This window comes from Erythrolamprus reginae, chromosome 1, assembly GCF_031021105.1.
Source record: "Erythrolamprus reginae isolate rEryReg1 chromosome 1, rEryReg1.hap1, whole genome shotgun sequence".
In the NCBI taxonomy this organism is placed as follows: Eukaryota; Metazoa; Chordata; class Lepidosauria; order Squamata; family Dipsadidae; genus Erythrolamprus; species Erythrolamprus reginae.
Window position 1 is genome coordinate 54,576,654 of NC_091950.1, and position 72,089 is coordinate 54,648,742.

Here is a 72,089-nt window from a genome sequence, read left to right on the forward strand (position 1 = left end):
ATCACATTTGTATGCCGCCCTTCTCCTCCCGGACTCAGGCGAACAACAGTAAAATAGATATAAAGTTTAAAACCCCACAGTAAAAACATTCATTAAGTACTCAAGGATTCCCGGCTGGGGCCTGTCCCGCAGGGCGCTTCCTGGTGGAAGGCTCAGGCTGTCCCCAGATATCTGAATCATCAGAGGGAGTCCCGGGGCATCCAGGGTGATGTTGTCTTTGTGGTTCTCAGCCTGAAAGTGCCCCTAGATAGGATCTAAGATCAATGGGAATCGCTGGCCTGATGAAGGAGGAGAGGCCCTGGAGTTAGAAGTGGTCCTAGGTGTTTTATCAGAGGTTTTACAGTGATTTGTCCCTGCGGGATTCATCCTGCTCTGTAGCCTTGGAGGGCCTGTGCTTTTCAGAATACTCTTTACTAGAATGCCGATGATCTCTATCCTTTAAGTGATGCCCCTAAGCACTGGGGCAGGGATCAGGCAGGGAAAGAGGGGCCTCCAAAGCTTATTTATTCCACTGCCTCAATTTGGAGGCTTTCGAGGCTATGGCACCATTCTGATGATCTGAAAAAGGCAGGAAACCCGACACAAAGCTTTCTAGTGAAGAAAATGGCATCCCGGCAGAAGACAACTATTAGGTTGCTAGATGTTGGTGATCTTAAAACGCCACAGCAATTGTAGCTAAGGAAGACCCTCAACTGTCAGGAAGTCCTCGGATCAACTGCAGTTAGCAATAGAAGAGGCTCCTTAATTGAAGGGGAAGCAGCGAGTTGCAAGAATATTTGTGCGACTGATGGTATTTCAAAAGGATACTGATACCATGGCCATACACAGCAAATTAGAGCTCCGGGCTCTGTGGCCATCTTGTTCGCTTGAGCATGCGAGTGTTGCGACAGGTGGTAGTCTAAGCAGGAAAGACACTGATCGATTTGAACATAGAACCGTCACTCCGGTGAGTCCTCTCAGTGTAATGTCGGGAGCGGGAAAATCTCTTTGCCCAATATTGCTGCATCAAGCTAAGCCGCTACGATATTAATGGAGCAACGGCTCCTGGGGTCAAATTAATGGAGTCTCCTCTTTGCTTGGAGATCCGGACCATGTGGCTGAAGGCTATGGCCTAAGCAGCTGGAACCTTTGCTGGGTTGTCCCTACCCTGCGGCTCAAGATGTTTGAAGAGCACGCTGGAGGAGGAAGACTCACAGTAAGATCAGATGAAAAAGCCTTTAACTATCCAACTGAGGAGTGGAGCTGTAATCCAAGATGGGAGAACTTGGCTACACATTCTGTCAGTTTGAGGACTGAGTCAAAAATGGGCCTTAGAGACAGAAATGGGTTTTTCTAATTACTACTCAGTCCTCATTGGCTGATGTCAACCTATCATGGATGATAGCTCCACCCACTATGGAGAGAGAGCCCAAAGAAGAGTATGGATCATCCCATCCATTTCAGTTGATCCAATAATAGACTCTCCCAATGTCTAATAACACTTTGTCAGCATACAGAACTAAATGTTTAAGTTGCTAGGTTGCTCCTCATCATTGTCCATCCAATTGATGCTATTGGAAATTTTCATTTATTATTAAAAGGCTGTGAGATTCTCATCTTTACACAAGATACCCAATGAAGAACAATTACTGTATCTTCTTGCAGTTTACCCATCTCTAACCTTTGATTCAACTGCTGTCTATCATACAAGGGTGATCATATTGCCCTACAGATATTTAAGATGATCCACCTACCAGTAATCTCAGCCAGTATAGCTGTTAAATTGGTGATTGGAAATTGTAAAATTTGTATTTCCAATTATATTTTAAAATGGTGATTTGGAACAATTTCAGATTTGCAGTTCCCATACTCCCCCAGTCCTCATATATCATGTATGAACTCTAGCTGAAGTTTTAATTCAAATGAGAAATCCCTGGAGTTTTCAGATCTATTGGCAGCTCAGGGAATCACTCCTATCACTGTATCACACTTGAAGCCAACTGCACAGTTTAAAGCTTGATTGCAGAATTTAAAGCTATCAGGAATAGGCATTCCCAAATGATTCCTGGCACTTCACAACTGGTGGCACAAGCAGCAACTAAGCAATATGCTAACATCAGGCCAGAATACTGCCTATTTCAAATGATGCTTATCTTACCACCACCAGCAGCAAGCAATGCAATGGAAATTTAGTTAATTGCAGTTTTGTCATTTGCCGTCTTCTCTTAATCTGCAATGATTTTATTTCAGCTGTTGACTTATGTGACCTACTTTACAAAGTGCGTTTTTACTGGTACAATTTTAAAGTGATGGGAACATGTGATGTAATTTGGCCATGTGTAGAACACAATGTGGAGATTTCCAACATTCCAGGAATAAAACAGAGAGTGAATTGCATGTTAACAGAAAACAGGCCTATTAAATTTTAAGAGTTGATGGGAAGCAACATCATAGTCATTACAATTTTTTTAAAAAAAATTGTGCATACAGATCGTGTTGTTTTCCCAGTAGCTGCATTTGTCCTAGCCAACATAATTGAATTAGTCATTCTGTCTTAATGAACCATTTGTAATGAACCATTGTTTAGAAATATTTCATATTTTTGGTCCTTCATATTGCTTGACTTAGCTTGGAGTAATTAGGCTTGACATTCAGAGCTACAGAGTCCATTTCCTCTTCTTTTAAGAATTGAGCTTCAGAACAGCAGTCAAAAAAGTGAGACCCATATGTGGAACAATTTCATTCATTCATTCATTCATTCCTATGCCGCCCTTCTCCAGAGACTCAGGCAGCTTACAACATATTAGAAATCTACATAAAATTGCATTCTAAAAAAACCCAGTTAAAAACTAAACAGATTCATACGTCATACATCCTACATTTACTCATTAAGCAAGGCAAGATATCAAAGTTTAAATGACCCCACGCCAGTGGTTCTTCAGAGCTTTGCAGAAGGCAGGGAGACAGGGGGAAGTACGAATCTCTAGGGAAAGCTCGTTCCAAAGGGCCGGAGCAGCCAGAGAAGATTCTTCCCCTAGGCCCTACCAGGCGACATTGTCTGGCTGACGGGACCTGGAGAAGGCAGACTCTGTAGAACCTGACCGGTCACTGGGATGTATGAGGCAGAAGACGTTCCCGTAAGTAATCTGGTCCCATGCCATGTAGGGCTTTATACATCATAACCAACACTTTGAATTGTGTTCGGAGACGAATCGGCAACCAGTGCAGCACAGAGAGCTGTAGAGACATGGAGATATCTCGGAAGGTCCATGATTGCTCACGCATCTGCGTTCTCTACTACCTGCAGTCTCCGAACACTCTTCAAAGGTAGCCCCAAGTAAAGAGCATTGCAGTAGTCAAAACTCGAGGAGATAAGGGCATGAGTGACTGTGAGTAGACATAGTTCAACTTTATTTCCCATTGAACTAAATCCAAACACAAAGGTAATGGCAAGGAGGTATGTGTGTGTGCCTTTATTAAAGCCTTCAATTAGAAGTGGTATTCACTACCCATACATATACAAATAGCAAGAAAATTTTAAACTAATCACAAGATTACAATGCCATTAGATGGCGTTCTGCATGTTTTGCTAATAGTTTTGATTACATGGATAAACTAGAGGAAATACTTTGGTTTTAGCTAGGATCTCATGTACGGTTATTGGATTTCCTAAACTAACATGCAATTTTATATTCAAAGTGGCTTTTCGCTAAATGAACATAGATAAAATTGCAGCCCTGGTTTCGTAATTCTTTGAACATTTTAAAAGCAACATGGAACACGTTCCTTTTGAAAACACCACTGAAGGCTGCCATTGCTAGTGTTGCAAACATAACTGCTAACTAACATATATTGGCTTTTTGCTTTAATAGCCTTTTAACCAACTTTCTTAATGGACTGAATACAATTTAGATATAGAACTTGGCTAAAACGTAGCTTCAATTGGCTATTAAAATTTAAGAGCCAACTTAGCTAATTACAAAAAATAAGAGGAAGAGAGAGAGAGCTCTGGTGATAATGCTAAGCAGAGTAAGTAATAGCAAATGACAGTCTGTCTAGTCTTATTCTCAAGAGGAGATAAAACTTTTAACTGAGAAGTCAACCAGACAATACACACCCTTCTCCCTCACCACCCACCCTCCACCAGTTCTAATTGTATTAATGGTATGAATGGCATGTCAAATCTGACAGCTCAAACTTGAATTTTAGCGTAGCAAACTGAATATGAATTTACAAATACAAATACTGAATTATGTGTAGTCTGTATATGTGCAAAATTATTGTTTGTATGATGCCATATAGCTATACTTATGTGTTAATAATCATTAAGAATACAAATAAATACAATTATAAGGAAAGCAGGTTTGCACATGGTTAAAAAAAATAAACTAAGCTATGCTTACAATTAAATTGGATTCTCCCTGCAGATATTTTAGATTAGAGGGTAGGAAAGTAAACAAGGATTTGCTGAACGCTTGCCACTAAAAGAACTGTTGAACGATTTATTATCAATACTCTCATTACACCATCAGTTGAAGAGCAAACTAGCTCTCCCGTGAAAATGTCTTATGTATGGTGACCACTATGAAAAGGGACAAGAGGAAAAAAAATCCCAAGTATGTGGCGTTGTCTTTAATATTCCCTGACTCAAGTGTCTCCCTGCTGTGTCTGTAAATGTCAGTCCGGTTTTTTCATGGCTGCGTGCACAGATTAGAAACAGCAGGAGAGCTTGGGAATATGACTACAATACCGGTAAGGACTCTCGTCTTCATGGCAGTGCTCAAGTAATTCTTGGAATGCAGGACCCTGCTGTTTTCTAATATTTACACACAACTGGAGTCATCAAGAGCAGTAAATGCAGGCTATAAGGGAAGCTTACTTTCTTTGTGTAAGGGACTTTGCATTCAAATCAGGACTCCCAAGAGCTGCCACCCCTTCTCTACCCCACCCTCAAAAACGCAGGTTATTGCAATATTTTTAACATTGTCAAATGCTTTCCTATTCTCTCCTTGCTTCTTTAGCATCATAGCTCCTAGGAAACATACTGGTACTTGTTTGTTCTTGAAGCTTCTCTGCAGATAGATAAGCTTCCTGGTCTTTATCTTCAAAATCCTGCCTGGATCTATCTTCTATCCTAACATTCCCTTTCTTATGATTTCCACTCATCCAGTTGTAATATATTCTTCCCATCAAGCGGTCTTCTGTTCCTTGAAATGATTTAGAGATCTGTCCCTTGCTAATCCATATGTTTAGAAGTACCACTATTTCTCTTCTACCAACCCGCTCAAATCTCACATATTCAAGGAAACACTGGGAAAATTGATGTCCTGTTCCAGTTAAGCTACAATAATGTAACTTTGAACTAACAGTACATTCTTCCTGTTCCTCTGCTTCCATATGATTTTTTAAAGTCTGGTGGTTCCTTTTTATTACCTTTTTTGATGATAAAATTGTAAGTTTACAGTAGGTTTGATCCAGATACATACACATATGCGACCAACAACTTATAATTAAATTTTCAAAGTTTATTTTACACAGACATTATTTCCTTTTTATTCAAGTTTGTACAAAATAGCTGAATGCAAGAATGTGCAAAGAAATGCCAAAACACTCTGAAACTTTTGTAAAGTCATATTAAGCCATACATTCTATGTGTAATATTTAAAACCTTTTTCAAGCTAGTACTACATGGCAAGTTTAGATGTATGTTTAAACAAAGATACAAAAGAGGAAAAAGCCAAGGGCTACTGTAATAAGGTAAAATTAAAAGAAAAGAAAAAAACCAAGAACTGCTACTCAGTGCAAGTAGGAAGCTCATTCTGGGCTTTTTAACTTCTGAACTCTCTTTCTTGGTTTCAAGTTTGTCTTGGGTTTGGGTGAGATCTTCTGTAATTTGGGTTTGGTGGCTCCAATCTCTATAGTTGTTATGAATAAAGACAATTTCATTATTAAAAAGACAGTTCACAGAAATTCTGAATTTAATCAAATACTTTTTATTTACTAATACTTTACAATCCACATGAAATTGAGGATATTAGTAACTCTAAAAATGGTATCCCTAGCTACACAAATTATATTTCATTGATGCATATGAATTTCTCCATTCCTTCTTGTACCAATTAGTTTATTCGTATCTGATACATAAATACTTTGGATTTTTTTCAAAATTATTTTTAAATTTAAGAAACACAAATGAAAAAATTAAACCTGGGCTTTGCCTAAAGAGATTTGCTGAAACTATTACAAAATAAAATTGCTTATGGGTATAAACTTAATAAAATTAAAACCAAATATAAATATTATTTGGTGTGTTTTACAATGCCATCTTCCTGAGAGACACTGATAAGTGTAGAGTTCCAGCAAAAGGCATCATCAATTAGAGAGGGCAAATTTCTTAATATATGTGCTTCTGCCCACGTTCCTAGGAAATTATACAAGATTTTACACAATATTTATTGTAAGTACTATTTCTGCTTCAGCATGCAAAAAAATTTTGGAATTCCTTTTGATTAAAAAAAATCATCATTTTGGCCCGAGTCACATCAAATTGAATATTTAATGAATTTAGACAAGGAGCTATCACTAAGGAGGCTAGCAAGATTTGCACAGGCTGCTGCTAAACAGATGATTTTATTAAAAGTTTCCAATATTTTTCCATTTTATCTGCTATGATAAAGTGTTAATATTCTTACTGATTTTTGCACATTATAATGTATATTATTAAACCATGGTTACTTTTAGGTAGGTTTTAACTTATTTGGTATGGCTAGCAATCAAAAATATAAACATATTGAATTGAATTGAATATTTGATTGGAACAAGAACTGGCAACCCATATAGAGTAAATATCTAGCCAACTTTCTCTGACTCCAGCAAAATAAATTTCCTGAAGGCACAAAAAAATGTCAAGAAGGAAAAAATGATTTTGAAGACAGTAGCAATAGTAAAGTTGCTTGTTCTGACTTACGTTGTTTATACTCAAGTTTTAAGTCTTGCTCCAGCAACTGATGTGGAAAATGAAGTAAACAGCTGTGCTTTCAGTTTGAGTGCTCAAATGGAAGCATAGGGAACATTTGTTTGTAGCCACAACAAATGTGTGCTTCCCATGCATCCACATAAACTACCAGCCTTGAAATTGAGGGGAAGATAACACTTACTGAAAAAAATATAATCCATTCTGAAGCAATGTTGAAATACTTCAGTTTAGCTCTCTATCCTTAAGTGAACTTTGCATCTAATCAGATGTGTGTACTTGTCCATATATGTTATTAGTGGGATAAAAACAGAAAAACATACATTTTACTTGCAGCTAAGAGAGATTCTTCTTAAATCTGATTTTAACCATAATGCACTTCAATAATAGTTGTGTTATCTCAATATTTAAGTTACTTTAATATCACTAAAATTCCCAGGCCTTTCATACTTCTGCCACACGAATCCCAGCGACCAGTTAGGTCCCACAGAGTGGGCCTTCTCCAGGTCCCGTCAACTAAACAATGCCGTTTGGCGGGACCCAGGGGAAGAGCCTTCTCTGTGGCGGCCCCGGCCCTCTGGAACCAATTCTCCCCAGAGATTAGAATAGCCCCCATCCTCCTTGCCTTTCGTAAGCTCCTTAAAACCCACCTCTGCCGTCAGGCATGGGGGAACTGAGATATTCTTTCCCCCTAGGCTTCTATAATTTATGCATGGTATGTTTGTATGTATGATTGGTTTTATAACAAGGGTTTTTAGCTGTTTTTAGTATTGGATTGTCAAATGTTGTTTTTACCACTGTTGTTAGCCGCCCCGAGTTCACGGAGAGGGGCGGCATACAAAATAAATAAATAAATAAATAAATAAATAAATAAATAAATAAATACTGCCTGCTATGAGTTTCACATGTAATTCCAGACCATAATCGGAGTCCTACGTTAGAATCCAGTCCAAATAACATCTTTACAGTTTTTGTATACCTTGTGACTAAAGCATTAGACAGTTCATTTTTATAGGTTTTGGGGATGTAATAATGCTTTGATAATATATTGTCCAAGGTTGACTATTAAGATCAAACAAAAGGGGACTGCTGAGGTGCATAACTAGAGAGTGATAAATTTCTCATTACACCAGAGGAAATTTCCATCTGTTCAAAGAAACAATGTTATAACTCCTAAAGAGAACCTACATTGGAAAGTATTTTAGAATGATAACTTAACCACACAAATATGGTGGATCTGACTGCTAAACTGACTCTCTTGGATTGAAGAAGGTGGCACTTTTCTTCACTGGTTGCACTCATATCAATGATCAACTTGAGGATGGCTTTCAGGAGTTTCTACTTGGTCTCATGTCTGCTGAGCTCTGAGATTCCACAGGGATCCATTCAATCATCCTTGTTGTTCAACATTTTTATGCAACAACTCATTGAATCCATTTGAGCCAGATGATTGCCAATAAACTGAAGATGTTAAGAATGAGACATTGTAAATTGACTAGGAGCAGGAATCTGCTGTTTCTGAATAAGGTTATACTCTCCCTGAAAAAGCATGTATGCAGCTTAGCTATACTAGTGCAGAACAGCTGGTATATTCTTTAGAAATTACATAAAGCTTAACCTAAAATAACTAAACTGTCCACCTAATATGGGAATCAATTTGTTGTACTGCAGCACGTGCAGCCCCACTTGCACAAGCGTTCATATGCAAACCTACCACTCACTCAGAAGTGCCGTTGGCTCACCTGAACTGTCTTCTGTGTGCTGCATGGAGAGTCCAAAGCAACGGGATAAACTTTGGTTGGTTGTCAAGACACTGAGTTATTTTTAGATTGAAGCATGCCCTCTCTGTTCCACTGGTCCTAAGTTGCCAGTTTCAAAACAAAGATTACTAGAGTCACAAAAAAAGGAGGAAATGTGGAGGAAAAACTCCCATTGGACCTTGGACCGCAAATCCAGGGTTGGTTTGGACTCTCCATGCAGCCCACAGCAAAGACCATTCATGTAAGCCAATGGCACTACTGCTGTGTACTGCTAAGGAGAGTCCAAGCAATGGGAGAAAGCCGATCTACCTACTGAAATATCTTCCTATCAAATGCTGCCTCAGCCAAGACAAACAAGTCCAGTTTACAGTTCTTAACGAACGGCAATGGCATAGAGCACATGGAAACTCTACAAATTTCCTCAATGGAGGTCTAAAAGGCCCAGACTGCCGAGGTGGAAGCACTGTGGGTAGAATGCGCAGTTATCTGGGCCGGAATAGGCCTCGACTATCCTTTGTAAGGACAATAGCTGAGGAATCGATGGAGGCAGTGGATCAAAGTAAGATTGGAGGAAAATGGCGTAATAGGTCAACCATGTAGTGTTGCAGATGCATCAAATAGATTCCCGCTGAGATGCCTGTATGGTGGTAACCATAGATAACCGACCGAAATTTATCCCATTGTTTGGACTCTCCTTAGCAGCGAACAAGAGAACCACCACCTCTCTTCCCTCCTCCCGGCTGGAAAGGTTGGGTTGGAAAAGGCAGTACCTTATCTTACTGAGGCTCAGGGTTGAGAGAAATCAAGCTGGAAATGGTTTGGATGGAAGTCGGTCCTATCTAGCAATTGAGTGGGATTTAGTTAAAGATGGCAGCGATAGGGCCTGGCCAGACTGAATGCAGCAGCAGCAGGAAGAAAAACACAGCAATGGTCAGCAGAGACAGAACATAAACCGGCAGGCCTAGTAAACAGTGTTGTTCCTGGTGATCAGAAGGGCAGAAAAGAAGAACCAGAGTAGGGGGAACATCTGTCCAGTAATTGTAATTGCAACTGCAGGTGGGCTGTCAAGAACCCAAATTTTGACCACCTCATCATGGGGGTGGTGATATTACAACAGCCATACCTTTAGGGACTGGTCTTACATACCAGTCATTCAGCACTACTACTATAAATGGTTACTGAACAAATTTTGTTAAGTGATGACCACTTGTAATGATATTCAAGGGATTTAAGTCAGGGGTCCCCATGCCCTGGGTCACAAACTGATGGCAGGCTGCATCCCATTCAGAATCAGGCCGCGCAAGTGACGTGTGAACTCATGGAGCACAGAACCATCCCCTCTTCTCCCCCAATGCCGCCAGTGGTCTGCAAAACCAGAAACATTGGGGACTGCTGCTTTAAGTGTCAAGCACAGATACTTGAAAGAACGTATCTCCCAGTATCAAAATGCTCAAATGTTAAGACCCGGATGAGCCATAGTAATATGTGACTAGTGGGATGTAATGCCATTTCCTTTGAGGTCAGGCTTGTGCTAACATTTTTGTGTCTTTCAATATGAGTTGTCATTACTGTTACAGTCTGTTTAAGCCTTCTGACCATTAGCTGCATCTTTGTCTTGATTGTTGTAACTGTGTCTTACCTTGGCTGTATTTAACTTGGTGTACTATTTTTCCTTACTTTCTTATAAATTGTAGCTTACCACAAGATGCACTGAATAATAGGTTGGCTATAAATGTTTTAAGCAAATAAAGAAAAGAATGCCAATAACGTTTGCTATCCAAAGCAACACAGCTTCATTTTGTGGAGCATACTCAGTTAGATCAAAGGAGGAATATAATTCAAGACAAGCTTTAACTCAAGAAAGCAGGATGCTCTGCTTTAACATTTTTAATAGAAACATTGAGGTGGGTGGGAACCGCGAATCCAAGTGTCTTCTGGGCATGAAAACTGTTGCAAGTCTTTGAAGTGATTGTTTTGATGTTTACCAGGTGCCACTACATTTCACAGAACTGCCTCAAAAGTGCGCCTTGATTGAGGTTTTCTTTCGAAGGGAAGCAATCCTTTGATGCTTTGCACAGTCCTAACTCGGAAATGATACCATCTGCCACAGTGCCTTTTAGAGAAGGGCTATAACTCACAGGCAGTGAATGTGTGAGGTCCAAACTAATTTCTGGCATTTCCTGCTAAAGGAATTGGCAAGCTTTCCTTTCAGTCGTCCTGCTGATGTGCATCTGCTGGTCATAAACTACAGATTATGCCAAAATACTACCAAGATTTTATAGTCTATCTGCATAACTCCCTTTTCTTAAAGTAACTGCACTCACTGTTGCAAGTGACTGCTGCTGCTGTTGCTGCTGCTGCTACTGCTGGTAGCCTCTGGCTGCAACCTGCTGTGATGAATTGGTTGTGGGGAGTCAGCACTTCCTGACAGTGAATTGGACAAGATAGGTGAGGATAAAAATGAAAACAGAGAGGAAAATAAATAGTGGGAAAAGAGGTAGGGAGCCACCGCCAACAACTTTCATCAACTAACTGTCATCAGTTTTATATGATGAGTAATAAATATATTTCATATTTGCTACTGGCAGATAACTGACAATCTTTCTTTTTCCAGGTTATCCAACAAAATAGTTAACATTTATTGTAGAATTTAAACAACTTTGAATTTTTCTGCAGTGATAGATCAGTGACAAATACGTTTGACTTACTCGGTGATGCAGGCTTTTTTTTCCTAGTATTTTTCACACCGTCAACAGCTATTTCAGCATTGTCCTCATCAGCAGTAGCGGTCCCTGATGCAGCAACTAATTTTCTTTTTCTCTATTGTCCAAATCAAAACAGAAAAAGTGCACACAGGCAAGTTAAACAAATGATAATGCCATATATAAAATTGCTAACCATATTTGTCTATCAAATTTTCCTATCCTCTAAGTAATTAATTCAAAAAGCTTTTAACAGAAAAGCATGTTATCTTAGAAATCATGCTATGATTTTTAATTCTTATTTTGTACAAGTTCCTGCACAAACCTATTTTAGTCAATTCAGCAACATGAGTGTGGTTTACGGTAATCAAGTACAATTACAACAGCGTATTGAATGTGGGCCTTCCATACAACAATACTTCTTATACATACAAAATTTGCTTTTTGCACTGCCTGAGCAGCTCCCTTTATACTGAAATTTTATTTGAAGTGATTGTCTTGTCTTGTACAAATGGCAGACACTTCTCTGCTAAGAAATTCAGGTTTTAGACATTTCTGTAAGAATTTAGATGACTATATTTCATATTTTCAGAATATTGAAATATAGTGCTAAAACAATGAAAAATACATATTCCAGTACTATTTTGAAATACTGATTACTATATAATTAGTGTAGAATTTTAGATCATGTAAAAAAATCACACAAATTGGAAACATTCATTCATTATTTAAGGCCAAAATTTAAGCTACAGCCAGTGAACCCCAAAAGTTGAATTTCAAGCAGCCACCATTACCAGCCTCCCTTCCATACTGGTTTTTAATATTTTGAAAGCATTCCAATTAGAAAAGAACATAAATAAATAAAATTCTGGCTCTTCCTGGAATTCATTTTTTATCGTAGAAGTGATTTCTAAAAGCTTTCAGACTTATTTGGTTAAAACGTTTTGTTCCTTTACCCTCCACAACGAGAACTGCTTCTCAACCAGAAATGCATCAGGTTAGACCCCTTATAAAAGGACAATATGTTTCAAACCAAACTGGAACTGTGTATATATTTATTCCATTTTATTATGAATGCTAACAAGCCAAAACATTTTCCAATGTTCTTAGCCTATCAGTATAAATATTACTATTAAACTTCCACTCACCTTTTTGGGAACTTTGATCAAAGTATATCCAGAGTGAAATAGCTCAAGTGGCTACAAGATTATATAGCCAATGAGAAAAGGGGAGAGTGCATTACATCTTTCTAAAGTGTTGCTTCATGATTACCATCTAAACCCTGCTGGGCTGAACAGATTGGTTCGATAATTACATACAATAACTGCAGTGGGCAGGTAACCCTCAGCTGGCACAAGGCAGCTCCCCTGGGAGAACTTCCATATGCAAACGGCACTGATGGAGTGCATTAGGTACATCTTTCTTGCCGGTGTATAGGCCTGATTAACATCAAACCAAACTCCAAGGTTAGCATGTCAGCAGGTTTGTGATGCATTAGGCAGGAATAAACACCAATATTTTTTCTCATTCTAACCAAAATTAAGAACGAATAGTTCACCATTGTATTGCTTTTATATACAAGATAATAAATGCATCCGTTCTGTCTAATTAGAACGGTGCTTTTTTAAAAGACTTACTGTTAAAGCAGCTGCTCAATACTTTCCACACACTAAAATAGTTTCCCAGCTTCTAAAAGCACATTCTTAATCTTGATTAAAGCCAGCTAGCTAGCAAGGAAAGTCAGGTATTGTATCCTGACAAAGACAACACTAGAGCCTGATTCAGAGTGCACAGTGAAGTATGAATTATTAATTCATATTTATTTCAATTCAAATGTTTTTAGCTATTATCAAATGTCATCAATGGGCTCATCACTAAGCATATTCCATGACTTGAGTAGTTTACAAGCTCAATAATGGATATTTTCACTGCATGAAAATGAAGGAAACTTCTCTTTTGGCAGAAGTCAACTGAACAAATGTAAATGTTACAGTAACATCATCAATTTCATATGAAAGTGAATTCAATTTAAGCCTAGTAGGGAATGCTTTCTCATTAATAAATCCCAGAACCAGAATCACTTAAAATGCACAATAGAGAAGATGAATAATTCCCTCTGTAACCAATTTCAATTAGCTGGGCAGCAACTGTTTCTACGATTTCTCAATTTACTAGCCATTATGATATGGCATCATCATATGTCCCCAACAGAATGCAGTTTTGATGTTCAACTTGGAATCTATTCCTAGCCAATATTGAAATTGAAAAATGTACTGTGCAGTTCTATGTGTAATCAAAAGTATGTTGTTACTGGAGTTTGTTCCCTAGCAGGTATGCAGCTGTATACTAGTGAAAAACAATGTTCTACAGGAACTCATTTTGGGGGATGGGGGAGACTGTTCAAAATTATAGCAAAGCTGAACGCAGGGACTAAGAACTGGTCCCCAAAGTTATGGTTGTTACAGTGCCCCTGTGGTCACATGATTGAAATTCAGGCACTTGGCAGCCTGCCATGCTTACACTGTGGTGCTTCAACTCCCCCACCTGCCTATCTCTCCCCCATCTCTGCTCTTTGGCCCCCTGCATCCCGCATCCTCTGCTACCCTAGCTGCCTTTTGCCATCTTGTTCTCATTGGCCACATAAGGCTTTAATTTAATTTATTAGATTTGTATGCTGCCCCTCTCCGCAGACTCAGGGCGGCTCACAACAATAATAAAAACAATGTACAATGTAACAAATCTAATATTTTAAAGAAGGCATCTAAAAACCCGTCATTTAAAAACCATACAACACAATACACAATACAACACATACATAAAACTATATAAGCCTGTCTCAATTCCACCATGCCTGACGATATAGGTGGGTCTTAAGCAATTTACGAAAAACAAGGAGGGTGGGGGCAATTCAGATCGCTGGGGGGAGTTGATTCCAGAAGGCCGGGGCCGCCAGAGAGATGGCTCTTTCCCTGGGGCCCGCCAGATGACATTGTTTAGTCAACGGGACCCGGAGAAGGCCAACTTTGTGGGATTTTATTGGCCGCTGGGATTCATGCGGTAGCAGACGGTCCAGGAGGTATTCTGGTCTGATGCCATGTAGGGCTTTATAGGTCATTACCAAAACTTTGAATTGTGACCGGAAACTGATCGGTAGCCAATGCAAGCCACGGAGTGTTGGAGAGACGTGGGCGAACCTAGGTAACCCCACAATAGCTCTTGCGGCCGCATTCTGCACGATCTGAAGTTTCCGAACCCTTTTCAAAGGTAGCCCCACGTAGAGAGCGTTGCAGTAATCGAACCTCGATGTGATGAGGACATGAGCGACTGTGAGCAATGACTCCCTGTCCAAATAGGGCCGCAACTGGTGCACCAGGTGAACCTGTGCAAATGCCTCCTCGCCATAGCCAAAAGATGAGGTTCCAATGTCAACTGTGGATCGAGGAGGAAGCCCAAGTTGCGGACCCTCTCTGAGAGGGGCAATAATCCCCCCCCCAGGGTAATGGACGGACAGATGGAATTGTCCTTGGGAGGCAAAACCCACAGCCACTCCGTCTTGTCGGGATTGAGTTTGAACTTGTTGACACCCATCCAGACCCCAACAGCCTCCAGGCACTGGCACATCACTTCCACCGCTTCGCTGACTGGATATGGGGTGGAGATGTATAATTGGGTATCATCAGCATACTGATGATACCTCACCCCATGCCTCTGGATGATCTCACCCAGCGATTCCATGTAGATATTAAATAGCAGAGGGGAGAGGACCAATCCCTGAGGCACCCCACAAGGGAGAGACCTAAAGGTCGACCTCTGATCTCCCACCAACACCGACTGCGACCGACCGGAGAGGTAGGAGGAGAACCACTGAAGAATAGTGCCTCCCACTCCCAACCCCTCCAGCCGGCGCAGAAGGATACCATGGTTGATGGTATCGAAAGCCGCTGAGAGGTCAAGAAGCACCAGGACAGAGAACAAACCCCTGCCCGGGCCCACCAGAGATCATCCATCAGCGCGACCAAAGCAAAATGAGCCGGGTGGCGCAGCAGGTAGAGTGCTGTTCTGCAGGCCACTGAAGCTGACTGTAGATCTGTAGGTCAGCAATTCAAATCTCATCACCGGCTCAAGGTTGACTCAGCCTTCCATCCTTCCAAGGTGGGTAAAATGAGGACCCGGATTGTGGGGGCAATATGCTGGCTCAGTTAAAAAGTGCTATTGCTAACATGTTGTAAGCCACCCTGAGTCTAAGGAGAAGGGCGGCATAAAAATTGAATAAATAAATAAAAATAAATAAATAAGTTTCCGTGCTGTAGCCGGGCCTGAATCCTGACTGTTGAGGGCCTTGGCGATTTCCTTACGGGACTAGGGGAGGATGGGATGGCCTCGTGTTGCCAGCAGCTGTGTCATAAAGGGTCAGACTGGGAATATTTTGCCAGCATCAGAAAAAGGAAGATGGAGATCATTTTGGACAGAGCAACAGGACCCTCAGAATGCCAGGTAGCAAGGTGACTGTGATTGGGACTTGGCTTCACACTGCACCTCAGGGGCCTCTTGTAGTCCCATAGCTGTGGCACATGAACAAGCCACTGAACTGCAATGTGACAAGCAGCCCGAGGACCTCAGAGTTTGGATTGTGTAGGTCGTCACATAATCAGTGGGATTCAGTTAATAACAGCAATGTGGAGCTGGGATTGCTTTTGCTAAGCAATGCAATTACAATTGCGGTCATAAATCAAGGACCACCTGTTCATTTGTGACAGATATCTTCAAGTGGAGATATTCAGCTCTTTCATCTGGAAATGGCTATATTAGAAGCAATGCTATTTGGGCAGTCTTAGTCTAAGCAACCCATTCCCTGTAAATCCTATGGTGGGACCCTGTAGTGTATTTTTTATGATGTTGATCTTGACTATGGCTTGGATTAAGCAATTAATGAAAAATAACTGAGCAGCCATTAGCAAAACTACCATCACTTTATAGCTATATCTTGCCATGCCAATTTCCTAACTTATTTGAGGTTTCAGAGACGTCAACCATCTATATCATTAAAAACACTGTTAATAGGGAAACTGCTTAGTGAGTTTACAAGTCTTTTTTCATTCCAAATAATAAATATCATTTAACATCTGTGTTAATATATTTACTATAAATTTCCCTCTTTATGAATAAAAACAAGTCTTGGTTTCACATAAATTGGTCACATATTAGCAATCAGCATGAGAGATAAAGACAGAGATATATGATGAAACTAAACTTAAATCACTGTTGATAATCCTTTCCTTTTAAAAAGAATGACCTACATTAAATGTGCAGCAGTATTTTTTTCTCTGATGTGGCCAAAGACATTACATAAAGAAAATTTCAATGGAAAAATGCCTGATACTTACAAACTCCAAATCATAGTTATATAATTCTTTCCCCCTCGGCTTCCACAATTTATGTATGGTACGTTGTATGTATGATTGGTTTTTAAAATAAGGGCTTTTAGTTTTTCAGTATTGGATTGTCACACATTGTTTTTTATTACTGTTGTTAGCCGCCCCAAGTCTGCGGAGAGGGGCGGCATACAAATCCAATGAAATGAAATAATTATCACTGCCCTTAGAGAATATATTAAATAATTGGGGTGATCCATTAATCCTGGCATCCAATAAATGGATAATATGTTTGAACACAAAATGCATGGATAACTTGAACAGGAATCCCTGTCAAATCCTTTGAAAGCTTAGTCTGAATGCAATTGGGGATGATGACTCATTTCAAGATTTTGTTGTAATTTTTTTTTCTCAATAATTAACCAGTGGTTACGCACACAATTAAGCACTCCATACAATGTACTATGCTGTTTTTATAATTTTGTGGCAAGTGTTTTTGCCACCCAGTATTCATGCTGAGTAGGATTTCAAAAGCAATTTTTGATTTGGCAGGGAGTTCTCCCCAATTTTAAAAACATTTGAACCAAAGAACCACCTCAAAGGTATGTGCAACTCTCAACCATACTTGAACTATTTTTTTGAATTGCAGATAGCTAAAGGAAATTTAAATAAGCCCATGGCCCAGTCAAATCTCATGCACACAATTTTTCTTTCCCTTTTCTGTCTGAATTTAACCATTTATAAAAAGCATTTGCCCTTATTTCAACTGAAAACAAGATACATTAAATATAGATCTGAATTAAGAAGACCTTAGGCGTTTCTGGAACATCGCCATTCAATGAAACTTCAAAATCGAGTATGCCATCATCTTTGTGACCAATATCTTGCAGACCTTGAAGCAGTATTTCTTGTAATTCCTGATATGGTGGTTTGTCAGTGTAGGAGAGAGTCATCACTTTTTCCATATACCTAGCTATTTCATCTAAAGAAAGCAATAGAAAGTCCCAATAAGTTAATTACATTTCAGGTAGCAATATAGTGATAAGGTATAAAACTGAGATACTACTATACAGACATAGCTACTATCCAATATGGTAAGAAAAATGTTTTCTTCTCTGCTTACAGGAACTATTTTGTTTCTGGAGACAGAATCTATAGAAAATATAAAATTCTGCATGGGATAATCAGTATATTAGCCAGATCCAGATAAATATCACAGAAGAAAAGGAAAACTTTCCTGACAATTTCACATCTTAAAAAAAAAACCCCTCTTGAGATTTATCAAATGAAGAAGGACATCATCTTCCACATTTATCAGGCTCTAAAGACACCTGAGATAGTCATTTAATCTTTCTAGATTCATTTTATTAAGGAATATTGAAATTTCACATAAATAATATCAAATTTCATAGTACACTTAACATGAACTTGTTTAGAGGCATAAATATGTTGGAGAATCTGATGTAACAGTGCAGATAAACAGATCCCCCTTTTAATAATTTCTTTATCTTTTGAAAACATTTGAAAATGTAATCATTGTAAATAACCACAGTAAGCCTTGAAAAAGAACTATGTTTAATGGTAATGTGCTTTTAAGAATAAACAAGATCAGCAAATAGACTTGAACAGGGAAATTTATAATAGTCAGACTTTTTTTAATGATCTTTCTGAAAAGAAAAAGATTTCGTAGCAAACAAACTATTGTATTTTTTTTGAGTATAAGACACACCTTCCCCAATCCCCCAAGAGGGTGAAAATGTTGGTGCATCTTATACACCGAGTACAACCATTTTTTTGCTGTCCCGAAGCCCCAGCCCTTTGTTCCATTTTTGGACAGAGGGTTGGGAAGCCTGCAGAGAGCTCCTGGTTGCTGCAGAAAGGCAAAAGTGGTCCATTTTTTTGCGAAAATGGGCCATTTTTGCCAATTTTCCATAAAAATTGAGGCATTTTTGCCTTCCCCCAGTACCCAGGAGCTCGCTGCAGGCTTCCCAGACCCATTGCCCACCCATTTTCTGCAAAAAACAGGAAATAATGGGGCTGTTTTTGCCTTCTAATTACCTCATTTAGCATGATTGGAGGAGGAATTCTGAGAGTTGAAGTCTACTAGTCTTAAAGCTGGCAAGTTTGAAGACCTCTGGATTAGGGATTAGGTGTGCAAGGGTATTCAAACTTGGCAGTTTTAGACTTGTGGAACTCAATTGAGCTAGCATAACTGGAGGAGGAATTCTGGGAGTTGAAATCCACAAGTCTTAAGCTGTCAAGTTTGAAGTTTGTAAAAAGTGTACATGGTTGTAAAATGTATACATGTTTTTAAAACTGGCATTTTATTAAATAATATATTACTATATCATTTGGTTCAGACTACTTTTTTCCTTATTTTCCACTTCTAAAATCTAGGTGCATCTTATACTCTGGTGCATCTTATACTCTGAAAAATACGGTATACTCAATTTCATGAGATATAGTTTCATTTATACCTCTTTTCTATGCAATAAGAAAACTGCAAACATATACACCACAACAGCGACAGAGTGCTGGTGAAACAGATATTGTTAGCAAAATGTGTTGCTTTTTCTTTCAGCTTTCTCTGAAACCTCAAATAAAATATATGGTGAGGGAGGAGAGAAAAAGTCTGTTTCCAGGTTGCTGTTGTATCATATATAAATATTAGACTTTTTAAAATTCTTCCTGTAAATTGAAATTAGGACTTTTTTGCAACAACCTATTCACATACTCCCCAAATAAGAGATGGTATATTTTGTTTCAATGAATTTCTCTATATTCTTTTTCTTTCCTTACATGGAACAAATACATTTCTTTGATTGAATAATTTAAGCAGGCTCTTACTTACTTGGCTTATCTTCTTTAGTGAAACATTTCGACATGAATTCTGAAATGTTATCAGTAGACCTGGGAGAAAAAACAAGATGTCAAATTGTGTTTAACAGATCAGCAGTTAAATTTTGATCATTTAGATTTCCTTTCCTTTTAAATATACAATACATATATGCAATACATGCAACACACTCATATACTGATAGCAATAATGAAGAGTAATAAAGCTATCCTAGCTTTTTAAAATTACACTCCATTATTGAGTAATATATGTTACAATCAAGCTGTTATGGGAAACATTCTGACAATTAAAATCATAGAAATTCGGTTGTATTAAGTTTCTGATGAGAACGTTAAGAGAAATGGGAATACGTAACATGACATCTTGTTTTTGATAAATAGAACCACAAAGATTGCCAAACTAAAATGACATTAGCATCTGGTTTGATGTATATTATATGTGGAAGATGGCACAACAGGATAAGTAAACTAGGACCATGGTGTCTATGACAATTCACCACGGCCATCTCACCAAAGGATAATGCTGCAGGGCAAGAGTTACACTAATATCAAAGGAATGGTGGAATAGAATCATTGAAGAAAAGATGCAAAATGAGGGACCAAATGAAATGTGAATGACTGATAAAAATTAAAACAATTGTTTATTTATTTCAAATAATTAAATTTCATTATTAAATTGTCCCGCAGCAAGTTGGGCATGGTGAGCTGTCCCATTTCAAGGACCATGTTCACTCTCATGTTTTCAGCTGTCAAAGGAACACTATAGTATAGAACCTATGGGAGGCATGCCAGAGGGGGCATGCAGACCCCCCCTCTAATGGCACGCAAGCACTCGCCAAGCTCAGTTCCACCGCGCATGCACAAGTACTTCCCGCCAACCAGCTGATTGGTTCTGCCGCGCATGCACGGGGCAAGCACATATGAGAGATGTGCATGCACAGGTCCATGCATGTATGCGGGCGGGGGGTTGCACATGCATGAAAGGACAGGGGGAGCGCAGGGGTTACATATGCATATGCAGGTGGTAGGGGGAGCACAAGGGTCACAGGTTGAATGTGCATTTATGGGGGAAGGAGAGCATGAGATGTCATGCATACATGCATGGGGTTACACATGCATACACAGGGTGGGAGATCACACATGCATTGCATTATGGGTGCTTTTGGCATGCAACAACAAAAAGAATAGCCATCACTGCTATAGTGTTTATTTACGGCCCATGGGGATTCAGCAGTAGTAAAAATTAGTGAATAAACATTTAGTGAATAAACATTTATAGTTCTGTTCATATTAGAATTCTGTTGCAAGATGTTATTAAATAAGGTTTGGGAAGGGAGGACAACAAAAACATGCACCACTTAAGAATAATAACATTTAGCATTAACACTTTATGAGATTTCTAGTTTCATTGTTATCTCAAGACCGCATATAAAACAGTTCAAAAATCAAAGTGTGTGGACGTGTATCTACAATAAAATCCCTAAATTTCACCATCTCAAAGTGAAATCATTTATGAAAAAATTATGTTGTACTATTCAACATGCACTCTTTTGCTTGTTTACCTCTTATTTTTCTTTCACACTTTTGTCCCTTCTTGTAAGATGCAACTCTATCATCAACCTCAAACCAAAGGCTGACTGGCTGATTTTGGGTCAATTGCTCCTTATCATGTCAACTAATCTCACTAAATTGTTCATTATGGGGACAAGGGAAGAGAGTGCTATGTACACCACCTTGAGTTTCAGAAAGATGGTATATAAATCCATCAATCAATGTTGGAGTTGCAATAGAGCACTGCAATATCTAACTACATAGCTGAAATAAGAATGTCATCCAATTTCCACCCAATAATTCAATTTCAATTAAGCCTGTCAAGTCTGTCTCATCTAGATTTTTAAGATGAAAATATGATATTTAGTTTCATCTAAGCACATCTATATCAAGCAGTTTGAATACATCAAATAGTTTTATTGTTAAATATGTTAAAATACCTAATTTTTGACTCTTTGACATAATCTGGATTATTCAGGTTATCTTCCCAAGGCAGACTACCACTAAGCCAGCAGATCATACAATAACCCAAAATCTCCAAGTCACCACGTCTTGATGGAGCTAAAAAAGGAAAAAAGTGCTAAATTCATAATGAAGATAAAATAGTTATAAAAAGTACCATTGAAGAACAAAAGGAATAATTAACTTAATATCCCTATGTCTTTTAAAGATGATTAAGAAGATCTCCTTTAGGAAAAGATGTCAGGTTTATTGCAGTGCAATATTAGTTACAACCTATAAAGGCAAAACACTCGGTATAAAATATAATTTCAGTTACAGTGGAAAGGAGTGATTGGTTCGAGTTTCAGATTGCCATGACAATTTTAAGACCACAGGGGAAAGTAGTGCAGTATACAAAAAGAGAAAAATTTAATGAAATGAGACACGATTTGACCGAAATAGCTACCCAAGTTACATAAGAGAATATCTGTTTTTGGTCAACATTTTTCTTCTGCAATAGATCTCCTGCTGTCTCATAAACATATTCTTGAAAGGCCATCCTGTATCATGAATCAGGAGTTATCTTAAGAGGCTATCAGGGTACCCAACAATGTTGATCAACTTTTATAGTGTCTCCAACTTTCCCTTTTTGTAGAATGGTTTTTTAAAGGATGGCTTGTGCTCAGCCAGAGAATCTGCTGGCTTAAACCTTTTCAATCTGGGTTCAGGCTGGGATATATTCCTAAAACATCATGTGCCACACTTATGGATGTCTTTTTGAGAGTGAGAAGTGATGCAACCATTGTAATCTATATGAAACTGCTGGCATGGTCATTCAATGGCATTTAGTATAGTGTCATCAATATCCTGATGGAACCCAGTCACACATCCCCACTGTGAGTCCAGCAGAGTTGCCGGGTTGGCCCAGCCCTTCAATGTTATGAAGATATGGGTAAGCAATAGCAATAACACTTATATACCACTTTAAAGTGATTTTCAGCTATCTCTAAGCAATTTGAAGAGTCAGCATATTATCCCCCAGCAATCTGGATCCTCATTTTACCCACCTCAGAAGGAAAAAAAGTCTGAGTCAACTTAACCCTGGTGAGACTTGAACTGCCAAATTGCAGGTAGCTGACAGGTTGCTCTCTCGAGGCGGATCGGACGGGGGGCAGCGGCGAGAAGCCAGGGGCGTGAGGGGGCCGGAGGTGCGGGGGAGCGCGGCTACGTGCACGCCCTTGGAAAAGGGTGCACGGGGGGCGTTTTGGGGGGCGCAGGCGCGCGCAGCTTACAGGGAACAGTGGTCACTCATACTCTGGTACTTTGTGGAATGTGGTGAATGCAGAAAGGCCAGGGAATGAAGAGAATGGTAGCCAAAATGCAAGAAGGTCAAGGGGTGGAGGGTTTATCAGAACATTAAAAGGTGCAACTGTTCATGGGAAACTGCAATTGTTGTAAGTGCAAGTCTGTTGTCAAAAGCCTGAATTGTGGATCATATGACTGTGAGGACACTGCAATGGCCCAAACGTTGAGGCCCAGTTGCAAGTATCACTTGCTCAGCATTGTTGCAGCTTCATACTGTTGCTGAATGAATGCTCGGTAAAACAGGACTTACCAACATACTAAACAATTTTGTTAACTTTTGTTTAAAAGAAGAATGGATATGCATATAAACAAAATCCATCTTACCCACTCCCTTGTGTGCATCAATACTAGTAAATTCAAGAGTTCCATCATGACATCGTTTGGGGTTTTCTTTGTAATCCTTGTGATTGCCTTCTGGAGCGTATCGAAAAGCAAGGCCGTAATCTACCAAATACACCTGTGCAGGTTTCAAGCACAACAAAATCAGTCCAAGAATTAAAAACAGCCAATCAGAAGATGTACTTTATTTATATAATACTGACAAGGTCTCATTATATCATTAATGTCAGGAAATGTCATTCAAAATATAAGTATGTGTTTTTGTACTAAGAATCTTCCTAATGTTAAAAGCCTATTTATCTATCCTATACACTTCAGTAAAAACAAACATTATTAAATTTAAAAGGACACCTAAGCAAGTTAAAGTACCTACTTACAATCCAATAACATTAATCTAATATTGATGTTAAAAGAACTAAATAGCAAAATATTACCTTTGTCCTAAATAATTAACCAGCTCCTGATTGAACTGATGTAGAACCAATTGTCTCAGGGGTGTAGATGGTGATTCTAAATATCGTATTACCAGCACAAACCTAATTCAGAATTATTTTTAATAACCAAGGCTCACTGTACAGTGGACGCTTTCAATTCCCACCTGAAGTCTCATCCTGCTTTTACCACCAGTCTCAATTTCATTTACATCTCACTAACTGTTACAAAAACAAGTCAGCACCAGTCTTATCCTCTTTCTTTCTTTCAATCTGCTGGGTTATACAAAGCCTTTAAGGTATTGGACCAGATTATTAATGGGACTACCCATTTCCCATCGTTCTGCCCTTCAGTAAGACTGGACAAAATTGGTGCTTCCTCCCTCAAACAACTATTATTATTGTTATTGTTATTGTTGTTGTTGTTATTATTATTATTAATTAGATTTGTATGCCGCCCCTCTCCGTAGACTCGGGGCGGCTCACAATAATGAAACAATATACAACAAATCTAATATTTATAAGTAACTAAAACCCCTTATCAAAAGCAAAACATACACACAAACATATCATGCATAAACTGTATAGGCCTGGGAGAGATGTCTCAATTCCCCCATGCCTAATGGCAGAGGTGGGTTTTAAGGAGTTTATGAAAGGAAAGGAGGGTGGGAGCAATTCTAATCACCGGGGGGGGGAGGGAGCTGGCTCCAGAGGGTCGGTGCCGCCACAGAGAAGGCTCTTCCCCTGGGTCCCGCCAAACGACATTGTTTAATCGACAGGACCCGGAGAAGGCCAACTCTGTGGGACCTAACTGGTCGCTGGGATTTGTGCGGCAGGAGGCGGTCACGGAGATATTCTATCAAGACCCAGGCCTTCTCTGTTGCAGCCCCTGCCCTCTGAGAGATGTGTGTAGCTCCCACAAATAGCTGACCTTGTAATAGGCTTTTTAAAAAATGGCCTTTCTCGCAGGCTCTTGGCTAAGAATAATTGTGGACCCTTTTGGTTATGGATTTTTGATCATTGGGGTATCGTAGTTATCCAGTCCATTGTTTGGGGGGGGGGGTCTTCTGTTAATCTGTAACTACGAAGATGTGTCTAACATTAAGATATGAAACTGTCTTTGAAGAGTGAGCTGTGTCATGAATGTATTTCTTGATTGAAATGCAGTGTCAATTTAAACTAAAAAATTATATTTAGAATATGAAATATATGTAAGAAATATATTCTTTATGGTAGAAATTCTACTATACAACCCAATCATTAATTTCTCTCTGATTTATGAAATTATTTTCATCTTTAGATAATTCTCATCTTCCAAAATGGTATTCTTTATCAACAATTCATAAATGGTCACAAAAACTGTGGTTGTAAGACAAAAACTTTGACCTCAGATTTACAAACAACAAAAAGAAAACTAAAGTCAATCAATCTCATAATACCTGAAATAATGTGGTAAACAAATGAACTATTGAAGATGAAGAAGCTGATCTTTTACTACTAACTCTGCTTGAATAAAAACAATGCAATCATCTAGTTATTCTTGAACCTCTTGCCAAAGGAAGGGACAAAATAAACCTCACGTTTCTATCAATTTACATGAGAATATAAAATTGTCATCTCAAAAAAAAGCACCTAAACCTGGAACTTATTCATTTGCTAATGATGACTACTATAACTAAATGATAATAATAAATTGACAGCTAGAGATATTTCTGTAAACCATTTGATTTGAAATAATATTTTAAGAAATCAGGTTTTCAAGTAACAGAACACTTATGCTTGATGGATTCTTCAAACAAAGGAAATAAAAAATTGACAAAGCAGACAAGCAAACGTAATTCACTGGTGTAGTATATAATTTTAAACTTCCACCCCCAAACAGCTATTTGAAATTCATTTTGTATTGCAAGCATTCTCTTGAATATTATTCAGGGCAGAATAGCCAATTTGATCAGCTGCCAGCAAAGTGAATAAAAAATGTACAACATTAACTAGATATAAATGTCAAGCAGAAATATTAACGCTGTACACATTCATAAAGCAAGATTTCTGCTGAAGTTCACAGCAGTTCCATTTTCTTTAAAACAATAGGTTAAACACTGAGGGAAGAAAAGATTGAAAGTTACCTGATTTGGAATCTCATGGCCCAGGAGAAGATTTGAGGCCTTGATGTCTCCATGCACATATTCATGTTCATGAATATATTCTAAAACATTAAGCTAAAAAAGAACAGAACATCATAAAAAAACCCTTCAATAACATTAATTTCAATGAGATCTCTACTTATATTAATATTAACATAGAAAAACATTGACTTACTATTCTCAATCCCAACTGTAACACTGTTTTGTGTGAAAAACGTTTTCCTTGTTCTTCAAATATCTTCTGAAGATCTTTCCCTAATCTGTCCATCACCATAAATCTATAACTGATTTTAAAAATATATTTAAGGTAATTGAAAACAAACATGCAAAAAATAACATTCAATCATGAGGATTATACAGACAAGGAATTTTCTTAGCACCAATTAACAATTGTGTGCCATTAACCTTTTCCGGGTCTTTTTTTATTTCCCTGTCTGATTTCCAGACCTGGTATTTCTTAATGGTCTCTCATCTACATACTAAGCAGGACTGACCATGATTAGCTTTTATGATGACAAAAGTTCTAGGTGCTATTCCCAAGCAATGCAGTGGCATAATAAAAGAAAAAATAAAGAAAAGTTTAAAAACTGCTAAAATTTACTAAAAAATCCCCTTCCATATTTTCTATAATTTCAGGAAAGTAGCAGGAACAAATGAAATCAGAATAGGATAGCAATTCAACTTATACTAAAGGCAAATTTCTGAAGTTAAACAAAGAAGAGATCAGGTGTTTCTCCTGACTGAAGGAGATGAAGAGTCTGTGCTGTTTTAATTAACCAAACTTCTGCACCATACTTCTGTGGCACCTGAAGCCATGATCTCATTTAAACACTGCCCCCCTAGGAAACAATAAAAACACAGTTGTTTTCACTCATTAAATAACTTATTTTTAAAAATTCAATAGAGAAGAAAAAGGTCTTATTAGTTTTGTTAATGCCTTAATGCCTGTCACTAAACTACAAGTCAAAGAGAAGAGTTAATCTCATTAACATCCCTTTCAATTAGTACATCTTCTGTTTGATATTTTCTTAATGGTTTAATTTTAATGATAGTCGATTTATGCTACTTTTTCTTTTTTATTATTTCACATATCCAGCAAATTATTTTCAATTATCTCTTTGGACTGATATTTTTGTAATTTTGATGTTAGCTAATACTCAAAATGGACTTTGCCTATTTATTCGGTTCTGACGTTGGGGTGAAAAGGCAAGAGAACAATAGCTGGTGTTGAAATCCTACTACTTGGCCTGAATTCTTTAAATATATTTAGTTTTATTCTGGTAGAATAAAGCTAATTTGGAAATTTTAAACACCTTATCATGCTTCCTGAGAACTACCAAGCACATGTATTAAATTTAACAGAATTTCATAAAATTACTTACAATTCACATAATACTGACCATGATGTAATAACTGTACCAATTCTTTGTTATGTTGATGCGATAAACTTAAATGACAAAGACCCTCATTCAACATTATTGCTTTGACTCATTTTAAGAAATATTGTAGTTTGGAAAATTGAAATTAAGAGAAGCATTTCTCTTAAGAAAAATATTTTATATTCTAAAAAGCAAGTGATTTATACCTTTTGCCATTCTTTTGATGCAAACCAGAACCCCAATATTTTGGTACGCCTAAATATTTCAGTTTGTAAGAAGAAATCCATTTTTTAACTGAAAAGAAACAAATATTAAATATACATTTGTTAAATCTTAATACGAACAGAAGAGGATGGTTAATTCTTTTAAACAGGAAACCTCTCCTTCACTGAAATTAAAAGTTTAGAATCTAAAATGTAGCTGGACTGCATTTTCTTTGATGTTTATACATTTTATCCTCAATTCCTTCTATAGTTTTAGCAAATTAAATGTAACAAATGCACCCCACATGAGCCAAAATCTAGCAAACATGCTAGCATATTTAGCATATTATCTAAATGGTTATTATTTGTTCTCCCCTTTTCAAGCAGTTTCAGACTCTTGGTATTAAAAAAGGACAAGTTTTAGATCCACTTTATAAAAATTATTTCCAATAAATACTCAATACTATATCATTATATGGCTTTAAATTCATATTCTTAAAATAACTATTTAGAAGTGTATATGAATTGCAATAACTCAATGCTATATACTTCCCATAGTTTTCTTATGTTAAGGAATGATTACATTGTTTTATTGAATAAAAATGGATTGATTTACTTACTCAGATCTGGTTTAGCAGCTCGCATGTAGAAACTTAATTCAGTAAAGAGTGGTCCATTGTCACTGGGCTCCTTTAAACAATATTTTAGAAATAAATGCAATGTTTTACATTTGATTTAGTCACTTTTTCAAGTAAAGATTTTACTAATATTTTTCCTATAAAAACTGTTCTTTTAACCATTTAATTTTTCTTCCTTGTAATTCAGTTCCTTGATAATTCTTACCGTATATAATTGGCAATGAGATAAATAATTTAAAAATAGCATTTCCATATATCACAATAAAAATGTTTACATCAATATAGAATCTTAAAAATCTAATATATAGTACAGCTAGCTGAGTATTTGAAGGACCCAAGGAAAACAAACCATCTAATATGGAGGCATCTACATCCTCCAGAATTACCACAATTGCTCTACAAACATTCCAGGGTTGTATGCATACTTCTACAGGTACAGCGAATTAAACAATGCAGCTATCTAGGCACATACATGGAAAGACAACTTGAAAGACTTTCAAGCAGCCATAAAAAAAATTTATGGAGCATATTGCTTTGTTCTTATCAATATACTACACCAAGCACTCTCATTTTCAATATCCAAAATAAGACATATATTAATCTAGTTGTCTCATACCAGGTCAAGCTAGTAGCCTATCTACCGCTGTGCATTCTATTCTGCCTATCAACACCTTTCCAGGATCTCAGATAAAGTTCTTCCCAAATAGGGATTGAACATGGGTTATTATACATTATGTCCTTACCATTAATGGAAATAAATTTATGCATCAAGCCAGTGTTTCCCAACCTTTTTTGAGCCAAGGCACATTATTCATATTTTCAAAATCCTGGGGAACACTGAATGGGGGCGCGGGGAGGGGCTAAAGAAAAGTTTGGACAAAAAAAAAATCTCTTCCTCCATTTCACTCTATTTCTCCCTCCCTCTTTCTCTCTCTTCCTTCCTTCCCTTCTCTTTCTCCATCCCTCTTTCTTTCTTTCTTCCTGTTTTTTGTTCTCTTTCTCTCTCCCTCCTTCCCTCCCTCTATGTCTTTCTCTCTCCCTTGCTATCTCTCTTTCATTCTCTCTCTTTCTCTCTTTCTGTCTCTCTTGCTATGTCTCTTTCTCTCTCTCTCTCTCTCTCTGTCTGTCTCTCTTGCTATCTCTTTGTCTCTCTCTCTCTTGCTATCTCTTTGTCTCTCTCTTGCTATCTCTTTCTTTCTTTTTTTCTCTCTCTCTTGCTATGTCTCTCTTTCTCTCTCTCTCTCTGTCTCCCTCCCTCTTTCCTTTCTATCTCTTCCTCCCTCTTTCCTCCTTCCCTCTTTCCTTTCTATCTCTTTTCTTTCTATCTCTCCCTCCCTCTTTCCTCCCTCCCTCTTTCCTTTCTATCTTTCTCTCCGTCCCTCAGCGGCGACAAAGAAAAAGGAAGGCAGGCTGCAGAGGGCACCGAGGACAAGAGCGCTCGCTCGCTCCCTCGCCCTCTGACTTCCCTCCCTCGCTGCTGAAGGGACGAGCGCGGGCCTGCTGCAAGAAGGGTTTTTTTGCTTTTTTTCCCCCTTCCCCCGCCTCACGGGAGAGAGTGAGAGAGAGAAAGAGCAGCACCCTGTCGGTTCCAAGCGCAGCCAGGGAAAGCGGCCTCGAGCCGAGTGCGAACTGCGGGATGCGGCAAAGGACTCCTTGTCAACCAAAAAAGGTTGGGGGTGGCAAAGGCAAAGCCTGGGAGGCGGGGAAGGGAAGAGCGGGAGACCCCCAGACAGAACGGCTGAGGGGAAGGAAAGACGGAAGGAGTGAGGGATTGAGAAGCGAAGCCAGGGAGGGCTGAGAGAAAAGGGGAGCGGCGAGAGAGAGAGAGGGGCGGGCATTCCGAAATGGATGGAGAAAGCCCTCTCTCGCAGCGAAAGCGCTCCCAGCCAGGGGGCTGCGAGAGAGGGCTGGGAGCGCTTTCGTCCCTAGGAGCTGAAGCTGCAGCCGCCGCGAGACAAGTTGCGCCCCAAGGCAGGGGGCGGCGGAGGAGGAGAGGGGGCAGATCGGACGGGGAGCTTCGCGGCACACCTGCCTGTGTCTCGCGGCACACTAGTGTGCCACGGCACACCGGTTGAGAAATGCTGCATCAAGCAATCTACCCGATAATTGAATTGGTTTACATGGTTTATGCATTTTTTTCCTGATGTTCTCATTTTGAAATTGGTGTCATTTTTTTTAACTAAATCAAAATATGATTATAATAAAACTAAATCATTAGTTTTATTTTTTGTTTTAAAGAACTGTTGAAAAAGTTTTGATCATGGACAGTCAATGTATTATATGTGATAGTCTTCTCCCAGATAACCCTGACTTAACTGACTGTAATCATAATGCAGAATAGACTAAAATAGCTACATACACTGTAGTTAACTCTATCCTATAAATCTATAGTTAGTGTCAAATGTCACCATCTACGAGATGTTCTTTTCAAGCTATCTATTCATGCATAAATATAATTTATCACCTTACATTTAAATTCTAAATTATATCAAAAAGCAGATTCATATAAATATTTATATCAGTCACATTTTCTACTCGTGTAGATCACCTCATATACATCATCAATATGAATCACTAAGCATTAATACTTTTCAATATATTTAATAGTAAAAATGTGACATATACATTATTTTACATTATAATTATAATTGATTAATAACATGTATAATTTCATGCTGCAAATAAAAAGTAGCAAGAAAAAGTCAAGTTTACCTGGTACTACAATCAAACAATAATATTTGCAGCAACATTAAAATGCACTCTATAATTTGGCTTTTTAAAATCAGTAGCCTTTTCTGATATCATCACAGTATTCAGAATGTCAAAACTATAGGACCAGGAAATCATAGTACTATCTATCCATTCAACCAAACTGGTTAATGGGAATATAAATGGAGTAATGAAAGGCAGATAAGAGGAAAATAGGCCTTTTTGAAGCATCCTGCTTGTGCTATTACTATTACTAGCTACTGTATATGGAAATGATTGCATGATCGCAATTCCTGGTATTAATGAACTGATTATCAGAATTATTCTTAACAGTTCATAGAGTCCATAGCACACCATGTCTTCAAATGCCTTATATGTCTATATTTACCCTGCTTAATAATTCTAATTTTCCAAACAAAATTCATGGGAGTGCAATGATAAATCCTTATCTTTTACCACATACAGTGGTACCTCTACCTAAGAACGCCTCTACTTAAGAACTTTTCTACATAAGAACCAGGTGTTCAAGATTTTTTTGCCTCTTCTTAATGTTCTGTCTGGGTCCCTCCAGACGCCAACACCAACTAAAAAGAGTATCCAGACACACTGGTAAAAAGCAAAGGCAGTTTATATATTTGAACGCAAACACAGGTAACAAAAACTGTTCTTACAGACAGGAACGTTATGAAGCTTCACAGAGGTTTCACGACGGCCAGGCAATAAAACAGGATTCTTGCTGGCAAAAACAACACTGGAGGTAATAAAACCCACGCCTCCCCCAAGTCTTCAGCCTTCGAAGCCACAAGCCAGGATCAGAGACGCCAAGAATCGAAGCAAGGTCACAGGACTCCCAATTGATAACTCTCCACAATACAGTAAGGGCGGGCCTGCCTTTTCAACCCTGCTGAGGAGAACCACACCCCAAACCCCAGCTGTTACCAATTCAGGGATGGAAAATACCTTGCTAATTGGCCCCTTCTTTGGACTGCCCGTCTCTGCCTCATGTCCTATGATAGCCTGGGCGTCTTCATCTAATAAATCCAGGCTACTCGCTGGGGAGAGCCCCCCCCCGGGGGGTCTCAGGCTGCTCTCCCTCCTCCTCTTCCTCTTCTGCCTGGTCCTCCCCCTCCTGTTCATCATCCTCCCCCTCTGAGCATGGATCCGGCAGAGTTCCAGCCGTTCCCTGAGGAGCCTCAGGCTGAATCACAACACTTAAGAACCATTTTCTACTTAAGAACCTGAGCCCGGAAAAATTTCCCAGGAAATTTGAGAGAGGCACGAAGACCCGGCCAGTTTCCTGCCATTCCCCCTTTAATCCCGGCCATCTCGGGCTTTTCTGGGCTGCCAGAGTAGCCTTTCGGTGGCACTTAAGGAGGCTTTGGTAGTCTAGAATGAACGGAGCGTTTTCCTTTCTCTGGGCGCTTGGAGGGAATAAACCACTGCGCTGTGGTGATTCCCTCGCGCTGCCTCCCATACACCCGGTGCGAGGTTGCCTCCCGGAGCATCTGGGAGCAGAAAGGTAAAAAGGGAGCACTTCACGCTGGCCGGATCAACTCAGCTTCAGCCAAACCAAGGAGTCACCACAGTGAAGGAAAGGCTACAAAGTGAGCGAGCGAGAGGAGAGGGGAGCCCTTCAGCATGGGAAGGAATCGGAAACAGGTAGCAGCACCAGCTGCTGCCTTTCAGTCAAAGGAGCGGGAGGTTTCCCCCTCTCGCCCGCCTGAGTTTCTCCCTCTGGTGCAGTGTATGGGAGGCAGCCTTGTGCCGGATGTATGGGAGGTGCATGCTTCTCCTTGCCGTCTCAGAGTCCCTCTTTTTTTTTTTAAGCTTTAAAGTTTTGGATTTTTTTGATTGTCCTCACCTCCCCTTCTTCCTTCAGCAACGACTGTTCTCCTTCTTCCTCCTCCTCCTCCCACCCAAATTCCGAGCTTTTATTTCTTTCCTAATGGGTTTGCACGCATTATTTGCTTTTATATTGATTCCTATGGGAAAAATTGCTTCAACTTACAAACTTTTCTACTTAAGAACCTGGTCACGGAACAAATTAAGTTCTTAAGTAGTTTAGAGATATCACTGTATCTCTAAAGTAAAATAGCTCATAACTGCAATTAGGTACAAATTAAAATACACCGTGATTTTGCCCTAGAGAAATATATACAAGCTACAGTTCAGATTCCAGATTGTCTGTCCCAACTTTACAGAAAATTTATTTCCTATGCAATTTCAAAAACACTCAAAGGAACCCAGTGTAAAGCATGTATGTCATGCCACTATTCAACACTCAATCCAAGAAATATAATAAAATTAGAGATTATTTGAGCAAGATAAAAATTGCATTTGTTATTTTTATTGAAATATATTATCAAAACTTAAAATACATTCTAGTTCAATTTAACCTGCTTAAACAATTCGTATAACACTAGTTGCCTGAGGATTTTCAAGAATTTCACAAACCTACAAGTGGAAAAGTTGTCTTTTCCATTTTACAATTCAAATGCAGACTATTTCAAAAAAAGTAGTGTTGACTTATCTGAATGGTCTTCTCTGTGCACTGTGGGGAGAATCCAAGTATGGGTTGCCATGGGGACTGAGTTAATTGAATTAAACACACCATCTCTGCTCCACCAGTTGTGATGAGTCAGTTTTCAAATGAAGGCATATACATCCATACAAACCAGGACAATGGAAGCCAAAATCCAGCAATCCTGAACCCAGAAGCCAGGGTAAGTTTGGATTATTCCCGCAGCGCACACAGAAGACTCTTCAAGTAAGCCAACATTACATCTCTTGTGTGCTGCTAAGGAGAGTCCACCCATGGGGTATGCCCAAAATTTCACAAGTCTCAGTAGTGATAACAGTCCAAAATGGAGGAGTGATGTGACTCTTTGAAAAGTTCACTGTGAAGCCATGAGCCTGTAATGTCAAAATTGTGAACATAAGGTCCTCGCGAGCACGTCAAGGCAGTGACGACTATAATTATATCGTCTAAAAAACATTGTAGCCAGAGTGGACGTGCTTGGAGATATGCTGCCACCACATCTAGAAGTTTCATAAAGGTTCTGGGTGCTGATGATAGATGAAATGGCAGGGCTCGATACCGAAGCAAAACTTCAGTAACCATCTGTGTGACAGACATCCGACACATGGAGGAAAGCCTTTTTTGAGATCTATCAATGTGAGCCATCCCCTTACCTGATGCATCCCAATATGGACCTAAGGGATTGCATCTTGAAGCGCTTGTACACTACGTACACATTGAGCTGTTTCAACCTGAGTATGGCCACCCCTGAGCTCTTGGGAACTAGAAAAGGATGGAATAGAATCCTAGTCACTCCTGTCCTGGAGGCACCCTCTCTATAGCTGAAATATCGAGAAGGTGGTGGATCTCTGCCTCAATCAGAGCCTGTTTGGTAGCACTGGGTGGAACTGGACACCAGATCAACTGGCTAGGGGTGGAGGCGACTGATAAACTCTATCGTGAGGCCTAAGCAGATGGTCTGGACATTAACTCCCGTTGGGCAAATATTGTAACCTGCCTCCAATGGGAGACGCCTCCCTGGAGTCATTTGGATCTCCAAAAGGCCATAGACCCAGATCCATGAAAGAGCATCTTGACTGGAAAAACTGTCTGCCTCTATCTCTCTTAGCAGACCTATGTTGTGGGCCTATTCGTCCCCTGAAAATATGACCTTTGGAACTGGGGTCCACCAAAGAAAGTCTCAGTCTGAAAGGGCTGTCTGCGATAAAAAGGGAACAGGGCAATAGTCTGCCTGTCGATGCATGCAGGGCAGTATCTTCTTCTTGACCCTGTCTTCAACAAGAATTGATTCTAGGGATTTTCCCCGTAAAGGGAGAAGGAGCTAGTAGCCATTTTGAGTACATATCCATCTGCAAATGATGAAGCCAAAGTAGGCAGTGAGAGGTGATATGAGCTGTCACTGCACAGGAGGCAAATTTTGCAGTGTTTAGCATCACATCCGCGGAAAAGCAAGCAATTTGTTTAAATCCTGCCATAGGAGGGAATCCTCCTGGTGCAATCTAGACTCTATCTCTCTAAGCCACATGACAATGGCTCTATTAAAGAATGTTGCAGCTGTAGCTGCTCGGACAGAGCTGCATGTTGGGACTTATGCAGCATGTTGTCGGCCTTACGGTCATCAGGCTTAAGGCCTTCTGACACATTAGAGGGGAATAACGCAGATGACACCAGACTGGCTACAGGAGGGTCCACAGATGGAAGCTGCAACTTCTCCTCCACCTCCAAAACCAAAGAATTTGCATTTGGACGAAGTAGGACCTGGGGCAACAGATGGATGATCCCAGGATCCTTTGATGGTGTCGATGAACAGCTTAGATGATGGAATGATTTCAGCTTCTCAGACCCAGAGAACAATCCCGCAGCTGGTTCAATATCCACTAGAGGGTCTCAGGATTTTGAGAACACACCGATGTTGGCTGTAAAGTTAGCTTTGTGTAGAAGCGTTTTAAATAGAGCTGATTTTAAAAGGCCTGTAAATACCGTCTGGTCAGGGATCAGACCTTTTTATCAGACAATTCGTCTTCTATGATGCTTCCTTCACCTCGAAGAGATGTTTCACTGATGCCAGAGGAATGGTATGAGTAAGCTTCACCCATATTGGATCAAACCTCCTGTAATTGGACAAGATTGGCCTGGCAAGGTGGCCTCTGCTGAATGCTGACAGCAATCTCTTGGGAGTAGGCATTGGCAATCATATCCTGCACATCTGCTGGGAGGAGTTTCCAGCTATTCTCCTTATGCTCCTCCCAGCAGATGTGCAGGATATAATTGCCAATGCCTACTCCACCTTAGGGGTGTCGCCGATAAAGTCACTTGAGGACTTGATGGGCCCAGGACCAAGCCGATCTGTTCTCCAGTCAATTTAGAGTCCCCTTGCCTTGGGAGGTCATGGGCTGATCTGGTGACCAGTCTCTATTTCTGCATCTACAGGCAGAGAGGCCAAGGGAGCCTGAGGAGTCACTTGAGGTGGAAGAGAAGGCATGTTTTGGGAAGACTGTAGCAACAGTGGAGTCAGGTGTTTGAGTGCCTAAGACAAGGAAACATCTGCCTGCTTTTGGGCCTTGGCAAACTGCATTTCTAAGGCCCTCAGCCTCCCCTCAGCATCTTTTAATGCTGCAGCAGATGCCTGTTTCTCAGTGGTCCTAGAGGCCTTTTCTTTTGAAGTCCTGACTTTAGAGGAAGTCTGGCTTTTGCCTGTGGCTTTTTGGGGGCCAGATGAAGATGAGGCCCCCTGACCCTTATCAGTCTTTCCAGACATGGTAAAAGGTAAATAAACCCTGGATCACCCACTTAAGTAGTCACAACACATCCCAAGAGTGAAAGTAGCAGTACTCGCAGGCAGGGACTGTTCCTGGGCAAGGAGATGACCAACTCTGTCCCACAGATCCCCGGGAACTGCACTCACCCCAGGCACTATCAAGTAACATCGTTAAGCAGCTGGGAGGAGCAAGCACTGTGAAATTTCAGCAAAAACAGCGGCAATAGTAATCGCAGCTATCACCAGGCCTCCAAAGCTGAAAAACGCTAATAAAATGGCAACCGGCAGCTGCGCAGTCATAATGCCTCTTTAAAAGGCCACAGTCACTAAAAGCAGTTGGATTCTGCCAAAACAGCCAAACAAAATGGCCACCATGATGAAATCTGCCTGACAAAAGGTACATCACAGCAGGCCACCACCAGTCACGGAGCCAAAATGAGCCTCTCTGGTACTCTTTTGTTTCCTATCTCCTCAGGTCGGACCACAGAGACTTTAATTATTAACAGCTGCTCGTTCACCAAGAAGAACAAAGAACAGGACGTGCCTACTTGGACTCTCCTTAGCAGCGCACAGGAGAAAGAAATTATTTCCAGAGTCAGTCCAAAAGACATACCAAAGATGAATAAGTAAATAATTAAACAAACTTACCACTTTTATAACATAGGGTGCATCACCGGTAACTGACTGAGATGAATTAACATCAGCTGTTAAAATATAAGTTGTTTTTATTTTATCAACAAGATTTAAAACTATCTTAATATCTCAGCAGCAATTTTTACATAACCAGTAGAGTAACTGGACGAAAACCAAATATAAATTCATGAGTACTGTATATTTAAAAATATTGTATGGTGGAACCTTATGAATTCTTTTCACAAATCCACCTCCATATCACAAGGAGACATACAATAATATAAATTGATACATTTTACATATAAAATGTTGTTAGATATTCTTATCTGTTTTTCATTTTCTTTCTTTTCTGTTTCCTTCTTTTCTCTTCTTGTGTTAGGTGTTTGTTTTAAGATAAATGTATAATACAAAATTAGTTCATAGAAATATGAAATGGATACTACAGATTATGTACTATTTTTAATTGTATATAAATCCAATAAAACTTTTTTCTAAAAAAAAATGTTGTAAGCCACCCAGAGTCCTTCAGGAGTTGGGGGACATAAATTTAATAGAAGGATACATAGATATAGATAGATGGATGGATGGATGGATGGATGGATGGATGGATGGACGGACGGACGGACAGACAGAATTTCAATTTTTCAGGTAAAAAATGAATGCTATAGCCCATTTTTAAAAACTGTATGAACTTGCCAAATCTAACCAGTCAATCAAACATACTATTCTGTTTTAAGAGCAACCAGCTGGTGCTGCCAGATGTAAATAAGTCAATTTAAATGACCCGTTAGTGAAACATTCAGTGATTTTGGTGGGTGAATTGAAGCAACAAAGCATCACTAAGTTCTTATTAAGAACATTGTAGTAACAACCATAACAGATATTTAACTTAGCAATGAGTCCATAGCCACTCTGCCCTCCAAAAATATTTCATGTTCTTGTATTTATCTCTTGAAGCAGACTAGGGAAGATAGAAGAGGGGGAACCCATTCTGTTAGAAGAGTCGATTCTACTAACAGCATCACTGGATAAAATACCAACAAAAAATATTGTGACAAAGACCCAGCTCTTCTTGTAAGGGGAGCATGAACGCAATGAAGAAAATCAGAATAGGCAATAGAATCAGGAGTACAAACCCAACTACTTTCTATTCAGTTCACCAGATGCTGTCACCAACCCCACAGTCCCCTCATCAATCTGCTAATCAGCTGAATGGCAGAATCCCAAGAACACTACTTGGCCTGTGGACATCCTTTACGCAGCATGATAACCATGCATTCTACAGCAACTGCTTGTCAATTGATTGGCAAGCTGGCTAGAGCTGGAGAGCCTTGAGGAGTGCTATACAACAACACAGCAAGCTTTCTACAAATTGTTTAAAGGGAAAAAGATAAAGTCTTATTGTCCCTTTTCTAAGGTCACTGCTTTTCTTCTCTTACAAGAAAAGCTGCAAAAAGTGATGAGGTTCTCCTCCAGGCAATTCTATTAGTTGAGTATTTTGAAACAAAAATGTTAGTTCTGTAGAAAATATATCCATTCTGCATGTGTTAAGAATACACATTTTAAAATGATTATATGCTTGCGGCTATATTTTAACAATCTTGACAATATTCTTACCAAGGTATAGGCAGCCAAAACCTCCTTTGCCTATAACTGGACCAAGCTTCCATTTTTTCTTTAAAAGGTCAGTAAAAACTTCTCCAGGAGGAAATTCTTCTGCAAGTTTCCGTTTTCTTGGGCCTCTTTTTCCTGCCGGCTTTTTGATATTAGGCATAGTCACTAAGGACAATTAAAATAAAATAAATTAGAAACAGAACAAATTTGACTTATTTTTAAATGTAAAAAGTTTTTGTAGCCTTTTTCTATTTGTCACCTTGTTTCACAAAACGGAAGAATGAAAATCAATCCCAAACAAATTCTGTTCATGGAATCCTTGATTTTAGTACTGGAATTTTCTAGGACAAATTGATCAAAATGCGAATATGAAAATATTGTCAGAGTTCCAAGTAACATCCCCAGTGAAAGAAAACTGAGAGGCTTGAGTTTCCTCAGTTACAATTTATTAGAGATGTCATATTGGCACATCTGGGAAAGCCTGAATCTGAAAGCTTCCGGGTTTTTCCTACCCAAAAGAATGTCCAAACCCCTGCCCCAGCACCCATATCTCCATCATATGGTTCAGTCAATGCACTGTCCCAACTGGAGATGCCTCCTACTCACACCCCTCCAGGTGCACGGCACAATGGTCTTGAATCTCGAATAAAGGAATATTATTAAGACTACATATTTCCCCAATTCCATACAATCCCGCCTTCCAGTTTCTCACAGTTCTAAATGTAGCAGGCTTGAATATCCAATTCCCAAGATGGTTTCCAGGCTGGCAAATTTATTATTTTAGTTCCTATATGGTATCCGTACCTCTGATCAAGATGTAAAAAAGGCTCTACAGTATATTCTTACCAATTTCTCTTATCGTTCATATTACACCAAATAATAATTACATTTTTTTAAAAGTTAAAAGATGGTCATATCTACAGCCCCATTACTAACATAGACAGCTTATATCGTTTCAGATATTGCTAAATGGCATTACTATCCATTCAGGCTATGGTTATTGAAAATTGTCATTCACCTAAAAGATGAGTAACCCATCGTTTGGTGTATGTCAGAGAAGTGCAGCACAAAAGTAGTGTCCATTTGCTCTTTGGAAAAAAATTCTCTGAAAAAAGAAATCTCACTAATTGTGCTCTCCTTTTACAATAGTTTTATTCTGATGTACCATTTAATTAATGTGAAATTAGCAAAAACTGTTTTCCTTCATAATTGCTTCCACTTTGCCATTTTTAGTTGATTTTTTAGTTATTTAGTCTCAGTTATTAGTTTTACCCCTACCATTGCCATCAACTCTTCTAAAGCAGTGTTTTCCAACCTTTTTTGAGCCGCGGCACATTATTCATGTTTTCAAAATTCTGGGGAACACTGAAGGGGGGGACGGGGGGGCTAAAGAAAAGTTTGGACAAAAAAAATATCTCTTCCTCCATTTCACTCTATTTCTCCCTCCCTCTTTCTCTCCCTTCCTTCCCTTCTTTCTCTCCATCCCTCTTTCTTTCTTTCTTCCTCTCTTTTTTGTCTCTTTCCCTCTCCCTCCTTCCCTCCCTCTATGTCTTTCCCTCTCCCTCCTTCCCCCCTTTCTTTCTCTCTCTCTCTTGCTTTCTTTCCCTCTCTTTCTCTTGCTTTCTTTCTCTCATTCTCTCTCCCCTTTTTCTCTCTCTCTCTTTCTCTCTCGTTCACCACGCCAGCAACAGAGAGAAAAAGAAAGAGCGAGAGAGAGCCGGAGAGAGAGTGGAGTGCGCAGCAGCCATCAGCCTCCTCGCCCTCCCAGACGTCCCCAGCGCCCGGCCTCGCGCCGCCTCCCGTTAGCCCGGCCGAAAGCCACACAGTCCCGGACTCCCGGATCGCTCGCTTCTCCGGCCAGCGCGGCGCTTTCCTGGGCAGATGGCTTTGCTGACCGGAGAAACGAGCGATCCGGGAGTCCGGGACTGTGTGGCTTTGCGCCATGAAGAGAAAACGGCAGCAGGGAAAAGTCGGCCGTTTTCTCTTCATGGCGCAAAGCCACACAGTCCAGGACTCCCGGATTCCTCGCCCCAAGGCAGGAGGCGGTGGCGGAGAAGAGTGGGCGGATCGGGCGGGCAATGGGGCAGGACGGAGAAGCCAGGGGCGCGTTTGGCCGGAGGCACCGTGGGGAGGCAGGGGCAGGGAGCTGCGGCAGTAGGAGTAAAGGGAGCCGCGGCTGCCCCTGCCTCCCCACGGTGCCTCCGGCCAAACGCGCCCCTGGCTTCTCCGTCCTGTCCCATTGCCCGCCCGATCCGCCCACTCTTCTCCGCCACCGCCTCCTGCCTTGGGGCGAGGAATCCGGGAGTCCGGGACTGTGTGGCTTTGCGCCATGAAGAGAAAACGGCAGCAGGGAAAAGTCGGCCGTTTTCTCTTCATGGCGCAAAGCGCCCCTGGCTTCTCCGCCCTACCCCATTGCCCGCCCGATCCGCCCACTCTCCTCCGCCGCCTCTCGCCGCGGCACACCTGACGGTATCTCGCGGCACACCGGTTGGGAAACGCTGTTCTAAAGCATAGGCTGACAGTCTTAATTCGATCATATGCAATCAGGCAGATAGATGAGGTTTGCCTTCCAGATTTCATAAGGTTTTCTACTTGCACCTCATATAAATATGCAAAATTACTCATCATAAATAGCAAGACTTACATTTTGGCAGAATCATTCATCATTAAAAAATCAAATGTTTATGTTCTAATATTATTTATGATAATTCTAACCATTATTACTATTGAAACAGGAGCTGTGCAACAGAGGCCTCTTAATGTTGAATTGATACTTCTACTATCTCACAATTATATTAAATAGATTGACAAAAGCAAAAATTCAAACATATCTGGAGGCCATACATTGCTTAGACTCTCTTTGTCATATCACATTATGTTAAGCATTTTAATGTCCAAGTTTCACAATCCTATGTCAGCAAAGACACTATACACATTTAAACAATTTCCTCAGAAATGCGGTAACCATATTACAGCCAAAGAGCTGCAGTGGCACAGTGATTAGAGAGCAGTACTGCAGGCTACTTTTGCTAATCACCAGCTACCAGCAGTTTGGCAGATCAAATCTCACCAGGCTCAAGGTTGACTCAGCCTTCCATCCTTCTGAGGTGGGTAAAATGAAGACTCAAATTGTTGGGGGCAATATACTGATTCTGTAAACCGCTTAGAGAGGGTTGTAAAGCACTGTGAAGCAGTATATAAATCTAACTGCTATTGCTATTACATAATGAACAGGATAACTACCAAAACAGGATAACAGCAATCCTTTATTAAGTATTGACATTTTAAAAAACCATTAAAATATCCACAGAAATACTGGGCAAATGTAATGCAATTTGAAGGTGATAATTACAGTATAACTATTTGCACTGCACAGGTGAAATTGAAAATCGATTAAAGGGTCCTTCTTGCAATGAACTCATTTGAACTAATGAAGATGATACATTTATCCCTAAAAATGTAAGAATATAAAATCTGTGCACTGACAAAATTTCCAAGTACAACACTACTTACACCTGTAGTAATGTACATTACCTCATCCTATGTTTTGGAGATTACTAGTACTACATTACTACATCCTACATTTTGAAGAACTTTATATGTATCAAGGCCAACACCAGCTACAGAACTGGCAGCTTTCATTTCACATTGTTGTGCACATTATATTAATATATTAAATTCATAAGCTCCCTGATTCTCAACTGAGCACTTTACAAGTGCTCTTCGGAGAGGGGCGGCATACAAATCCAAATAATAAATAATAAATAAATAAAGTGTTAAAAACACTTAGAAATAAGGAACAGTATAAAAACAGAAAAACACAAAAGAGCAGAGGAACCAAACCTAGATGTTAGCAAGGAAAAGAAAAGAAGGGGGTAACAAATGTACCTGACAAAGGCCTAAGCAAAGAGATTTATGGCTTTATCTTTTGAAATACCAACAAGGTGAGAGCCCTTTAAACCATAATTCCACAAGACAACACTGCTACAGAAAAGATGTACTTCTGGGGCCCTGACAGATGATGAAAGTGATCTTATCCTTTCTGCTTCGAATCTATTCAACAAACAAAAAGTAATAAACTGCATATCTTATTCATTTATTTGTATCTAAAACCAGGCATAACCTTCTAACTAGTATAGTATCATTTAGATCAGGGCTGTCAAACATCCGGCCTGCAGGCTGGGTGCAATATGCATTGGCCATACCCACACCTGGTTTAACAAAGGGTAAAAAGTCCTGCTGTAACAACACGGGTTTGATACCTCTGATTTAGATGACATTAATTTTGATACATAAGTTTAAGTTTAATCAGATTTGTATGCCGCCCCTCTCCGCAGACTCGGGGCAGCTCACAGCAATAACAATACAGTGATCCCTCGATTTTCGCGGTCTCGATTTTCGCGAAACGCTATACCACGGTTTTTCAAAAAATATTAATTAAAAAATACACCACAGTTTTTTTGCTATACCACGGTTTTTCCCACCCGATGATGTCATATGTCATCACCAAGAGTCACTTCTCTGTCTCTTTCTCTTTCTTTCCTGTCATTCTCTGCTTCAATCATTTTCTCATTTCTCTTTTTTTCTCCCCTTTTTTCTATCATTTCTCTCTCTCTTCCTTCCACCCTTCTCTCTCTCTCTTTCTTTCTCTCTCTCACTCTCTTCCTTCCTTTCTCATCTTTCTTTCTCTCTCTCTTGCTTCTTCCTCTCTCACACTCTCTTCCTCCCTCTCTCATCTCTTTCTTTCTTTCCTTCTCTCTCTTTCTCTATCTCTCCCCCTCTTGCTCTCGAGCGGCCGGGCGAAGGGCGGGTGGCCGAGCGAAGGGCGGGCGAGCGGCGGGTGGCCGGGCGAGCAGCGAGGGAGCAGCGGGTGGCCGGGCGAGCAGCGAGGGAGCGGCGGGTGGCCGGGCGAGCAGCAAGGGCGCGGCCGGGAGAGCGAACGGGTGAGCGGCGAGCGAGCGAGCGGCCGGGTGAGCGGCGAGAGAGAGAGCGGCCGGGCAAGCGGCGGGCGCTGGGGGGGCGGGGGCAGCCGACATTCAAAGCAATCTTTGTCGGCTTCCGCACTTTTGTCACTCCCCGCTTCCACCATCTGCGCATGCGCGGCCATGGAAAAAGGACCACTATATCGCGGATAATCGATTTTCGCGGGAGGTCTTGGAACGTAACCCTCGTGAAAATCGAGGGATCACTGTACAATGTAAAACAAATCTAATTTTAAGTTAATTTAAAGTACACCACAAATTAAAACCAATCATACACACTAGCGTACCATGCATAAATTTTATAAGCCTAGGGGGAGGGAACATGTCAATTCCCCCATGCCTGACGACAGAGGTGGGTTTTAAAGAGCTTACGAAAGGCTAGGAGGGTGGGGGCAACTCTGATATCTGGGGGGAGTTGGTTCCAAAGGGTCGGGGCCGCCACAGAGAAGGCTCTTCCCCTGGGTCCCGCCAAACGACATTGTTTAGTTGACGGGACCCGGAGAAGGCCAACTCTGTGGGACCTAACTGGTCGCTGGGATTCGTGCGGCAGAAGGCGGTCCCGGAGATATTCTGGGCCAGTGCCATGAAGGGTTTTATAGGTCATAACCAACACTTTGAATTGTGACCGGAAACTGATCAGCAACCAATGCAGACTGCGGAGTGTTGGTGTGACATGGGCATATTTAGGAAAGCCCATGATAGCTCTCGCAGCTGCATTCTGCACGATCTGAAGTTTCCGAACACTTTTCAAAGGTAGCCCCATGTAGAGAGCATTACAGTAGTCGAGCCTCGAGGTGATGAGGGCATGAGTGACTGTGAGCAGTGACTCCCGGTCCAAATAGGGCCGTAACTAGTGCACCAGGCGAACCTGGGCAAACGCCCCCCTCGCCACAGCTGAAAGATGTTTCTCTAATGTGAGCTGTGGATCGAGGAGGACGCCCAACATAACCATTGTAAGCTTATCAATGTTTCTTTAGGAGAGTTAACAAACACACACACACACACACACACTGAAAAAATAGGTGGAACCCCATCTTTTCCCATTAACTCCTAATCCCTGTCTTTGTTTACAAAATTAGCACAATTACACTAGGTTACTCATATTTGAATGCTATGTGGCATAATTATATATTCCCTTACTCTCTGCTCTCCACTGGATTTTTTGTTAGCATATTGATGCATTCTCATATTTTCTTTTTATTTTATTGTTCCATTATTTTACTTCTATTTTCTTTACTCTTTTCAATTTTTCTGTTTTATTGTCATAAGCCATTTAACAGTAACCACCTGGCAAGATATGCGGCAAATAAATTTAACAAAGAAAAAATTAATACAAATTGAAAAGTCTCAGCAGCTGAAATTATATTCTATGGACCACCATTTATCACTTGAATGTAGCCCAACTCACCTCACAAGGTGTTGTAGTGGGGGGAAATAGGAGGTGGAAGATGTATTGGATATGTATGCTGCCATATTTATAAAAATAATACAAGTGATAAATGAATAACCGGGGGGGAAACAGCAAAGCAATAGATATGCAGACTGGAGGAGGGGGGTATATGGGAAATATTTAAGGACCAAGTGCAGCTTTCACCAATCCTGTAACTTTCAGAAACTCCTAGCCTACAATTCCTTGCATATGTGATAGGAAGCTATATCAGCAGAGCCCTGGTTATTAACAGATGATTCTTAAGATAAATGTTGAGACTGTGAATAGCAAGAGGCAAGCTTAACAGTAAACAATAGCAATCTTAATAATAAAATAGCCCTAGGGATACTTATTTAGCATTTGTGCCAAGAAACAATCCTGATCACCATCTTTACTAATGACTAAATTTAACAATCATTTAGCTGGTCCAAAATAAGGTTGTCAATTTCACTGCTACTGTAATTATTTTTTCTCATCTCCCACTTTCTTTAGTTTCCTACCATTGTTTCTACATTGTGAAATGTAGAACTTACACCCTTCATTCTCTAATACATCACAAACTTGTTATTTATGTCAGCTCCTTTCTTGCAAACCCAAGATACTCCATTGAACACCTAAAAAGGAACACTTGGCTTATATTTTACTTCAGCGAGTCTACAGTCACAGAGGCCTTCTGAAAAAAAACTCCTAAGAATTCAAACTATGACTGTTGAAAACCAATTAGAAAGTGTTTAATCTGAGGTTAGTTGGGGAAATATGAAGTTAGTTGGGGGAAAGATCAGAAGCAAGGTGAGAAAATATTATTTTACCGAAAGAGTAGTAGATGCTTGGAACAAACTTCCAGCAGACGTTGGTAAATCCACAGTAACTGAATTTAAACATGCCTGGGATAAACATATATCCATCCTAAGATAAAATATAGGAAATATTATAAGGGCAGGCTAGATGGACCATGAGGTCTTTTTCTGCCCTCAATGTTTCTATGTCATTAACCTCAGGTGGGGTATCACTATCCCCAATGCTCAGCTTTCTATTGTAGACTTACTCACTTCTCCCAAAATGTTTCAGGTTGCCCTTACCATCCAAAGTCTACCCCTTCCCTTTATTTTAATAGATCATTAGCATTTATTCAAAAGCGGACAAAACAAAAATGTTTGGAGTTTTTCCCAATCTGGACCTTTGAATTGTAACATATAGCTACAAATAGTAGCTTTCACTATTAGCCAAACTGAATTAGGGCTTTAAGGGAGTTACTTTCAGCTTGAACTAAATCTCCTGTCCTGGATCGACTTATCCAAGTCCAGTGGAGCGGAGCCAATAGAAAGAGGCAGTGGAAGACAAGATCAAATCCCGAAATATTTCACCTACATAGATATCTCAATTATACTGCTAATTGACTTAAATTTTACGCCGACGTGCACAACTAAGGACGAAAAAGAGAAACGCGCAAAGGGTTTCTGGAGCCAAAGGCTCCTAAAAAGGGGCTGCCAAATAGCAGAGTCGGGCTACAAAGAGGCTTAGGAGGAGGAAGGTAAAAAAAGCAAGAGGAAAACGGGGCAAAGAAAACGGAGCACCACATGGCTTCCCAAGTTCTCCTCCCCGGGAAAAGGCGATTCTCGCCCTCTCCCAGGGCCCTGGCGAGAGAGAGCGCTTCGGAGCCATTACCTCGTCAGTCAAACGGCCTCTGGCCAGAGGGTCACACCAGGCGAAGAGCGCGACCACCCCAACCCCCGAACGCGTCACGGAGAAAACTCACTCCACACCGGAAACGAGAGGGCGGAAGTTCGGAGTTGCCGCGCAAAAAGAGTTTCCGTTTCCCAAACGGGATATAGTCCCTGTAACTGCCAAGGAGGGGGGCGGTCTCGCAAAAATTGGGCGTGGCTTCAGCTGGGCGCCGGGGCTGTGTATTAGTTTCGCCTGCGCGCGGGGGGGGGGGGGGGGGGGATGGGTTGTGTGTCCAAGGAAAAAAAATATTTTTATTTAGGGGCGTTTCCGTAGTTACCCCGTCCGCTCGACGCTTGGTCTTAGAGAAAGCGCCGAGGGGGGCTAAGGTGAGCCGGGGTTTCTTCTAGTGCAAGCTCGAGAAATTCTGATTTCATATGTTTATTTCAGTTGCATGTCTTCACTGTGCTTTTTTAGCTCGCGGATTATTTATCTATTTTTATTTTGTTTTTTTATTTTGTCAAGTACATATTGGTAACATACAAAGTTATAACAATCTTTTCTATCTCTTCTGTCTCTTCTGTTTTTTCTGCTATTCTCTCTAGTTATATTTTATTCCTATATTTTCTATTCTATTCTTTCTTTAATATACTGTATTCTATTCGAATATATCCTCTATAACCTTCATTGTATATTATTGTGTATTGGATAAAACAAATTAAAAAATGAAAATAAAAATGAAAATAAATAAATGTACATGATACTAGTAAGAGAGAAACATTATGACAGAGGACGATAGGCACTCTGGTGCTCTTATGCATGCCCCTTACTGACCTCTTAGGAATTAGGTGATGTCAACAGTGGATAGTCTAAGGATAACGTTTTGGGGGTTAGGTAATGACACTACTGAGTCAGGTAGTGAGTTCCATGCATTAACTACTTGCAAGCAGTAGGCTACGAGCCAGAACTCTAAATTGCGCCCACCGTCACGGCTCATAAGTGCTTGCGGGGCCACCGTGATTTTGCTTCTGCACCTGTGGAGGTAGCAAAATTGCACACGGAGCCGCAGGTGCACCCATGTTTCGGCAGGCGCAGAAGCAAAAAAACATCACCAAAACACAGGCGCACCTATGGTTCCGTCGCAGTGTTCTCTCTAATTTTTTGGGGGGATGGGCGGAAAAGTATAGTGTCTGAGCGCCAGTCCCTTCGGGACTGGGCGGCACAGAAATAATAATAAAATTTCCCTCTTGGCTTCTGGGCAGGTTTGGAAAACTCTGAGTTGATGATGATTTTTAAGTGAGCAATTGCTCACTGCTCAGCTTAGAGGGAACTATGGTTCCGTGTGCAATTTTGCTACCTCCACAGGTACAGAAGCAAAATTGCGCTGGCCCCGCAAGCACTTACGAGCTGCGACGGTGAGCACAATTTAGTGTTCCGGCTCATAGCCCACCACTGACTACTCAGTTACTAAAGTCATATTTCCTGCAGTCGAGTTTGGATAGTCTAAGGGTCTTCGGAGAGGGGCGGCATACAAATCTAATAAAAAATAATAATAATAATAATAATTATTATTATTATTATTATTATTATTATTATTATTATTATTATTATTGGAGCGGTTTACTTTAAGTTTGTATCTGTTGTGTGCCCGTGTGTTGTTGTGGTTCAAGTTGAAATAGTCATTGACAGGAAGGACGTTGTAGCAGATGATTTTATGGACTATGCTTATGTCGTGTTCAAGGCAACGTAATTCTAAGCTTTCTGAACCTAGGATTTTAGTTCTAGTTGTGTAGAGTATTCCGTTGTGAGTGGAGGCATGGAGGGCTCTTCTAGTGAAATATCTCTGGACATTCTTCTTCTTTGGCCCAATCAGAAATAAATACATTGCTCAAAAAAATAAAGGGAACACTTAAAAAACACAATAGTAAATCAAACTTCTGTGAAATCAAACTGTCCACTTAGTAAGCAACATTGATTGACAATCAATTTCACATACTGTTGTGCACATTCAACTTTGTACAGAACAGTATTCAGTATTCAATGAAAATATTTCATTCATTCAGATCTAGGATGTGTTATTTGAGTGTTCCCTTTATTTTTTTGAGCAGTATACTATTACTTTCAATCACGTTTGCTCCTGGCAACTTCAACTGTTCTTCCAATTTTTGCTCTATATTGCTGTGACCTTGGTCGCCCCACTTGTTAAATCTTGTTTGTGAATGATATAATAACAGAAATAAAATACTTCATGAATTAATTTATCCTTGGAATCTTCGTTGTACCAAACTCTATTAACAGCAGGTTTTTATTTCTGTTTAGAAAAATTGCATTGACCTGTTGCCAGGCAGGTCAATTATCTAGTATTTTTCTTTTAAAGTGATTTTATTATTTACCTTCTTACTGTTTTTCCCCAAAGATAATAGTTTTAGTGGAAAAGCTGATTGTAGGTGTAACAGTTAAACTAACATTTTAAAAAAATGTATACAATGTATTTTAGGATGTAGAAGTGGAATATGATATCTTTTAATAGCCATAATAGTGATTATACTAATGATTATCATGTAATTCAGTTCACTGTACGATCATGCAAAAATAAATTCCCTCTTAGTTTAATGGGGGTTATTCATGGGTGGGCAATAGAGTTGTAATTTTATTTTTGAAGTGAACAAAAACCTTACATTCCTATTATGGAAAAAGTCCTAACAGACATAATGGCCCCTTTTTGTAAGCACAAATATGCTTTGAAGCTATCACCTGACTGAATATATGCTTCAGGGTAGTGTATCTTCAAAGTATCTAGTGTTAAACTGAGAGTTGCTATGTACTTCCAGTCACACTATACAGGTTACTGTTTTTCTTTGGTGTCATTCAGCAAAAATGTTCCTGAAGATGTTACTACAAAACTCTCTTTAAAAATTCTGCTATTCTAATATTTCATTTTGCATTTTATATTAAAAAATTCGGAGGCCCTAACAAATTTTCATACTTAAACTTAGTGATATCCTCTGAACAGCCATGGTGCAAAGACTATGGGGAAATATCCAGAGAGATGTGGAGTTTATGTGTAGGCAAGATTAAGCAGGAAAAGTATATGCATACAGTAGATAGAGGTTTACAATACTGATATTTTAGGTATTGGCTTGGAATTTTCTACTGTTTTTATAATATCTTCTTTGTACTTGCATTTCCCTCAGAGTCCTTTGTGATAATGGGTGGGGTTTATAAATATGGTTAACAAGTGGAATTAAATAATTTGTAGCTTGGCATAATACAGGAAATATTGGCATCATTTGCTCAACACACTTGATCTGGATAAAATAGAATTGAGTGGTTTGTAGTTTATTAGGTTGTAGGAAATCTAATCTTAGTCTTATATTGTATAAATCATGCTATCACATTAAGATATAATATGATTTATTCATAAAGTATAGCACATTATGTAAACACAGCACTTGTGATTTTATGGATAGATCCTTTAATCATCTGAGGAAACAAAAGAGGAAGTTGTTTATAGAAGGCTACCAAACAAGGATCCCTGAGCAACTCTAGGCAAAAAGAATTAGAATTCTTTATTGGCCAAGTGTGATTAGACACATAAAGAATTTTTCTCCAGTGCATACGCTCTTAGTGTGCATACAAACAAGTGATAAATCATTATTATAAACGTAAAATACATTCATCATAAATCATAAGATACAACACTCAGTGATAGTCATAGTGTACTAAATAAGTAATCAACATAAATCATACTAGGATATTAAATAAAACAATATAAATTATAAGATACAAGCAGCAAAGTTATAGTCATAAGAAGATAAGGAATAGGTAATAGGAAAGATGAGAAGGATACCACTCTACTAGATAGATTGATAGTGTTGTGGTAGTTGTGAAAAGTACCATGAGGAAGGCTTGCTGCCCAAACCTGTCCTCATACTTCTCTCAGAAGTGTGAATGGTCAGTGGTTCACTGAGAAGTCAAAGGAAATGAAATAGTGATGTGCAGAATGTCTTCTTCGGCTGCTGAGCCTGAAGGAAGGGACAAATGCATCCGCATTCTCAAGTCCCTTTGTGCCCACAACAGATCTAAGTCAGCTCACCTTCAATTCCCTTGATTCTTTATCTGCCACCAATTTGCGTTAACTGTTAGTAGCTCAGATTCTTGTACAGAGTTTTAGCATGCAACAAATCTATATATTCATTTGAACTGTCTGGATTCATGATTTTTCTGTGCCTGACATCATTCCCTTTGAGATTAGATTCACTTCCATACTTGTTTTTCTGAAAGTCATTGAAACTTGAGTTTTCTAGGGAGACTACAGAACAGATCAGAATTTCTTGATATGGGTTTGTATGTTGCGGGTTGTTACCTGAGGTACTGTTGTATTACTTTTAATTATTTGTTAAAATGGTTTACCTTTACCTATTTAAAGAAACACTTTATTTTGTAGAATGCATGTACAACCATAATTAATATAAATTAAATGCAATCTGAAAACTACCAAAATTATGGTTACAATAGTTAGATAAAAGAATCAAACCGTCCGCTAAACTACTAATCAAAAACATATTGAAGCATCTTTTAAAGGTCATCAGACCTTCACAGAAGTGAAGGAGGGAGCTGATTCCAAATCATAGTTCCCTAAAAGCCCAGAACGGGAGACTCCAATCCTGGAATTGGAAACAGAAGACATTGTCCAAAGTATGAAAAATGAGTAGGGCTGTAGGAAACAATAAGGACAAGCACTGGAGTTGTTACTACCAGAGGGCAATAAAGATAAGGATCAGTAGGTTAAACTGGGAGCCCAGTGAAGAATCCTGAGAAATAACAAAGCAAGGAAATAATAAATCCAGAACAGCCTTATTTTAGACTAGCATCAAGTAATGAAGCAACCTCTATTGACTTATATGTACTGTATAGGTAGTCCTCAACTTACAATAGTTCATTTAGTGACTCTTCAAAGTTACAACGGCTTATAGCCATTTTCCAAACTATTAGAGGATTCCCATTGTCACATGATCAAAATTCAGATGCTTATGATAGTTGCAGTATTCTGGGGTCACATGATCACCTTTACGGCCTTTTGACAAGCAAAGTCAATGGGGAAATCAGTTTCACTTAAAGACAATATTACTACCTTAACAACTGTAGTGATTCACTTAACTGAAGCAGGAAAGGTTATAAAATGGGGGGAAATTCACATGTCTCACTTAGCAACAGAAATTTTGGACTCAGTTGAGGTTGTACACTGATTATTTTGTTGTGAGCTGCCCCGAGTCTTCGGAGAGGGGTGGCATACAAATCTAATTTTTTTTTTTATTATTATTATTATTATTATTATATTATTATTATTATTATTATTATTATTTAGATTTGTATGTCGCCCCTCTCCAAAGACTTGGGGCGGCTCACAACAAAATAAATTATTATTATTATTATTATTATTATTATTATTATTATTATTATTATTCGTCAAGGACTACCCGTATAGTAGATTTGTTGGGGTGCAAATTAATTTGCATGGGATTAAGAATTTCATATTGGGCACTTATCTCCCAAATAGAAACAAAGTATTGTTTTACAAATAACTTATGGACAGAGTGGTAGATGTTGTCTTACTCAAAGGAAAATATTTATCAGGATGTTGATATCTTGGGCTTCCACAATGGAAGTATTTCTTTCCAAGTCATATTTATTTTTTATCTTATTTTTATTTACGCATTTAGCCTCTGTTGCAGTGGAAATGTGGCAACACATGCTTGTGGCCTCATAGTTTTAGCAGAACCAAAACATTGTGGCTTGAATATGTCACAACTGAACGCCCATGTGCATCCTATTGAAATCTTTGAATTTCTTTGTCCAAGACTGACTGGGACAAGCACAATTTTTTTGCTTTCCTCACACCCAAGTGTAGTCTGCAGGCAGGGATGGGCTACTGCCTGAACCCCGGGGGGTGGGGGCGCAGTGGGGTAGTGAAAATGGAGCTCCACCCCAGAGCACCCAATTTGCACTGAAAGAAGTTGAAACAAAATGCAGGGCGTCCAGCATAAGCCACGGCCACAGTGTGGTAGTAAAAATTTTGGTAGCCCTTCACTGTCTGCAGATAATCTTATGTTATTCTATTTTCACCCATAATAATTTTTATCCCATGTAAATAAAAGTATTCTGCTTACTTATTGTTCATTTCATTCATTTCCTAATTCTCTGATTACCAGGCATATCTCTTGGGGTCCTTATATTTTACTTTTTTCTGATAAGCCAGACACGAACCCTCTGCAGAGCTCATCCACAGGTGTCCTTACTGGTATAGTTATCCCTGCTCAAAAAGTTAAAATACCAGCTCACTCAAATGCATACATGCTTAGTTAATCACCACTGACATCCTCTCATTTGTTCCAGAAGCACACCAAGGATTGAATCGCATGCGCTATTGTAATCAACTTGCCAATCACATGTTGAAGTGTTTTATTTTTTTTTGACAGAATTACAATACAACACCCCCATCCCAATCCATCTGAAACATCAAGATGAAAAGATTGATATTGCGTTACAAAAATGAAAACTGACAAAAAAAAACCTCTCCTGCTTCCCTTCAGAAATGCTAAAGTGATTGGGAAGTATTAGCATCTTCGCCCTATAAATGGGCAGCTCTGTAAAGATTGCCCAGAACTTTATCACATTTAGTTCAACAGGAAGCAGTTATACTCCTAGCTAGCCCATCTTTTCCAATTCATTTCTATCCTAACTTTATTATTTTCAGCTAGGTTACATTGAATGATCACAGCTTTCCAGGGTTTCCCCAAAAATATGCTTTACATTTGTGTCCTCACTGGCAATACAAAATCCTTGTGCCTCAAACATGTATTCTGTCACTGGGTCACAATCGTTTCTTAAAAAAATAAAACAGTTTCTAAAGTAAATAAAGTGACTGCCTCTTATATACAGTAGTTTCAATAGTAACTGTGGTTACTTTGAGCTTATCCACAATTAAGGTCAGCCACCAAGTTTTGAGGGCAGAAACGAACGATATTGCTCTTTACTTAACTCCCTCCTGTCACAGATACAACCTCTGAACACAATTTCAAGTACAGTTTTTCCCTTATGTCACTTCAAGTATTCTGGTCCCTTTCGCCCCTGGGTGCTTTACGAGGCTAAATGTTAAAATGGTGTTGCACCAGTGTTGAAAACAAACAAACGAAAAAGCTCTAGGAAAGAAATAATAATGATGATTCTGCTAGATCTCAAACCAGCCCTCTTGTATTTACAATGAATGTGTTCTAAAATAGTTGTGGGTTTGGGACCCCAGGGTCAGCTGGTGCACAATTTGGGGGAGGGAGGTGGCTCCTGTTAGTAGATCAATAGAAGGAAAATAGCATTAGGGGGAAGATTAGGGTTAGGGTTAGGGGTCAACAATATGGCTGCTTTTAGCAGCATGGAGGAAAGGATTTTATGTTGTTCTTTTTTCTAGTCCATCTTGTTTTCTGCTTTCTGTGGTTCTTTCTGTTTATTGTGAGTTGACTAGGATCACTATGTGAGATAAATGGCCATGTAAGTTCTTCAAATAAATAAATAGGGCTGTTTTGGCACTAACGTATTCTTGTTGTGAGCCGCTCCGAGTCTTTGGAGAGGGGCGGCATACAAATCAAACAAACAAACAAACAAAAATAAAGGAAGAAAACAATTTTTAATCTGTTTGTTGTGCCTGGCTGTATGTATATTTTGACACATTAACCCTTAACAATGTAGGAAGACACACATGCACCCCAGATTAAAATATTCTTCATTTTTCATATTAAAAACAGGCAAGATAGAATATTTCCCTTTAAAAGAGAAAGGGAGAAAAATCTTAACAAAGACAGAAAGCAGCCCCAGTCTTCCTGCCATAGGAAAACAGCCTCAAGCAGAAGCTTGAAGAGGCTGATTTTTATAAATGGAGATTTTGTACCCATTTATAAACACTGAGCCAATATATTCATAAGAAAAGAGACTCCAAGTAAACACACACTTAGGCAAGCCAAAGTTACAAGAGTATCTCAGGCAGTCATCTAGGACTGCGATGGCGAATCTATGGCACACAGGTGGCACGCAGAGACATATCGGAGGGCACGCAAGACTTTGCCATGTTTCAGCTCCAGCACACATGCGTGTGCTAGCCAGCTGATTTTCGGCCTTGGGAAAGGCGTTTTGTTCTCCAGATGCTTCAGGGAAGCTTCCCTGAAGCCCCGGAGGCAAAACAAATTCCCCAACAGACAAAACAGAAGTTCAGAAAAACACATTTCTGGTTTGCCGTTGTTCTGGTTTTTGCACTCCGGAGTGTTCAGGGAAGCTTCCTGAAGCCCTGGAGTGCAAAAAAAAAAAGCACAACAGGCAAAACGGAAGTGCGTTTTCCCGAACTTCCACAGTTTGCCCGTTTGGGCATTTTTTTACCTACCAGGCTTCAGAAAGGTCTGTGCACATGCATGGGGGCAGTGTTGATGTGGGTGTGCATGCATGGAGGGACAGAAGGGGTGTGGGCATGTGCACGATCTAGGATATGCATTTTTCCTTTTGCCTGTAGAGCCAGCCATGACCCCATAGGAATTAAAATTTTAAAGGGCACATTCTTACATAGGAATAGGCATCCCAATCACAAAGCCCTGAAGAATGCATAAAAACCCATGTATTCTCAACTCTATTTTGTCAGCCACCCCAGAAACATGCTGCTGTCCCTGAAGTTTCTGGCTATCAAATAAACAGAGACTTCCTTTCCTGCAGCCTGCCTCCATTTTGTTTCCAGCGTCTTTCCCCTGGCTTGGAACAGGACTGGATTTTTCTCCAAAATGTATGTTTAAATTTAATGCACATGCGCAGGCAGAATACATAGCCCAGGAAGACTTGCCTACAAGAAGAAAAATGAATTGGGGAAGGTGGGAAACAACAGCAGCCAAGTGGACTTGTAGCTTGTAGACCATATCCCTTGCAGCTGTTAACCAAACGTTTCAACCCAGAGTCCAAATTGAGCTGGCAGAAGCAGTTTAAGTGGTCTGTCTGGATATGCCTAAAAAGATTAAAGTATTAGGAGACAGAGATGGAAATGAGGAAAAGGGACCTCCAAATAAAGTAGGGATTTGTCCCAAGAAGCAGAGAGGCAGGAAGCAAAAACCCAGAAGTAGGAAAGCATTGAAATGAGATTTGGAGCGACGTTTGAAAGCAGTGTGGAAGGCAGGAAGGGAAAGGAATGGGGTGGACTAAGCTGATATTTATTTATTTATCTATCTATCTATCTATCCATCCATCCATCCATCCATCCATCAATTCATTCATTCATTCATTCATTCATTCATTCATTTAGTCCAATACACAATAATACATAATGAAGGTATTATTAATATTAATATTAATATTATTATTATTAATTAGATTTGTATGCCGCCCCTCTCCGCAGACTCGGGGCGGCATATAAATCTAATAAATAAGACTAGAGGACACCTTTGAGAAAATAGAATTAGAGAAAGAATAGAAGAGAGAATATAGGATAAAATAAATCAATGAGAGAATAGAAGAAAGATATAGGGATAGAAGAGAAGATATATGGGATATAGGAGAGACAATAGCGCAGGGGTCGGAAGGCACTCTAGCGCACTTAAGAAGCCTAAGGAGATAAGAGGAATTAAAGAATATGCAGGGTGGCCTGTTCTCTAAGCCAAAGAGAAACTACTTCTGAGCAAGAAAGCAGGTAAAGAAAGCACAGAGGTTTTCTTTCTCTCCGCATCACATTGTCCAGCCAGGAGTCCCCTCCCTGCTGCGATAAAGGAGAGAGAGGCAGCTGGGGATGTAAAGGAATCAGGAGATCAAATGGCAGTGCTCTGGCAATGGAGGAAAAGAGGCTGTAAATCACCCAGGGAAGCCAGTGGGAAAAGGCTGGATCTAAGAAGTTAAGAAGAAGCAGGCAGGATCAGAGGGGTCAGGATGAGAGAGAGCTGACTCAGAAGGAAAGATTAAGCAGCCAACCAAGGCAGAGGGTTGAATGGGGTGTGTGGTTTGTTTAAAATGTACTGCACCTTTAAGGTGACTGTCATTCTGTTGGGGTGCGTGGAAGAAGAATTGTTAGTTTCTTACAAGTCCAACCCAGGATGGCTTATGCATTAAAGCAGCAGCTAGGATGCTAATTTATAAATTATGGTTTGGCAATAGCCTTGATGTGGTTAATACAACAGACTGAGCTTAATATAATTAAATGGGGGGGGGTGTTCTGTGAGAACAGCTTTAAAATGTGTTTTCTTTAAATATGGGCTTTATTAATTTTGGATCTTGTTGTGTTTCTTGTTCTGAAAAAGTGAAAAGTGTGTATGTGGTTTTTGGCTCAGTCTGTTTATTATTCTGCTATTTTTAACTTTGTTTTGAAATGCATGAATATACATATAAGCAAAAAGAGAAGTCAACTTAAATCAGATTTTACTTCCTCTTAAAATCTGAAGTTTTTGTAGTAAGGATTACTTGGTTCAGGATACCAACTATTAATAGCTTGCGAAAGGGTCTCTAAAATATCCCTGATATCACAAGCCCCAAGGGGTACAATAGAATTCACATCCAAAACAAAGATTTGCATGCCAGAATTTTTGTTAGAGTTTGTGTGTGGGGGGGTTTCATAGTGAAATTTATGATCCAAAATCTTTTTACATACTTACATATGCCCTACACCTCACAATTCATGGGAAAATATAGAAGCAAAAAACTGTTGACATAGCTATCCATCTGTCAAGAGATGACTTCCCCTGTTAGAATTTTTTTTTACTACACTATGAAGTATTCTACCCTTTTCAGAAAATTAGAACTTTTTCTCCTCTGATGTGACAATAGGCTACATCAGAATCAAGCGAGCAATAGGAAGAAGTTGTTACAATATGATGACCATTTTGGTGGCCTCCGGGAAATAATTTTTTCATCCCACTCCAGTTTCTCTCTGCAGACAGATGTCCTTCTCACACCAGCAACTGTCACTTTTGGCAGAGTTGTCCTTGTTGGCACTTCAGCCAGTCCCCACTTAAAGGCTGAGTACTGAACAGACTGGAGATTGATGTCCAGCATGAAGGTATTTGTCCTGCCTGCATGATAAAAGCTAGATGAATTATTTTCTGGAAGATTCCAGGTGTTACTTTTCTAAAAAGTTCAGCTTCCTTTTCTCTTTAAAGCAAATACCCAGCCCTTTTTAATTTAAAATATTTTAAGTAAGAAGATGCAAAAGTAATTATTCCATTGGTTATGCTATAGGGTGCCAAAAGAGCATCCATGCACACTATCGTGCATGCATAAGTGCCCACATCCATAATTCAATGCCTAGGGAAGGGGGAAACAGCTTCCCCCACCACCCGGAGGCCCTCTGGAGGCTGGAATTGGCCTGTTTCCCAACTTATGGTGGGCCCAGTAGGCTCATGTTTCAGGCTCCACAGGCTTCTGTAGAGCTGGAGAAGGGTAAAAAACGCCTTCCACCATTCCCCTGAGGCTCTCTGCAAGCCAAAACCGCCCTCCTAGAGCCTCTGTGCGAGCCGAAAATCAGCTGGCCGGCACACACATAAACATTGGAGCTGAGCTAGGGCAATGGCTCATGTGCCAGCAGATATGGCTCCAGAGGCCAGCTGTGGCACCCGTGCCATAGGTTCGCCATGACTGCTATAGGAACTAATATTTGTTCCCTTTAGATCCTCCTAACTGATTGATAAGGTGTTATAAGCAATGACAAATAACTATGCACATAGCTCTTATTTATTTAATTTATTATGTTGTAATTATGTAAAGATGCTAGTGAGACCACATTTGGAATACTGTGTTCAGTTCTGGAGACCTCACCTACAAAAAGATATTGACAAAATTGAATGGGTCCAAAGACGGGCTACAAGAATGATGGAAGGTCTTAAGCATAAAACGTATCAGGAAAGACTTAATTAACTCAATCTGTATAGTCTGGAGGACAGAAGGAAAAGGGGGGACATGATTGAAACATTTAAATATGTTAAAGGGTTAAATAAGGTCCAGGAGGGAAGTGTTTTTAATAGGAAAGTGAACACAAGAACAAGGGGACACAATCTGAAGTTAGTTGGGGGAAAGATCAAAAGCAACATGAGAAAATATTATTTTACTGAAAGAGTAGTAGATCCTTGGAACAAACTTCCAGCAGACATGGTTGGTAAATCCACAGTAACTGAATTTAAACATGCCTGGGATAAACATATATCCATCCTAAGATAAAATATAGAAAATAGTATAAGGGCAGACTAGATGGACCATGAGGTCTTTTTCTGCCGTCAGACTTCTATGTTTCTATACAGAGGTAGAATTTGTTTTTTGTTGGATTCAGATTTAGTTATGCTAAACTCACTGCAGATCTTCTATTGATCATAACCAAATCCCACAGATGCTGAATTCTAATCCTGAATCTATTAAGTCACAAAAAATGCATGGGAACCAGGAATGAAGATGAAACTTTAGCACATTGTTTCTAATTGCTCCATCCTTAGTAGGGTGTGGAAAAGACCCCCAACACCAATCCCACTAAAGGAAAAGAAGCAATCATTTTGAAATAGTCCAGTAGTATTATATTAGGTTCCACAAAGTAGCATGAATACAACATTTAAATAAGCAAATTCTTTCTCTTTCTTTGCACATGCACAAGTGGCATGTCATGCTCAGCCATAATGTAAGATTTCCAAACCACTGTGCTTCACTGTGGTACACAGAAATGAAGGCCCCAAACATTACGTGTGATTTATTAATTCATGCACTGATACATTTAAAGTTCTTCAGCTTTTTAATAATTGTCAAATTACTTTGATAATGTGTGTTGTACAGTGGTACTTACTTACGAACTTAATTCGTTCTGTGACCAGGTTCTTATGTAGAAAAGGTTGTAAGAAGAAGCAATTTTTCCCATAGGAATCAATGTAAAAGCAAATAATGTGTGTGATTGGGGAAACCACAGGGAGGGTGGAGGCTCTGTTTCCTCCCAGGAGATTCTTAGAGAGGCCCCATAGAGGCTTCTCCCTGCCTTTTCCAGTTACAGTTTCGGAGGCTCAGTTTTGTAAGTAGAAAATGGTTCTTGAGAAGAGGCAAAAAAAATCTTGAACACCCGGCTCTTATCTAGAAAAGTTTGTAAGTAGAGGCGTTCTTAGGTAGAGGTACCACTGTAATGCAATTGCTCATTTACGGATATTATAAATAAATTTCACATTCCTGTGCTTTTTAAGGGTGACTTTGAATAAAGATAGCATTTGGGTATTGGAAATAGGTGAGTGAGAACAGTTAGTGCCTGTGTCTTTCCAGAAGAGCAAGGTAATTGTCATGCCTTCACTTTTTTGGAACCTAACATACCAGTATGGCTGTGAAGTACTGTAGGTGCCAGGATCACAAGAAAAGGCATTTTCCCTCTGTTGTGTGGCAAGACATAAATAGAGTTGCAAGAAGAATCAAACTCCATTACACTCCCAATGGCATAATCACAGTAAGATGTCATGAGTCCAAATTGCCCTAATATTGCCTTGCAATGAACTGAAAATAATCAAGCCTGATAAAATCTAATTCAATGTAATGACACTGAAGCTATAGGTTACACTACGGTTCTTCCACAAGTGTGGAAAGAAATGGGCCCAAACCAGCTGAGATATTCCTGGCATCATTCAGAAACTGGAATGTGATTGGTGCAACCTTTCATATAAGTTTTGTTTTTCAGAGAGCTGTTGTGCATAGGCAGTTCCTATAATGTAAAATAGCAGGATAGTTTCACAATACACTAACAAGTTTGTAGTTTAGTGGTTAATATTTCCTTAAAAGATTAAATGTTATGCTGCCATTTTTTAAACAATTTCTATTGTATTTTTGATATGGGATAAAAAAAACAGAACTGGCAATATTACAATAGTGGCCCCCTAAACATTTCTTCATCCTTCAAGTAATATCAACACATTCCTAAAATTTAAATATCGCTTTCATCTGTGCTTTTTTCTTTGCTAATGATCAAATTGCAGCCATAAACATGAAAAAGAGGAAGGAAGGAAAGGGAGGGTGAGGAAGGAATGAAGGAAGGAAGGGAGGTTTGCCTAGGTTCGCCTTGTGCACCAGTTGCGACCCTACTTGGACCGGGAGTCACTGCTCACAGTCACTCATGCCCTCATCACCTCGAAACTCGACTACTGTAATGCTCTCTACATGGGGCTACCTTTGAAAAATGTTCAGAAACTTCAGATCGTGCAGAATGCAGCTGCGAGAGCAATCATGGGCTTTCCCAAATATGCCCAGGTTACACCAACACTCCGCAGTCTGCACTGGTTGCCGATCAGTTTCCGGACACAATTCAAAGTGTTGGTTATGACCTATAAAGCCCTTCATGGCACTGGACCAGATTATCTCAGGGACCGCCTTCTGCTGCACGAATCCAAGGGACCAGTTAGGTCCCACAGAGTGGATCTTCTCCGGGTCCCGTCAACTAAAGAATGTCGCTTGGCGGAACCCAGGGGAAGAGCCTTCTCTGTGGCGGCCCCGGCCCTCTGGAACCAACTCCCCCCAAAGATTAGAATTGCCCCCACCCTCCTTGCCTTTCGTAAGCTGCTTAAAACCCAACTCTGCCGTCAGGCATGGGGAAATTGAGACCTTCTTCCCCCTAGGCCTTTACAATTCTATGCATGGTATGTATGTATGTATGTTTGGTTTTTTTATATTAATGGGCTTTTAATTATTTCTAACATCAGACTACTATTGTACACTGCTTTATTGTTGCTGTTAGCCGCCCCGAGTCTCCGGAGAGGGGCGGCATACAAATCCAATAAATAAATAAATAAATAAGGGAGGGAGGGAGGGAAGAAGGAAGGATTTAATTTGTTCTTAAAAGTAGACATATAGTAGTTTGAAACCATTCTGAACTAGAATCTAATTTCAATTCTGAAAAGTGTTGAATTGGTATCATTGCCATCATATAAAACCTGCCTTATTACATATTGGTCTATTTTAGCAAACAGCAAAAATAATAATGTACTTTGAAAAGGAATGTAAAATGATTCTGCCAAGATATAAAGCAGCAGAAAAGTAATAGGTGAATATGGCACTTACTTCTATCCTCACTTAATGAAGGTTCTTGAGCTCCAAGCCACAAAAACCAGCAATCCAGTATTAATTGTAAGGAACACTGGAAGTATTTCTTCTTTTGTAATAAACTTGATTTTCTCCTTTAAGAAACTATTTTGCAGTTGGCACAATAATCTCATTTCCTTTGTCAAATATTTACATGTGGATCCAACTTCAATAACAGATAAATGCTAAAATATTGAAAGTCTGTGAATTTTCGAATTATAGGGAGAAGAAATGGGAAGATTGTTTATTATTGCACCCTACCAGACATTAAGCATGTAACCATGATTCAGAGTGTAATGAATAAGACTAGAATAAGATATTATTGTTATTGTTATTGTGATGATGATAATGATGATGATGATGATGATGATGATGTATAGAAATGCAAGCTGAATTCGTGCCTTGCTCTAAAAAGCCATAATTTGTTAACAATGGCTTCTTGAATAAGCCACAATTTCACAATTATGGATGGTAGCTTATCTACCACAGTTTGGAAACCACAATGAACAAATTCACACAACACTGTAAGCAAATCGGCATAGAGCACTGTATTACGTAGTATTGTATGTGAAAAGACCCATTCCTAAATAAAGTGTAGCTCTGTCATTATCATGCAGTTTTATGATGGAATCCAGATGTTATGTGTCTTTCTTCCCACCCCACCCCCAGATTTCCATTTAAGAGGAACAGACAAGCAGCTGTACAATAGCTTAAAGTAGTAGAAGTCATCATGTTGAAAGCTTCCACAATTTGACTGTTTATCTAAAAAAAACCACCTGTACAAATTAATGGATTATATATATAGTTATAGTTATATATAGTACACACAAATGCCCATCAAGTTTGGTATATTCTAAGGTGATGCACTGTCCTCACTGCTTTTTTGTTTAGGCTTGAAACCTCTTGGCCAGATAATCACAAGGACTAGTTATGGATACAAGTTCGAGAATGAAGCTACCAGTCACCTTTTCTGCTTGCATTTATTTATTTTATTTATTTATTTATTTGTCCAATACACAATAATACACAATGAAGGTTATAGAGGATATATACGAGTAGAATGTATCAAAGAGAGTAGAGAAGAGAAAATATAGGAGTAAACATAACTAGAGAGAATAGCAGAAAAGATATAAGAGATAGAAAAGATATAATGGATAGAAGAGATAGAAGAGAAGATATAGGAGATATAGGAGAGACTATAGGACAGGGGATGGTAGGCACTCTGGTGCACTTATGTACGCCCCTTATGTATGCATGACATCAAGTTATATGCTTAAGAGTAAACAAGACATCAACTTCCTGAGTCACCTGACACAGATTATAGTGAAGACTTTGGAATGTCATTTAGGGATGGGCTTCAAAAATTTTAGCAAGGAGTTTTCCGACTGGTTGTTCGGTGGACATGTCCATGGTAGGCATGGACTAGTCAGCCTCCTGCACCATGCCAAGGAGGCGTTTTTACCTTCCCCAGGATCTGGAGGCTTTCCTCAAGCCTCCAGGAGTACGAAAATGGCCTCCCCAGGCTCCAGAGGCCCTCTGGAGGCCAGAAACAGGCCAGTTTCCGACCTTCCTGAACTTCTGGTAGGCCCATTTTTTCCCCTCCCTGAGCCTCGACATGCACCCTGCATTTACCTGCATCCAAAACAGGCCGCAGGGGACTCCTTGGAGGGGCGGAGTGGGGTGAGCGGGGCCAGCCAGGAGTGGGATTTGGCGGCTCTCCGAACTGCATAGAGTCTTAGCTAGAGGTTCTCCCGAACCCTTGCAAACCCTTAGCAGCCTACCCCTAATGTCATTCGTAGTGGAGAAGATAAAATGGCAATATGGCCAGATAGTAGTCAAGAGAGGGAAACTAGAGAAAGCTGAAAGGGTAGAACCACCAGTGTGACACATAGCAGAAATACAGCTACAACTTAGCTGCAGATGCTCTTGTGTATGTGTACATGGGAGACACAGAGAGGTAGGAGGGAAATGAAGATGAACCAACCTGTTCATGTCTTTTAAAATTTCTTCCAGTGCTGGCTCAGTGACCTTGAAATGGAGATGAGCATTAACCCCTATAATTGGCAACGACTAGTGGACTAAAATCTGCAGGAAATCTTTTATCATTGGAACTAATGGAACCCATTACATCACATCATCTATTGTATCATATGTGTATGTGCACATACGTCTGCATAGGCTATACATCTAGTAGGCATATAATTAATTTACCAACACAATTGTCTTTCTGTCAGTTCTATCTCTTAATAGGGCTATATAATTTTTCTTTTGCCAAAGATCCTGCTGAGAGCAGATTTGTAACAGATTCATAACAGGTTGAACAGTAGGAGGGATCAGTCCAGCTAATGTTGAGAGCGCAAGTGACTCAAAAAAGATATAGTAGTGGCATGTGGTAGTGGCATTTAGAAACCACTCATCTCACATAGGGCAGTGTAGAATTAAACACATAAGAAGCATCCATTGGTGTATAACTCTATCATGCAAATTGACAATATATAGCAAGACTGAGATTTAGACCAAATTATTTTCCCCACTTTATGAAGCTTTTCTTATCCCAGGTTTATTTGTCACTATCTCTTGTGTTCTCATAGCTTGTTATTGCAATAGTGCTATGCCTTAAAGCAGTTCGCTATCTAGTGATAAGGACAATCTAGTGTAGTGCAGTATTGACATTATCTACATTTCTTCAGATTAGCATTCCCTAGTCTGGTGCCCTTCTACACCTCTGGACTGGCAGCAAAATTCCCAGGATACCTATCCTGCAGTAATGTTGGCAGTCTATCTGGGCATTACCTTCAGAAGGCACTACTGTAGAGATGATTGTTTTGCTAATATCTTCTCTGAAGCAAAGCACCCATTCAGTATTTTATACCACCCATTTCATATTGTGCTATATTATTAAAACAAAATATCGTTAAATTAGATTTTATGAAAGGTAATTCTTGTCCATTTCTCTGTATCAGTTTTAGTTGCACCCCACAAGACTCCCTTCAAAAACAAATTGTACCCACAAAGCAGGGATGGGTAGCAGCCGGAACAGTCGGGAACGCCGTTCCGGCAGTGGCAAGAGAGCGCGTAGGCCTGCTCCATTGCCAGTGGGTGTGCACATGCCGTGCATGCGCATCTGGCACAATTCCAGTAAAAATTACTGGTTTTCTGTGCATGCACAGAAGCAAAGAAAAGGCAATTTTTACCTAATTGTCACTGCCGCAAGGACATCAACGCAAGATTTCGGCTGCTGCACATGTGCAGCAGCCAAATCTTGCTGTGGCACCCAGAGCAGCAGCTGGGGCCAGCAAGCAACAGCCGCCTGCCAAGCTCCAGCCGGGTGGCCTGCTCTCTGCTGTCCCGTGCCACAGGCATCTCCCTGTTCCATGGCCCATCGACCAGGAGATTGCAGGTAAGAGCCGCGGTGCGGTGGAGCAAGCAGGCTGCTCATGCCAGCGTGGGAAGAGGTGTGGCGGTGGCTGGCAGCGTGGCAGGTGGATGGGAGCTCCCATTGCTCCCATTGCTCCCATTGCTCCCATTGCTCGTGCTGGCGCAGGGGGCGATGGGGCGACGGGGCGACATGGCGGCAGCTAGCAGCACTGTGGGTGAATGGGGTACAGCAGTTCCCATCGTTTGTGCCAGTGCAGGGGTTGGGAGGGTGGGGGGGCAGCAGCTGGCAGCGCGGCCGGCAGGTGGGCGGCGGGGTCAACACAGCAGGCTGGGAGGTGGCACGGTGGGGCGGCTCTTACCTTATTTTGTCTCCAATTTCCAGGGGATTTTGCTGCCTCTCATTTGCGGAAGCAAAAAAACCCCGGAAATCACAAGTGCATCTTCATGCGAGATTCGGCTTCTGCGCATGCGCAGAAGCCGAATTACGTGTCGAGCAATGGCATGCACCAGGTGCCCGCCGGGCGCTCCCAGCATGTTCCATTAGGGCTAAAATTGGTAGCCCACCCCTGCCATAAAGGTACTTTTCATGTGTAACCATTGCAAACCCAGTTCATTCACACTATTGTTAAATAACAGTTATGGTTTAATACAAAGTATCAGTCCAGTCATTGTATGTGAAACAATCTTAGGAAGAGGGAAAGGTTGGTCTAAAAATGCAATAGGAAATATTAGCAAAAATGGAGCAATACAAAAATTAAATTTTAAGTGCATGGTTTTTAATTTATCATTATAATGTTTTATATTGTATTTTAATTATATGTCTCTAAGATGCTTATAGTTGCTTTGGTGAGATGTGTAGCATAGAAATGTAATAATACTTGAAAATAAACACAAAAATAGCATTAGATCACATCCTACAAATACAACTCTTAGGAGATATCAGTGACATGAATGATGATCATTTTCTCTTGAGGCTTAAAAGAATGGCGAGTCACTCTTTTGCAAATTTGTGGGTACTGTAGATATTATTAGTACAGGGCAAGCATGAGAGAATATACTTTCAATCACATATTGATTTTACATTCACATCATAAATAACAGGATGTTTGCTAAGCTGTCCACTGTTATTCTGCCCATTTCCTGAGCAGTAAGTCTTAGGTAGCAAGGCACAGGGCATAGAAAGTATCCAACCTTGGAAACTTTAAGACGTGTGGACTTCAACTCCCAGAACTTCCTAGCCAGTCAATTCTGGGAATTAAAACTCCATAAGTCTTGAAGTTCCCAAAGTTGGACACCCCTGGTTTAGAGCTTCAAACACCATGCTGGCATTATGGTGTATAACTTGAAGAGCATCTTCAAACAGAGTCCCTACAGCCTGTATATATAATTTACATTGAAAAGGGGGCAAAAAACAGTACTTGATTCCTTGTCTGTTTTTCCTTTCCTTCTTACCCTCCCAATAAAACTTTTTTTTTTCACTTTGAAAGGTGAGATGATTAAAATGATCCACTATTACTCATTAAAGCAAACATTAGTAGCTGGTACTGCTTCGACTGTTGGATCATGAGGTCAGTAAGCTTATGAATTTGCTCATCTCTCGAAATTCGCTCCAGGACCATTGAGTCTCACCCATGCAAAACAGGAATGTCTTTTGACTGCACTCCCAAACATTCTGTGCAAAGCTGCCCAGCTTTAAGTCCATGTTGTGGGCCCTCCTCTAAGTTACTCTGAATTTCCAAAGTAATGATTCACGGTTTGAACACCTCTGTTGTTAAGGTGTAGCTAAAATAAGCCTGCAGTGATTTTTAAAAACACATTCACAAAGAAAAAGAAATGTTGCAACAAAGGATAATTCTTAAAATTAAAGAAAAAAACGTTGTTGTTTTTAAAAGCACTTTAGATTCACCCCGAGATGATAAGAGAACAGGGGTTCTTTCTTCTTTATAGTCCAAAATTTCTCTTCAGAAAACCGAGCAAGCCTGACTTAATTCTTGAGCCTAGCACTGGATTAGAGCAATCTTGCTGAGCCTTAGGCCGCTAGAGGGCGTGCCAGGGCCATAGCAATTTCCTGCCCTGCTTACCGAGAGAGGATACCTTGTAAGCGCGCAGGGAAGGAGAGAAAACGGGCGGAGTGTTGCGTGTTTTCCTATTCTTGAGAACAACACATTCTTACATAACCGGTGCATTTATAGGTCATATTTCTTTGCTTATTGCCTCGTTTTTAACACTGAACCTGAAGAAGAGTTTCAGTTTAACACCTCCTCTTGCAAAGAGGCAAAGGAAATGAAAAACAGAAACAAGCAAACTAGAAAAGAATGTCTTTTGAGGCAGGTGTTTGTGGGTTGTGCATGTGTACTGTGTATGTATATACAGTACTGTGTTTTGTGTTTCTCTGTTTCTAATTTGTGGGGGGGGGACGTGTGTGTGTATGTATATATATGTATATGTATGTACAGTATGTGTATATATAAATATAAATACATACGTACATGCATACAAATATATGTGTGTATGTATGTATATGTATATATTTATATATATACACACACACACATGGAAATTAAAAACATATATGTAATCACTGAGGTAGGTGTTTATATCTATGTATAAATTATATACCTACCTCACCTAGCAGAGAAAATGCAACCCATCTGCTCCTGTTTTTGTTTTTATATTTACAACTGACAAAACAGGGATTGTAAATGGCATCTAATAGCTGAAGTCCACACTTGTGCTGGTAAATATGAAATTGGGATGGATACTAAGAAGCTTTGCAAACTCAGGAAATGAAAGCCAGCCATGTAGTGGACTAGAAGCAATGGGGAAAATGGGAAATCCTGGGGCTCTCCTAACAGAGAGCTGATGAAATAAATGACCCCCTCTGCACTTTATATGTGGGTGAGGTGGGGAAAGAACATTTTCCACCGCCACATTCTTCTGATAATCGAAATGAAAAAGCAACATTATTGGGCCACCTGCTTCTAATTCCTAATTGTGGCAACTTAATTCTGAAATTGTTTGTTAGCTGTATAATATTGGAGCCATTAAATGTATGAAGAAGCCATTACATTCTTTAAAACATTGCAGTGGATGAGAGAGTGCAGTTTAATATTAATGTTGTGTTTTGATAAAATAACTTTTCTATGGAGGAGATAGGCTAAAATTAAATTTCTGTCTGCAGGGAGGAAAAAGAAATCAGAGAGATAAAGAATAGGAAAAAAACAGCAGGGGCATGGCATTATTGAAACATCCTAAACAAAATGACATACCAGCTGTTTTGGGGAAAGTTCAGCTATATTTTGGCAAATAAAATATGTTTCCCCTGCAAATGATAAGAAACTTTTTGTACAGAATCCAAGAAGACGGTTTAACACTTTGTACAGTACATGGATGTGCTGTGAATATGTAGGTATTTTCTTAGGAGATTTCTTGTGTTCACTTAGTAATGCAGAGTGAGAACAATAAACAATGCCAACACAAAATGCCTGAGATACATTTATTGCTGTGAGAAAGATAGGGAGAGAAAGAGTGTGAGCATTTAGTCTCTCTTGGCAATGGATGTTTGAAGTATGCAGTGTAAGCAACCAACCAACATGTGATTGTTCTCATTTTCCTTATTTTCATTTATTTATAATATTGGCATATGGGAATTTTAAAGCATACAGCATGAAGTATATAAACGAATATTTCAATGTTTATTTTCTGTACTTTGCTACATGGAGGTTTGGTTCTAAATCTGCCCATCAAGAATCAAGAATTAAAACCAGTAGGGATTCTACTTTATTGAATAACTGATTTGAAACTTTCTCACTGCTTAGCATTTTTTAATGAATCTTTAACATGAGATTTGCATTAGTATCTTTAAAAATGTGGAGAGCACTCACGAATAGATGCATCATTCTTATTTTATTTATATAAAGTGGAATGCATCCCCTAAGATTATGCATTCTGCAACATGGGTATGGAAGCAACAAGTGTAAAAGCAAATAATGCTCTTTCAGAAATGAATTAATATGAAATACTTCCCTGTATAACCATTTCATATTGGTAAGTCAATATTTCTGCACTTTGTCTCTCTTTTTTAGTACTTGCTGCAATGAAATTATTTAAACTAGTAATGATTCTATTAGTAGCTGTATTATTTCATAAGTACATATATTACATATTTTATTGTATAAGCATAGTGCAATAGTTTATGGGCCAGACTAGAGAAAAATTGGTTCATGTCTCCTGTCTCACTTGGTGACTTTCGGCTATCCATTCTCATTTCATTCTATCTGAAATGCTTGTTCTTCTGGGAACAGTTAGAGGAGACTCCTTCCCCATTAAAGCACCAGCAGTTATCAGAGGAAAGGCAGGATAAAAGCTCAGCAATAAAGTAAGTACGTTTATACAATGAAAAAATGTACTTTGCATAATAATTTCCATCCATAAATTTAAAAAATACAAAGTAATTATGTCACAAAAACAAATTGGATTTTAAATTTGAACTCAGTTTAAATATCTGGTGCACACCTCGTTTTCCTGTTAAGAATTTTCCAAGCATTCTTTGTAATGGACTAAAAAGATAAAATATTACCAAGTAAAAATTATGTTTCTTTAGAGCAAATTCGTTTCATGTATGTTTTATTCATTTGGTGAGAAAGGAGATATTCTCTTAAGAGTGCAAATCTCAACATGAAAATAAAATAAAGTTTCACTTGTGAAGGGTTGAAACTGCCCCTGGCCTTCCAACGGCAGCAAAAACTCTGTCAGTTTGAACCTAGATAAAATTGAATAACTTTTCTGTTATGTTTTTCACAACACTGGGGGAGATCAAATCTCTATTTCCATAACTTATTTGTTGAACTAACTGTAAGAGTATGCATAGAATGAATGATGAGGCAATCTACATCAAGGAGAATTAAGTAAATCTTTGGACATGCGATTCCCCCTTTTTCTTCTGTGGGGAAACCACAGGAATATGTCTTTAGTTTGTTCATTGGGAATTATGAACATACATCCTATACACTGCTGAGTTACAATTCCCAGCACCTTTCGCCATTGTCAGTCTTTCTTCCAGGGATGAAATGCTACTGGTTCGGCCTGGTTCAGGTGTACCACCAGCAGCTGCCAGTGGTTCAGAAAACTTGTAGCAGCAGCAGCCCAGGGCTTCCCCCATTGCCTAGACCAGTGATTTTCAACCTTTTTTGAGCCGCGGCACATTTTTTACATTTACGAACCCCTTGGGCACATTGAGTGGGGGGGTGTTAAAAAAAGTTTGGACAAAAAAAGTCTCTCTCTCTTCCTCCCCTTTGCTCTATTTCTTTCTCCCTCCTTTCTCTCCTGTCCTTCCTCTTTCTTTCTCTCTCTCTCCATTCCTCTTTCTTTCTCCTCCTTCCTTCCTCTCTTTTTTGCTCTCTTTCTCTCTCCCTCCCTCTATGTCTCTCTCTCTCTCCTTCCCTCTCTCTCTTTCTCTCTCTCTTTCTTTCTCTTGTTCTCTTTCTCGCTCTCTTGCTTTCTTTCTCTCTTGTTTTTTCTCTCTTGTTCTCTTTCTCTCTCTCTCTTTCTCTTGCTTTCTTTCTCTCTTGTTCTCTTTCTCTCTCTTTCTCTCTCTTGCTTTCTTTCTCTCTTGTTCTCTTTCTCTCTCTTGCTTTCTTTCTCTCTTGTTCTTTTTCTCTCTCTCACTCTCTCTCACTCTCTCTCTCTTGCTTTCTCTCTCTCTTGCTTTCTTTCTTTCTCTCTCTTTTGCTTTCTTTCTCTCTGAGCTTCGCGGCACACCTGACCATGTCTCGCGGCACACTAGTGTGCCACGGCACACTGGTTGAAAAACACTGGCCTAGACGTTGCCATTTTCTTTTTTTAACCCTCTGCACATGCGCAAAGCCTTCTGCGCATGCGCAGAGGGTGAAATCTCGCACAACAGTGGCACACACATGAAACACAAAGCACATACTTCCGAACCGGTAGGGAAGGGAAGCAGATTTCACTGCTGCTTTATTCCCATCAATATAGTAGATTACCCATATGAAGAAAACCTCTATTTTATTTATTTTTATTTATTTATTTTGTCAAGTACGTATTGGTAGTATACAAAGATATAACAATGTTTATATACATGATGTTGGTATTAATAATAGAGAAACATTAGGACAGGGATGGTAGGCATGTGGTACACGCCCCTTACTGACCTCTTAGGAATCGGGTGAGGTCAACAGTGAGTTTGTTTGTTTGTTTGTTTGTTTGTTTGTTTGTTTATTTAATTATTTATTTAATTATTTATTTATTTATTTATTTATTTATTTATTTATTTATTTATTTATTTGATTTGTATGCCGCCCCTTTCCGTAGACTCGGGGCGGCTCACAACACAATAAAAACAGTTTATAACAAATCTAATAATTTACAATTTAAAATATTAAAAAAACCCATTATTAAACAGACATACACACAAGCATACCATACATAAATTGTATAGGCCTGGGGGAGATATCTCAGTTCCCCCATGCCTGACGACAAAGGTGGGTTTTAAGGAGTTTGCGAAAGGCGAGGAGGGTAGGGGCAGTTCTAATCTCTGGGGGGAGCTAGTTCCAGAGAGTCGGGGCCGCCACAGAGAAGGCTCTTCCCCTGGGGCCCGCCAACTGACATTGTTTAGTTGACGGGACCCAGAGAAGGCCCACTCTGTGGGACCTGATCTGTTGCTGGGATTCGTGCAGCAGAAGGCGATCTCGGAGATATTCTGGTCCGATGCCATGAAGGGCTTTAAAGGTCATAACCAACACTTTGAATTGTGACCGGAAATTGATCGGCAACCAATGCAGACTGCAGAGTGTTGGTGTAACATGGGTATACCTAGGGAAGCCCATGACTGCTCTCGCAGCTGCATTCTGCACGAACTGAAGTTTCCAAACACTTTTCAAAGGTAGCCCCATGTAGAGAGCATAAGGGTAGTCTAAGGGGAAAATGTTGGGGGTTTGGTGATGATACTACAGAGTCAGGTAGTGAGTTCCATGCATTAACTACTCAGTTGCTAAAGTCATATTTCCTACAGTCGAATTTAGAGTGGTTTATTTTGAGTTTGCATCTGTTGTGTGCCCGTGTACTCTATCTGGTAGAGTTTTTAATAGGGACAGAACAGAGTACAGTGATCCCCCGGTTATTGCGTCCCCTACCATTGCGA

General features: G+C 39.7%; 1 protein-coding gene across 7 annotated transcripts; it reads right to left on the bottom strand.

The window, feature by feature from the left end:
* Nucleotides 1–5,489: 5,489 nt before the first annotated feature.
* VRK1 (VRK serine/threonine kinase 1) lies at nucleotides 5,490–46,643 on the bottom strand. Of its 7 annotated transcripts, none has more exons than XM_070752673.1 (14): nucleotides 46,554–46,626; nucleotides 38,390–38,551; nucleotides 36,788–36,843; nucleotides 28,116–28,185; nucleotides 27,499–27,586; nucleotides 26,089–26,197; nucleotides 25,896–25,988; nucleotides 23,324–23,456; nucleotides 21,634–21,754; nucleotides 19,638–19,696; nucleotides 17,596–17,768; nucleotides 11,421–11,532; nucleotides 11,037–11,136; nucleotides 5,490–5,894 (listed from the first exon to the last, which is right to left on the bottom strand). In XM_070752673.1, coding segments are annotated over exons 1-14 (1,563 nt in total). In that variant the 5' UTR covers nucleotides 46,555–46,626; the 3' UTR covers nucleotides 5,490–5,608. The 7 variants fall into 7 exon arrangements, with proteins under 7 accessions (XP_070608774.1, XP_070608782.1, XP_070608792.1 ...); XM_070752681.1 differs by having other exon boundaries at nucleotides 46,463–46,601; XM_070752691.1 differs by lacking the exon at nucleotides 46,554–46,626 and adding an exon at nucleotides 38,646–38,666.
* Nucleotides 46,644–72,089: the final 25,446 nt, after the last annotated feature.

Bases quoted from the DNA above. Each gene is read 5' to 3' on its own strand.
- VRK1 (XM_070752673.1), bottom strand. The intron at 36,844-38,389 runs GTAAGAATATTG...ATATTTTAACAG, and splicing joins TTTTGGCTGCCTATACCTTG to CTGATGTTAATTCATCTCAG. The intron at 19,697-21,633 runs GTATTTTAACAT...TTTTTCTCCCAG, and splicing joins GTCAAAGAGTCAAAAATTAG to GTCTACTGATAACATTTCAG.